This window comes from Vigna umbellata, chromosome 2, assembly GCF_029865625.1.
Source record: "Vigna umbellata cultivar VRB3 chromosome 2, Vumbellata_1.0, whole genome shotgun sequence".
NCBI lineage: Eukaryota > Viridiplantae > Streptophyta > Magnoliopsida > Fabales > Fabaceae > Vigna > Vigna umbellata.
In genome coordinates, this window is record NC_142166.1 from 19437916 (window position 1) to 19510004 (window position 72089).

At 35.2% G+C, this 72089-nt stretch overlaps 3 protein-coding genes across 12 annotated transcripts; 2 read left to right on the plus strand and 1 right to left on the minus strand.

Moving 5' to 3' along the window:
* The first annotated feature begins 14151 nt into the window (after positions 1 to 14151).
* LOC124820708 (UDP-xylose transporter 3-like) lies at positions 14152 to 21782 on the plus strand. 2 transcript variants are annotated; one of them, XM_047292460.2, is made up of 8 exons: positions 14152 to 14461; positions 14604 to 14744; positions 15729 to 15913; positions 15989 to 16056; positions 16355 to 16487; positions 16995 to 17156; positions 20867 to 21139; positions 21234 to 21782. In XM_047292460.2, the coding sequence occupies exons 2-8, from the start codon at positions 14624 to 14626 to the stop codon at positions 21345 to 21347; spliced, it is 1056 nt and encodes a 351-aa protein (XP_047148416.1). In that variant the 5' UTR covers positions 14152 to 14461; positions 14604 to 14623; the 3' UTR covers positions 21348 to 21782. The 2 variants fall into 2 exon arrangements, with proteins under 2 accessions (XP_047148416.1, XP_047148417.1); XM_047292461.2 differs by having other exon boundaries at positions 14152 to 14431.
* A 1034-nt stretch (positions 21783 to 22816) lies between these two features.
* MSD1 (manganese superoxide dismutase 1) lies at positions 22817 to 27310 on the plus strand. Its single transcript, XM_047292462.2, has 6 exons — positions 22817 to 23231; positions 23890 to 23936; positions 24021 to 24146; positions 24258 to 24314; positions 25429 to 25506; positions 27024 to 27310. Exons 1-6 carry the CDS (start codon positions 22913 to 22915, stop codon positions 27114 to 27116), a joined length of 720 nt encoding a protein of 239 aa, XP_047148418.1. The 5' UTR covers positions 22817 to 22912; the 3' UTR covers positions 27117 to 27310.
* A 6510-nt stretch (positions 27311 to 33820) lies between these two features.
* LOC124820705 (pentatricopeptide (PPR) repeat-containing protein) lies at positions 33821 to 45224 on the minus strand. 9 transcript variants are annotated; one of them, XM_088106373.1, is made up of 8 exons: positions 44157 to 45224; positions 43939 to 44044; positions 39754 to 39807; positions 38197 to 38274; positions 37738 to 37798; positions 34763 to 37667; positions 34647 to 34667; positions 33821 to 34536 (listed from the first exon to the last, which is right to left on the minus strand). In XM_088106373.1, the coding sequence occupies exon 6, from the start codon at positions 37168 to 37170 to the stop codon at positions 34831 to 34833; it is 2340 nt and encodes a 779-aa protein (XP_087962499.1). In that variant the 5' UTR covers positions 37171 to 37667; positions 37738 to 37798; positions 38197 to 38274; positions 39754 to 39807; positions 43939 to 44044; positions 44157 to 45224; the 3' UTR covers positions 33821 to 34536; positions 34647 to 34667; positions 34763 to 34830. The 9 variants fall into 9 exon arrangements, with proteins under 9 accessions (XP_087962499.1, XP_087962495.1, XP_087962498.1 ...); XM_088106369.1 differs by having other exon boundaries at positions 33821 to 34667; positions 44157 to 44282; positions 44963 to 45223; XM_088106372.1 differs by having other exon boundaries at positions 33821 to 33864; positions 34361 to 34667; positions 44157 to 45223.
* Positions 45225 to 72089: the final 26865 nt, after the last annotated feature.

A 72089-nucleotide genomic window follows, 5' to 3' on the forward strand; every position in this document is an offset into this window, starting at 1 on the left:
CACAACCTCTTCTTTCTCTTTAACGTTCTAGTCTTCTCATGGTTTTTGTTTCATCTCTTCTTCTTCTTTAATGTTCGAATTCTTTCTCCTCTCTTTCTTTCATTGTGGTGTGAGAGTGTGGTGCGTGAGAGGTTGCAGGTGGTGGTGGAAGGAATTGTTCCAGCAGAACCCTAAATTAAAACTTAAACTAACGTGTAAACCTTAAACGGATATGAACATCTGTCAGCGGATGTCAACATCCATTTAAGGCCAAATAGGTGTCAACATCCATTCATGGCCTGTTATCTTCTTCCTCCTCCTCTGCACACACAGAGAAAACACAAACCAGCATGTGAATAGGTGATGATTTACAAAAGTCAAATATAAGATGCAGGATAAAACTTAAATAATAAAAAATATAAAATCAGAACATAATTTACATGTGTTGGGGGATTATTATAATCATAGTTAATCATCACCATCATCCTTCTTCTTATTTTTTCAAAAATTGCTTGAGATAAGTGGATTTTCGCAGCCTGAAGTTAATTTCAAAATTATCAGCGAGGTAAAGCCCACTTAAAGCAATGTAAGGCCAATTGTGCTTTATAAAAGTGTTTGCCCGCTCTCTCAAGTTAATTACAAAATGATCTCTCAAGTTAATTTACAACATGACCAATGAAGTAATAAAGCCAAATCAACCCAATCAAAAATCCAGCAACCAATAATTCATTACTGGAGGGATAGCCACTACTTTCCTGTTTCATTCCAGCTTCAAGTAATCCAACAAGCTTAGCAATTCTACACTCAGGGGTTCATCACAAACAGAGTCACCCTTTTCCTGTTTCTTTTCAGCTTGAGACATTGCAATGAAATATCACTTTTGTAGGAATCCCAAATTTTCTCAAGAAAAGTATTAATAATATTGCTGAAATCTTCACAGGCTGTCTCCAGCTCTACCTGATTCAACTTGGGGACCCCTGTTATAAATGCTTTTTGCAGCTGCACCTTTCAGTGGTGAAAACAATTATAAATATATCATGTAAATGAAGCAAAGAACAAACTAACCTCTCGTAGACCCAAGACGCAAAAACAAAGCACCACTGACCACCACACACATTGCCGCACCGCCGAATGACCACCGCAAACACCCCGCATCGTCGCCACGAAACCCAAACGGAGATGGAGACAAGAAACAAACGAACAAATATGGAAGAGAAATAACGGATTTGAGAGTTGGAGGGGGGTGGGAACGACGAATCTTGGAGGAGATGGGAACGGATCTCAGAGTGAGAGTTGGAGGGGGCTTTGGAAAGAGAGAAAAGAAAAAGAGAGACTTGTAGGGGGGTGGGGATACGCAGTGAAAATGACAGTGAAAATAGGTGAGTGAATATGAATAGAAATTTAGGGTTCCAGAAGAGTAAATAAATAAGGTTAAAAAGTAAAAAACTAATTTTGTAATTAAATTTTTTTATAGAGAATTAGGGAGGTGAAGGGAGCAAAGGTGGTGGTGGAGGGAGCAACGCCCAACTTTGTATTGTCATGACTTGGGTCCAAGTCCATACTTTATTCAAGGATCCATCACTCATAACATGGTGAGAAAACTTCAAGAAAGACTTGAAAATGTATCAAAAGACAAGAAGTGAAGGCTTTATTCATTTGGAAGCATATGGACTCGCCTAATGTGTATTTGGGCTCGCCCAATGTGTGACCTAGAACGCCTAACGCTAGCGGTTGGTTTCGCTCCTTTCATGTGTAGGAGGGTTCTCCCTACACCACCTCAAATTTCTTCTTATGCCCCCACATTTTTTAAAAATTTCAAAACTATTTTTTATATTTCAAAATCCTACACCTCCACTTCTTTTCTTTAACGGATTTTGAAATCCGTTGAAGAAAAAACCTTTCAACAAATTTTGAAATCCTCGAAAGATTTTTCAAGCCTTTATCGAATTTCGAAATTTGTTGAAGTTTTTGAAAAGTTCTTCAACAAATTTCGAAATTTGTTGAAGAATTTTTTTTAACGGATTTTGAAATTTATTGAAGGATTTTTTTTCTTCAACGAATTTTGAAATTCGTTGAAGAACTTTTTGAAAACTTTAATGAATTTCGAAAATCCATTGAAGAAGGATAGTTTTGGAATGTGGGGTTACAAGAAGAAAGGTGGAGAGGTGCAGGGAGTAACCTTCCACGTGTAGCTTGTTTTTCACTTGTGTAAATGTATTAAAAACATGATAGATACGTGGCAGTTGATCCACATTATGTGCCTAATCATCATGCTTGTAGTTAGCATCATGGGAAGGCTTGAATCAGCCTATAAAGTCACTTCTCCCACCTCTTTGTAAACACTTTTGAGCTTTTTGTAATGACATGCTGTAGAGATTACTCTAGTACTCATTCTTCTTAAGGTTATTGGTTAAAAAGAGTTCTTAATCTCCTCTAGCCTCCTTTCCTAGTTAGGATTCTAACTAGGCTTCAAATTGCACCACCATATACACCAAACTATTTCAATAATACTTCTTTTTCATCTCTTAAACATATACTTTCCATTGCTTCATTTTGTTGCCTCTTTGCTCCTTTTGTTCAGTTCTACATCTGTAACTCGAGTTGGCTCAAATCCATCTATGGAGTGGACTTATCATGGTGATATTTGGTTAAGACAACTAATTTTATCAAACAAGTAGGTATAGGTGGTAGAGAGTCAATGTGTATAATTAATTTAGTACTTTATTTTTAGTCTTCTTTTTCCACCAAATACCTAACCTGTTGAAACCTGTGAGAGGAAGTGAGGATTTAGTAACTTGGTGAGTGAAAAAGAGAAAGAAAGGCCAGCAATGAAAGAGAAGAAAAACAAAAATGATTGAGCAATCTGGATGTGATGGAAAAGAAGAAAGTGTAGGTCTGGAAAAGAGCTAAAATGCAAAAGAATTGAAAGATAAAACCTGAGTGTGTGAAAACCAGAGAAAAAGAAAAGAAATTGAATTGGCCAAAGTTAAACAAAGAGTACACTGAGTTATGAGTTCTTTACTTCTCTTCACAGTTTCTCTACTTTCATTTAGCCTCGTATTTTCTGACCTTTCATGCCATTTACATTACAAGCCATTAAAGACCTTTTGATCTAGATGAAACCAAGAGCTAAGCAGTGTCACTTAGAGTCTTTTCAAAGTTAAGAATTGAAGTTAGCATGTCATGATTGAGTGAAACAGGTTTATCGCCAAACACTTCAGTGCATTTGAGTGTAAACACTTGTTCCTGTGAGGTTGAAATTGACTCCTACTTGTCCATATGTTTGCGTTGTTGATTTTGATTGGATTAAGCTGTTATAATACTTGCTGGGATTGCTGAAGCTTGAGTTTGAAGTTAGGAAATCTTTTGTGCAATTCTAATTTGATGAAATAGCTAGGAATAGGTTTGATTTTGTAGGTTTGAATAAGCTGAAATAGAATTTAGAAGTTCCTTGTGTTGTCTTTAGTTTTCTTTTTAGTTGTCCATGCCCAAGAGGGTAGTTGTCTAAGTGTGGGGGTGTGATAACTCTCCAATTTTGCATTCTTTTCTGTGTTTAGAAACTTTTGTTAGTGCATTTTAGTTTTTAATTGTCTAGAATTAGGATAGTTTTAGGTTTTTCACTAAATTCTTAGGTTTTGTGAAACTTTAGTTAAAAATAGGTTTTTAGGAATATTTTTTTAGTTATTGTTAATCATTAAAGAATTTATATTTTTTTAGAAAATCTTTAATAAAAAAATCTTTCTTTTTAATTGTTAGATTTTATTTTCTTTTCTTTAATTTGGTGTTGATTTTTTCTTTGGCGCAGATATGAAATAAATTGGGCTTCTCTGCTGACTGGATTGGCACGGGGCTGTTGAAAGTTGGGCTGCGTTGGAGCTGGGCCGTTGCAATTGGAGTTAAATGTTGATTTGACGCTGAAGTCGCTACTACAGATTAAAGTTTTGGGCCACTAGCTGAATATTAGGCTCTAGTGGGATGTTGTCGTTTTGAGGTTTGAAACCATTGAGGTTTGGTGCATTATTGCTGCTTTGGGAGTAAAGCTCGAAGACATGTTTCATTTGGAGCAAAGCACACTCGAGCAAGTCGTTTGGTAAAGGGAGAACGCACCCAAAAAGCTAGGGCTTCGAGCAAAGTGAGAAGAAGAGCTCCATAGCTTACGCGGTCCTCTGCCCGGAGAAGAAGAGCTGACCGGCGGGAAAATGAAGATGATCAGAGGGCTTAAAACGCAGAAGAAAGGAGGCCCGTCCGATTGGGAAGAACAAGCGTTAAGAGCAAGTTCTTCTTTCCTTTTCTTTTTTTCATTTTTCTTTGTTTTAGACCCTATATAAAGGGGCTCTTATCTTGTAAATACACACACTTTCACGGAGACATTTGTTACGCTTTACGTTTTTAGTTTTAGAGTAGATAGAGAGGACGCGAGAGTCTAGGGTTTGCGCTTTCGGTAGATTCGAGTTTCTTGCGTTCTCTCTGGCGTTTTGTTCGGTACATTTTCATGTAACTTTGTTTCTTGTTAATAAAATTTCTTCTGTGATGTTTCCATGTGTTGAGCGTTTGATGATTTTGTCATTTTGATTTTTCCATTATTTTTGTGTTCTTGATTGATGATGTGAGAGTCTTTCTCGTTGTGTTTCGTAAAGAAAATTGATTTGGACTTTGTGACTCCACACAGTTGAAATTCCTTAGGGAATTAAATGACTCCATAGTGAGCATGACTTATCGAGATGTCTTGTCGAGTTGGAGATAAGTCCAATGAAAGAAAAATATTGTAATTCGTATTTGGTTTCTGTCAGTTCATTTCAATTAGGATTTTATATGTTTTAGAGTAAATTGCATGTTTCAATTACATTTAGATTAGGTTTTGCATCTGGTGATGATTGGGAATATGAATTAGGAATTGAGTTTGCTGTGATTTGGTATAGTGAGTAGACATTTACACACTTTAACTTCTGATTTGGAACTTAAATACCACATAGTGGGTATGACTGCACAGGATGTCTTCCTGAGTTCTAAATGACTACTTTTCTACACTGACTTTGGCACTTTTGGTTCTTATTCATGGTTTTAATCAACCAATATGTTTCTACTAATTAGTTTAGGTGTTTGTTCATTTGATTTCAGTTTTAATTGATAGTAATAGCATGATTGTTTTTATTAATTCTGTTTAGAGTATAAGATTTGATGTTTACTTTAGATTTTAGGTCTTATAGTTTGATGCTTAGTTTAGGTATATCTCTTGATTGTTAATATGTTCCTTTAGACTTAGGTTTTGCTTCTATTTTGTAATTTTGATTTAAAGATCTTTTCCCTACTTTGATTAATTTGCTTAGCACTTGAGTTCTGTTTAGATTTTATCATGTATGTTTCCATCTCAGTTTTAGGTAGTTATAGTAATTAGATTTTATTTATGTTTTGATTAGTTTAGATTGTTATTATCTTTTCTTTTATTGCATTTCAATTTCTTTATTCTTTTAAACATATTTTAGTTTAGACTAGTTTTAATTCTTTTATTTTAGTTTCATTCATTTTAAATGTCCCCACCCAGTTTAATAGGAAATAGGTAGTAAATAAATACAAGCCCTTAACCAAACATTTCTGAACTTAACTGTACCGAGTCTGAGGATTGATACCTAGGTTGTCCATTTACTACATTAGTGGAGAAATCTAGTTTGTTCTGATTTTAGGCGACAAAAATCAGTATAACACTTGCAAAAAGCCTTTCTTGAATTACTTGATGAATTTGAAAAGTTAGATGTTGCTCATAAGAAATTAAAAAAGGAGTTTAAAGAGTTGCAATTAAAATTTGAAAAATCTTTAGAAGAGGAAGAAGGTTTAAAAAATAAAATTTTAGTTCTACAAAAGAAAATTGTTTTAGATGTTGAATGTGAGTCATATAAGAGTTACATGCTTGATATTGATATTCTTGAAAATTTTCTTGAAGTGGCAACCATAAATAATAATTTTGAAATGCCTATACCTGTTAAAAAGTGTTACCAATGAGGAGCATTGATGTCTTAAAGTTACTATTGAAGTTTTGATGATGATAATGCTGAAGAATTGAAGACTCTTGTTGGATCAATGTTAAAAGCATTTTGTAGAAACAATTGTATAGGATTAATTGTTCATCTATAAAAGTACTTAGAAAATTTCCTATGTAGTGTTTCATTGCGCAGATAATCGATTATCACATAGAATAATCAATTATTACAAGCCAATTTAGAAAATAGTTGCTCACACAAATAAACGATTATCACACAAGATAATCGATTATCACTACTTGGTTTAATATTGTCCAGCGCGCGCAAATAATCGATTGTCACTCAGAATAGTCGATTACCATTTTTTTAAAAACCCTACAACGACCGCAAATAATCGATTATCACACACATAATTAATTATCACTGGCATTTGTGAGTAGGTTTTTCAGTTTTTGACCCCTGACTATATATACACCTTCTTAAACCTCTAAGAGGCTAACTAAGCCATTTGAGGATGAAGAAAAGTTCTAAGGAAGTTCTCAAATCTTAGAGTGCTTATATAGAGTCTTGTGAATAGGAGAAGCTTGCGTTTAGTGGGTCTAAAGTCGAAGCAGTTCTCTTCAAGTTGATTGAGCAGGTTCTTCCATCGTGTGTTGACAGAAGGTGCTCTCTCTCTTTATTATAATTTGTATAATTTGAATGTAATCTGAAACGAATTTTTAGTGAAAAAGGTTAATCACTCTTTATAGTGATTAACGACCGAACGTTGAATCTTTTGATTCGAACCAGGATAAAATCATTTGTCTTGATTTTCTTTAACTCTATAACTTTAGCATTTAAATTGTTCGATAAAAGTTCTTAAAGAAAATCGTAATCTATAAAAGAACCAATTCACCCATCCCCTCTTGGTTTTTGACTATTACACATTCTTTAAATCCTTTCCACAGTGCGATACCAATCTAAAAAAAAAGGTTTATAAAAAAAAGTGTGCATAAAAAGAACAATCAATTTAAAATATCTCGTAGAGTATGGGTTGAAAAAGGAACAACTTATTATAAGAACCGAAATGTAGTCACATGTTTTTATTGCATGAAAGAGGGGCACACTTCTAACAAATTTAGAATCAAACATTTTGATGTTCCTAATAGAAACTATGCTTGGATTCCTGTTATAAAGTAATTTGTCTATAACCTTACACGATCCAAATAAGATTTTGGGGACCAAAACTTTGTTGTTTTGTTTTTGCAGATTAAATTTTCAAAAGGAAAAGAAGGTTCTATGATATATCAGTAAATTTTAAGAGATTTAAAATGATTTATGAATCTTAGATATATCTTAAGTGCCCAAAAATAATGAAAATAATGTTTTTCAAAAATTAGCGCACAATAATCGATTACTAAGGATGATCATTGATTATCAAGGCCTCAAAATATTAATTTTGACAATTTGACTCGGATATTATCAATTATCAAGAGTGATAATCAATTATCTTAAGTTATAACGTAAAAAAGAAAAAAAAATCAATTTTAAGAAACTATTTTAGATTTTAAGGGGAATATTACATTTAAGGGGAGTAATTTTTAATGAATTAAAAGGGACCTAAATTCTTTTTGAATTAACTAATTTAGGGGAAGAATAAAGATTAAATGAATTTTTTTATTATGATAAAAAAAGGGGAGAAATTGTTTTGACATCTTATGTGATAATCTTGTGATAACTGATACCTATTTGAGGGAGATATATATGATTTTATTGATATCTTGTTATTTATCTCTATTCTGGATTAATTACTCTTTTCTCCTTAGTTGTCAAATTAAAAACATGACCTTCAAGAACATAACACATCACCAGCCTTCAACAAATTTTTGATCATCATAAAAAAAGGGGAGATTGTTACCAATGAGAAGCATTGATGCTTTGAAGAGATTTTGATATTGATGTACTTGAAGCCTTGAAGAGTTATTTACATACATTCTTAAAGCATTTTTATAGAAAACCTTGTATTAGGCTTTTGCTTTCACTTGTACATCATAAGAAGACTTGTAAATTGCTTTTTAATATAGCTATGTTGCGGCAATAATAAATTACCATGAAAGATAATCGATTATCATGTGTAAAACGAGAAAACACTTCAAATCGGCAATAATCGATTATCTCTCAAGATAATAGAATATTACAGAAAGTTATAATTGTCCAGGATTCGGCAATAATAGATTATCACTAAGGATAATCGATTATCACGTTTTCCAAAATCCATAACGACCTAAAATAATCGATTATCACTTTTGATAATCGATTATCACTTTTGATAATCGATTATCACTAGCAGTTAGGAAATGTCTTTTCAGTTTCTGACCCAGCTCGAACCTTGGGCTATAAATAGTGTTCTCCACAATTCTTAGAGGGTAACTTTTTATTTGAGAGTATTAGGGTTGGGTGCCTAAGGAAAGTGCTCTTTCTTGGTGTGTCTAAGTGGGGGAGTATACCTACAAAGTAGAGTCAAGTTGTTCATCCTTTTGTGCGTCAAACGGAGGTGCCTTTCATCTCTTATATGTTAAGAGAGGTGGATTCTAATCTCAATCCTTACTTCTCTATTGAAAATTGTTACTTATTTTTAGTGAAAGGTTATAACTCTTTTATAGTGATTAACAATTGAACGTAAAATCTTTTGATTCGAACCAATATAAAATCCTTTGTTACTTTTCCTTATCTATACATCTCTTGACTTTAAACTGTTCGACAAAATTCCTAAAAGAAAGCTATAATTTTAATATAACCAATTCACCCTGCCCCTCTTGGTTTGTGTCCGTTATCACGCTCTTTAAAATATATAGTTGTGTGATACTAATTTCTACAAAATATACGAGCTAAACATCTACATGGTAATGTGACTTGCTTAGATGGAATTATTTTAATATATTAGGATTCCTAAGATAATTTTGCCATGAAGGAATTATGGATAAAAAATATGGTTTCCGAGCTTGAGGTAATAAAAAATATTTTGGAATATGTGTTTGATAAGGTAATAGGAAAATAAAGAGTATGTAGTGGGGTGAGAATTTAGCTTATGTTCAAGAGATTTACGATGTGTATGAAATTTATATAAAGTTTATGTGTGATAATGTTTTTAAAAATTCTTCTTGGACCTTAATGAACAATCAAATTGTGGTCTAGACGAAGATATTTATAAGAAGGTAATGTGAAAGTCGTGTGTGATAAGGATACAATTTAAATGAATTTTAAGATAAAATTGGTAGGTTTTTTGTTTTGATTTTGTTTAAATTATGTTTAATTTATTCCTACTTAGTTTATTTTATAGTTTTTGATATCTATATAAATTTAAAGTGGAAAAAAATGAAGAAAATAAAAAAGAGAAACCCATTTTGTAAAGAAACCTCAAGCACTGGATCCGAGACTGAGTCACACCGACTCCTTTTCATAGAAAGTATCTCAAGAGCCATAAAGGCTCAGGTAAAAACCATTTTGGAGGGATGAATTAATATTTCATTTAAATGACAAATCATGACGTTCTTTTATTTCTTTTTTCCTTTTCTTTCTTTTTTGTTCTTCTCTATTTCTTTTACTTCATTTTTTTTCTTTTCTTTCTCTTCTTTTTAATGATAAAGAATCTTCTAGTAATACGAATTTGAGAATAATTTTTTTTTGAAGAAGGAGGGTATGATAAAAGAGTACGTCGTGAACATATAAGAGAAGAACTTTAGGAATAATGTTTGTAATTCAAAACATCTATGATAAACTCAAATATAAAAACATGTTTTCTTGAATTTTATAATATTCAATGAAATAAGAGAATTTAAAGAACATAAAAAATTATGAACACAATTGAAGAATAATTTTATTTTAATTTTATAGAATATTAAATTCACTCAGGGAGCCAATTTGTGTTTGTTGGACAATCTAAGTCTTCTAAAAAAGTCTTTATCTATAATTTTTATTTTCAGTTACTTTTATGTGATTTGAATTTTAGACTTTATGTAACTATATATAAAAAGGTGATATAAAAAGGTGATGTAAAAAGGTGATGTAAACACTTTTAAGTCATATTATATGCATTTATATTTTTTAAGAGTGAACTTTCTTAGTTTTTAAATTAAAATTTTGATTCTTATCAAATATGAACGTTGCCATCCTATCTTATTTCCTCTTATTTATTTTTATTATGTTTCTTGAAAATAAAAAAAAACTATCAAACTCTTTTCTAAACAAGACTGTATTTATTACATTTTAAAAAAGATATAATTAAGCTAATCAAAATTTATAAACCTAATTAAGATTTTCAAACAATAACGAAAATAACATCAAAATCTGAAAATTACATATACAGGATATTTTGTTATGAAATTATTTCATAATACATGTTTTTATTTGCAAACGTTTTCGAATCACTATTGAAAACAACGGAACCAGTTAAAATATTTAATTATTATACTACTTTTTCTTTAAAAAGTCTTTCATTTATTTTAAGCTTTAAGAATTTATTTTTCTTAAACTATTCTTTATTTATAATAGAAAAGGTCAAAAGTTTTGTATTCTTATATCTAGTTAAAAGAGTTCGATTTTACGTCGTAAATACCGATAAATTACATTCTCATAAAAATTCTTTCAATGGATAAAAGAATAAACATACTTACACACAGAACCTTGAAAACAAATATTAATTTCATTATTGACAATAATCTTTGCATAAATAATTAATTTGACCATTATTAATTAATTTGGATCATCATTAATTACATTTTTTATTATTAATTAACCAATAAAATAATAATAGTTATAATAATGTTTAAAAATTAACAACGTAGTTTGTTTGACTGTTTTTTTATACATGATTTGTGTAAGAGCCTGAAAAAGTTTAAGGCCATTGGGCCCTATGTGGGGCAGCCAGGTCCATAGCCTAAGGCCAGCTTAACCTTAGGAAGGACCTCTCAGAAATTTTTTTCAACTTTCCTGAGCTCTTTCCTTTTCTCTCTCTAAAACCCTTGTCCTAAATGTTTTCTCTGCCTTCTCTCTAAATTTCCAGCTCTCTAAACCGTTCAATCTTGGGTTGGAAGGTGCTCAGACGTTTACCACACCGAAGGCTTCCTTTTGACCCGATCGTATTTTCGTTTGGACCGGTAAGTCGTTTTTCCCTTCTCTTTCACTATCTTCGAACCTAGAGCATGCAATAGTACTGGTTGTATGTTACTAGGGGGTTTCGTTTTCCTGTTTCTGCCAAATCAAGCTCTAAGAGCTGTTGCTGTCACCACTTTGGTGGTTTGCAGGGTTTGGATTGAGTTCGCGTGTGTGAGATACCAAAAAGGGGCGTCCTTGTGAGCTTGGAAATACAACTCTGAGGTAAGGGGAGCTAGTTATGTTTTGTTTGAACTATATGATGTGTATGCTTGATGATTTATGATTATTTACTGTTGAGTTATATTTTTGTGGTGAGCATGTTGATTTGTATTTGCTGGATGAGTGGAAGTTGTGTAACCATGGTGTGCTGAACATTGTTTGACTTGGATGAGGTTGTTGGCTATAATGAATTTCTGTTCTAGAGTAAGAACTCTGTAAAACAGTCAATATGAGTAGTGGGTGAGTGTACATGTACTGTTTCAGGTTAGTGTGAAGGGAAGTGATGCATTGTAATTGGGCAGTTGGAGTCTAGAACATATAGTACAGTTTGGATGAATTGTTGAGAGTACTTTGTTGGTAGGATAGAGGGACCTTAAAAACCTGAGTTGGCGTCGAATGTGAGTTTGATGCGTTCAGACATTGGGTTCTTCTCTGATGACCAATTGGGCAAGTTGGGCTAGTCTAGATGAGTAAATTAGAACTGGTTAGGGTCAGAAAACTGAGTAAAGTCATTAGCAACAGGGTAGAATTGAAATTGGGTTCTTAATTTAATAACATTAGAGTTTTAATGAAAAGTTTGGTAGTGATCACTTTAGAATCATGTTAATGTCACTTTAGGAGTGCCTAGACAAGTTTAACTAGGTATGAAATATGAGTTAGGGGCATTAGAAGTTGGAAGGAAAGTCTAGAAGTGGTAAGGAATGGTTGAGTAGATAATTCTGCAGAAATTTCGTTCTACTGATTATGTTGTCTCGCATAGCGAGACCCTGTAGAGGGTGCTCACTGTCTGGGAAATTCGCTGTGCGAGTTGGTGCGCTGTGCGAATTACCAGAGGGTGATGCTCTCTGTTTATGGACTCACCATGGCGAATCCTGTCGCTATGCGACTAGTGGTGGTCTGGGATCACTTCCCATTTATTTCGAAGGGCGAGTGGGGCGCATAGCGAGAGCTTTGGGGAGGTTGATCTCTATCTGAGTTCTCGCATAACAACCTGGGTGCGCTATATGAGAGGTTCGAAGTCTGATGTATGCTACGACTTAATTCGTTATGCGAATTAAGGTGTGCGTTGTGCGAGATCCTCCTGTCTCGCCTTGCGAATAAGATGCGTTGTGCGACTCCTGTTGGGTCAAGTCTCTTCTTTTGATATCTTTGATTGGATCATTTGCTTGGAATGCATAGTATGATGTGATGTATGTGGGAAGTATGTGAATGTATGAGATATGTTGGATTCACTGTGATAATATGATGGTATCTGGTTATTCATGTCTTGGGTTAAGTTTCAAAGTGACAGTATGGTTCATGGACGTAATTCCATGATCCTCAAGGAGAGGATACATGGTGGTGCCCTGGTGGTGTGTAGAATGATTGCATGGTAGCTCAGTTTTGGGGTTTTTCCTGAAACTACAATGATCAATCATTCTCAAGTAGAGAGGATTGAATCATGTGGTGAGTAGTAGCAGGAGGTGCTAGTCTTGGAGGCTTCCAGTATGCTCCAGGGCGCGGAACGGACTAACCTCGTGAGTGTGGTAGGGTGGAACCCATTGACAACGGCTTTGCAAAGCAGTAGAGGCCACCACGAGTGCATAACCCGCCATAGCTCGGTAATCATTCTAGTCCAGACGAGTCGGTTTATAAAGTAACAAGTCTTGTGATGTCATCTTATCATGTTTGAGTGACTTTTGCATGTCGTGTGAGGTTGTATAACATGTTTTTTATATCTAGCTCACCCTTGCTTGTTTGTGTTGCTTGTGTATGTTGCTTTTGCGATGATCATCCACTTGGGTGGGAGCAGATGGCGAGGAGGAGTTGGAAACAACTCTTGACGGGGACGGTAGTGCCGCAGCTTAGAATTGCTAGCTTTTATTCCATGAACTCATTATGTTGAAGAACTTTAGTGCATTTAAAGTTTTAAATTCTCTGAAAATTTCCAGGGAGAAACTCTTATACTCTAGTTTTCAATTCCACACTATTCTAAGGATGACTGTAATCCTAATTACTCTTGACTGCTTTCCTATATTATGCATGATGACGTCTTTATTATATGTATGCCTATTCTATATATTTTGGGACGTCACATTTAGCATGTGACACCCGGGCACTGACGAGGGTGGGGAGTGATCGCCGGTGCAAGAGGCACGAAGTGCAAGGGGCACTGACAAGGAGCGGCTCCTGACAGGCTTCCAGTGAAAGGGGCACATGGACGAATCGAACATACACCGGAATGAGAGGGATCTAGAGACTATATAGGTATGAGACTATACAGTTGAAGGATAACTTAAAGGGATTAATTTGGCTACTTATATCACCAAATGCATGTGCTTTTGGGTAGCCTAACTCATAAGAACTCCATAATTAAGCATGCTTAACCTAAAGTAATTTAGGGATCAGAATCTACTAAAAATGAACTGTAGTTATTTTAATAAAAACATTCTAAATACTCTTATTATTATGTAATTATAATATCATAAAAATAATGGAAAACATTTTTTTAGATATCATTTTATAACTTCAATAAACAATATTTTGAACTTTAATAATTATTGTAATAATTAATATTTTAATTATATTTTACTTTACTTTTTATTATTAAATGTAGATATTGTGTTTTCAGTAATAATAATATAAAATAATTATTATTATATTATTATTATTATGGTTATAATTGAAGCCATTAAATTTTGTTAAAAAAAAAAAAAGTTCTTGGACAAAGGTATGTCCCTACTACCTAACATTTCTCTTGGAAGTAAAGTCTGGTTTTGACTATGGATCTGAACCCACTAATTGTTTGCCCATTACCAAACCCCATTTCCGTTAACTCTAATTAATCCATTATTTCATTGTGTTTTGTTTTACTACCAAATCACTTTTGCTGCCTCACTCATCACTCTCCACAAAAACAATACCAAAACATTCCATATCATAACTCTGCATCTCATTCTTCTTCCTCACAACCATAATCCTTCTCCTTAGTTTGCTACTTTTTTCCGGTTCAACTTTCTTTCCTGCTTCGCTCATCTCTCTCTTTCTACCCTAAACCACTAAATCGATCTAAATTTCTCCAAATCGTAAACCCCTTTTGCTCAATTCACTTAATTCTCCCCCCCTGCTGCGCTGTCGGCTCGTGGGTGAGTAAAGTTGTCGTTTTTGTCTTCTGGGTATGGCTGGTTCTGTTGTTTCAATGTCTTCTTCTTCTTATTGCCGTTGATGTAATTTGTGTGTTGTCTAAGTCCCGTTCTTATTGATGTTTTGAAATTGGGGATGCTTCTTTTTTGTTTCGGACTGGATTTGGTTTTTCAGGCTTTGGAGCAAAGACGAAGATGGGTGAGGGAGAGCGTTTCCAGCTGGGGACTGTGGGCGCGTTGACTCTTTCAGTGGTCTCATCTGTGTCCATTGTGATTTGCAATAAGGCGCTGATGAGTTCATTGCATTTTATTTTCGGTATATTATCTTCCCTCTTGATTGTTGCAAGCTTGTACCCTTGTTTTGTTTTCTATTTTTTCCACTTTTTTTGTGTTTTGTGTCTTTCATTTCTTCCTTTTCTAACCTACTTGTTCCATCAGTATTTGTGTGATTTCATGTGTGCTATTACAATTGAAGATTCATAATTTTAACCCATCCCTTCCCCTCCTCTTGCCTTTTTTGTTGGAACTTGGAACTTGATCCATTGTACTTGCTGCCACTCCTTGTGATGTAGTCTGCCAGCGATCTAGACTGTGTACTCACCTAGGGTGTGTCTGGTTGGCTGTTTAAGCAGAAATTTTGTAATGACAATTACGCCATACTTGCTTCTTTCAACATGAGAATGTGGAAAGGGAAATGTTTTTCGTTATCACTTTTGGTTGACAATCATTTTCAACCAACTCAACTGCCCATGCCCTTAGAGAAACTAGAAGTGTTAGTTGGAGATTGGATTTGTCGAATTCTACAATTTGTCATGTTGCCTTTATGTCTAGAATTTAGTTTCCTAGATACTATATCCGGGAATTGATATGATCTTTTGGATTGTTGATATCCCTTCTTTTTCTAAATTAAATATTGCCACTTTGGACGTATCTATTGTTGTCTGTATTCACTAGGCGTTACCACGTTAAGTATTTTGTTTTCTTTACTTCTTTTTCTGCAATCTATACAGCTGCTTAGTAATGTGAATAATATATGAGTTTCCTGGTAAAAATTATAACAATTGATTTGGTTTTCTGGAAGTGCCTAAACATTAGATATTGCTTATCATTATTGTGCTTTTTAATGTACCTGTTTTCTTTCCCATTGACAAAGAAGGTGAACTTATCTCCTCTGAAATTTGGTGTATGATGATGGTTTAGCTTATTTCCATATAAGTGCAAATTTGAGCTTTCATGTTTACACTTCGATGTATTTTCTGAGGTTTACACATTTTTTAAATTTGTCCTTTTTGATATGCAGCTACAACTTTGACCAGCTGGCATCTGCTTGTAACATTTTGTTCCCTTCATGTGGCTCTCAAAATGAGATTCTTTGAGCATAAACCTTTTGAGCAGAAAGCTGTAATGGGATTTGGGATTTTAAATGGGATCTCAATTGGACTTTTAAATTTGAGCCTGGGGTTTAATTCTGTTGGCTTCTATCAGGTAGGTTTGTTATGGTTCTGTTTTTCTCACTTGATTATTGTTGACTCTGAACATCTCTGTGATATTCTTTTTCAGATGACTAAGCTGGCCATCATTCCTTGTACTGTACTGTTGGAGACCCTTTTTCTTGGGAAGAGATTCAGGTTCCATTTAGCTTCTTGTCAGTACTATGATTTTTTATGTTTGATTGTTGATATGTATGCTAAAAAATGTTAGTTATGTAATGGTCAATGAAAGAATTGATTCATTTACTGACCTTCCTTTGTGTCTTATTTGTTGTCTCTCTCTCTCACGCGCACACACACACATACACACTTACTCAATGTTCTGACCTCAAGTATGTTTGTATCTAATTGTTATGCACATTTAACCATTTGAGCTTACCTGCCTTTAGTATTTTCAATAAATAAATTCATTGTTCTCTTTTCATTGTTATTGCAGTAGGAGAATTCAATTTGCCCTTACTATCCTCCTTCTGGGTGTCGGGATTGCTACTGTCACAGATTTGCAGCTCAATGCTCTTGGCTCCTTCTTATCATTTCTTGCAGTGATTACAACTTGTGTTGCTCAGATTGTATCCTTTAAATAATTTCATTTGCATTAACGCTAATTATATTTGCAATATTGTCTGATCAATTGTGATATATTGAATAGAAGAATACACTGGGGACTTATTTTTGAACCTTTTCAACTTTGGCATATATTTTTATATACTCTATTTTGACATATTCTGTATTTTCCTTTGTCACTTATAGCGATTATCCTCTGCCCCGAGGTACATGAGGTGGTTGAAGAACTAAATCATACCCCTAACTTGATTTTTTTTTTGGGTTTTCTTGTTTAAATTGTGCAAGGCATCACATGAAGAGCCTCATTTTTGGCCTAGGAGCCCCTGTTTCCCTTGACTTTGGACAAGTTCATTTTCTTTATCTAGAGGCTGTCATTTATGTTATTTGAAGATAGTTAGGAGTAAAATATAAGTTTTTACTGCGCTTGAAAGCTTTACATAGATGATTGTTTGATTTATTTTCCTGGGATATCATTGTTTTATCTGGTGTCTTCCTTAATTAGTTGCTTTTAGATGACAAATACTATCCAAAAGAAGTTCAAGGTTTCTTCCACCCAGCTTCTCTATCAATCATGTCCATATCAAGCAGCAACCCTGTTAATATGCGGTCCATACCTGGATAAACTTTTAACCAACCAAAATGTATTTGGTTTCAAGTATACAACACAAGTGACGGTAAGAGTTAAATTATTAAACAAGTCTTCCCAAGTTCCTACTCATGGTTATAGTTGCAAATAAGACTTATTTTATTATTCTCAAATCATAAAAAATACATTCTCATACCCTCTATTTGTAATAATCTAGTTCTTCTAAAAAGGGAAATAGGAAAACTAGGAAAAATAAAATAAAATAAAAGATCATGTATCTATTTCCTCTAATTAGGAAGATTCTAAAGATATTATCTCAAATTACAACACTCCTCCTCAAGTTGGTAAATGAATATCAGTCATTGCCAACTTGCCTACAAGATCTTGAAATCTACCTGGAGGAAACCCTTTTGTAAAAATATCTGCTATTTGAAGTTCTGTAGGAGCATGAGTTGTAATCACAAAGCCTCTGTCAAGATTATCTTTGATGAAATGTCTGTCAATTCCAATGTGTTTGGTTCTGTCATGCTGTACTGGATTATGGGCTATGCTCATAGCAGACTTATTGTCACAGTGTAGTTGCTCCGGGTTCTCCACTTTGACTTTAAGATCATCCAAAATGATTTTCATCCAAAGTCCTTCACACATTCCTTGATCAAGGGCTCGAAATTCAGCTTCTGCACTAGAACGAGATACTCTATCTTGCTTCGCCATGTTACCATACTATCTCCAAGAAATACACAATACCCATAAGTAGATTTTCTGTAAGTAATAGAACCTGCATAGTCAGCATCAGTATATATCTTCATAGTCAATGTGTCTTTTCTTTTGAATAATAGCCCCTTTCCTGGACTTGACTTCAAGTATTGGAGAATTTTGTCAACTGCTTGCATGTGTCTCTCTCTTGGATCATGCATAAATTGACTCACTACACTAACTGCATAAGCAATGTCTGGTCTTGTGTGTGATAGATAAATCAATTTCCCCACCAATCTCTGATATTGGGCCTTCTCTACAGGAGCACTTTCTTCACTTTCAATTCTGTGATTCTGTTCTATTGGAACTGTTGAGGTTCTACATCCTAGCTTTCCTGTTTCTTTGAGGAGATCAAGTACATATTTCCTCTGAGAGATGAAAATTTCGTTCTTGGAGTAGGCAACCTCTATTCCAAGAAAATATTTGAGTTTTCCTAGGTCTTTCATTTCAAATAGAGCTGCCAATTTTTCTTTTAATGCCAATTTTTCTGTTTCATCATCTCCTGCAATAATCATATCATCTACATAGACAAGCAATAAAGTGAGTTTACCTGTAGAAGAGTGCTTTATGAATAGAGTATGATCTCCTTGGCTTTGTCTATATCCCAAGGAAACCATTGCTTTTGTAAATCTTCCAAACCATGCTCTAGGGGATTGCTTAAGACCATACAATGCTTTCTTCAAGAGGCATACCTTGTTTCTTTCATTTTTCACTTCAAAACCTGGGGGAATCTCCATGTACACTTCCTCATCTAGATTTCCATGAAGAAAGGCATTCTTCACATCCAGCTAGTGTAAGTCCCATCCAAAATGGGCAACCAAAGCGAGAATAACTCGAACTGTATTCATCTTTTCCACTAGGGCAAATGTCTCCTCATAATCAATCCCATATGTTTGGGTATATCCTTTTGCCACCAATCTAACTTTATATCTTTCTATTGTACCAAGAAAGTAAGATAGAGTATCCCGTTCTAGTGCAGAAGCTGAATTTCGAGCCCTTGCTCAAGGAATGTGTGAAGGACTCTGGATGAAAATCATTTGTACCCTTTTTTATTAGAAGGATACCCAATAAAGACACATTTAAGAGCTCTGGGATCTAATTTACCACGGTTAGGAAGATGAGAGTGAACAAAAACAATACATCCAAAGACTCGACTAGGTAGACTCATTAGTAGGGAACAGAAGGAAGAAAAGACAATAGAGACTCTATAGGACTAATGCCATTTAAGATACTAGTGGGTAACCTGTTGATGAGATATGTGACAGTTAACACAGCTTCTCCCTAATAATTTTTTGGAACAGACATTTGAAAGAGAAGAGCTCTAGTTACTTCAAGAAGATGACGATTCTTTCTTTCTGCAAACCCATTTTGTTGAGGGGTGTTAACACAAGTTAGTTCCTGAACAATACCATTATGAGACAAAAAATTGAGAAATTCATGATTCACATATTCAGTACCATTATCAGACCTGATTCTTTTGATGTTTTTCCAAATTGATTTTGGACAAGATAGAAAAAATTAACAAAAATTTGAAAAACTTCGGACTTATTTTTCATAAGGTATGTCCACGAGACACGGGTATAATCGTCAATAAAGGTAACGAACCATTTGGCTCCGGAAATAGAATCTATGACAGGACCCCAAACATCAGAGTGAATTAAATCAAATGGAGAAATACTCTTTTTGTGACTAATAGGATAAGATGCACGATAATGTTTTGACAATTGACAAATATCACAATTAAAAGACTCAACAGACTCTTTGGTAAACAAGTGGGGAAACAAGAACTTGATAAGACTAAATGAAGGATCCCCAAGCCTTTGATGATGTAACCATATTTGAGATTTTGCCCACGTCTCAGATGTAGCTTGTTGACTCATGATTTTTGTGTTGCTTTGGTCATTAAACACTAAAAAATACAACCCGCTCTGCTCCTTAGCAGTTAAAATTGTCTTCCCTGTGGCAATAAGTTGGAAAAAATGTTACTGAACAATTTAAATCTTTTATGAGTTTTTTGCACAGAGATAACACTATTAGCTAATTGAGGAACATGTAAAACATCCTTTAATACAATAGATGAGTCCAAAATTATATTCCCAGAGCCGCATATAGGTATACCTTGACCATTCGCAACTATAATAAGTTATTCTTTATTTCTTTTACCATATGAGTCGAAGGACACACTGAAAGGTGTCATATGATCAGTTGCACCCGAATCAAGGATCCAAGTACCTTGAGACACATGATCAACAGTATTGAGGCAAATTTTACCTTTTATGGACAGAGTACATGATCCAAAGGGCTTATTCATTGATTCATCCATTGCTTTCAAAGGAATAATTTTTACTTCAGACATCCATTAGAACGCAACCAGGAGTCTCCAAGACGATGACGACGTATGAGTCACACCGAGAAAAAAGGAGCAGAACTTAAAACTCAGATCTACTCAAATATAGGCCAAACGAATCGTCACCAACCCTAAAAACAGACTCAGGAGGCTCCGACGACTCTTCTGTGGTGGCGACGGCCAGTGGGTTACACCGAGAAAAAAAGAGCAAAACTTAAAACGCAGATCTACTCAAATACAGCCAAAACGAGTCGTTACCGTCCCTAGGAATAGACTCAGGGGGCTCCGGCAACCCTGTCTGTGGCATCGGCGGCGAGTGGGTCTCGCCGGAGATGGGAGCGTGAGCTACATGCGCCGACGACAATGGCGGCGCGTGGCGGCTCCTCTCATGGAGCGACTTCCGACGTTGTGATCGCCGGTGTTGGGCGCACCTTTCTGCCCTTTCTGCCAATATTTATTTTTATTTTTATGAACAATATAACTATAAATTTTATTTATTTAAAGTTATATAACTTTGTAAACTTATTTGAATTAAGATATTATTTATATAATTTTTTTTCATCTGAAGTAAACTCTTACGAGTTTACGAGTTGAGTTTACTCGACTCTCACAAGTTTATGTAAACTCTCGAATCTGATAACCTTGTTCTACTCCTCTTTTTAACGTGTTATCAACTGCTTCTTTCTGCCTTGCAGGTTTTCATTATCCTTTCCTGCCTTATCTCCATCTCTGTCAATTTTAGTACATTCCTTGTTATTGGAAAGACATCTCCTGTGACCTATCAGGTTCTTGGACACCTGAAGACATGCCTTGTTTTGGCATTTGGTTATATACTACTCCAAGACCCATTTAGCTGGAGAAACATTCTGGGAATTATGATAGCCATGGTGGGGATGGTTTTATATTCTTACTATTGCACACTTGAGAACCAGCAAAAAACCGTTGAATCTTCATCACAAGCATCCCAGGTTTGTTCGGAGAACTTTGCATGTCTTGGTTTTTGCACTGTAACAATAATTTCTAGAAGTACATTCTGTCACTATTTCTTCTTAACTTTTCCAGACAAGGGAAGGTGAATCGGATCCTCTGATCAATGTGGAAAATGGAAGTGCGGTTGTGAGTGATACAATTGGACAGAGACAGTTGTCTCCTGTATGGAGCAAGAGCAAAGACTAGTATGTTTAATGGGCTTTCGTTATAGCATTGTCAAGAACAGTTATAGTCCTTATAGAGGGTTAACACCCGTGATCCATTTGGAATTAGGAACTGGAATTGCTGCCAAATACATGTCCCTGTCATTTTTCTCAGTAGCTATAGTCTAATATTTTCAGAACCGTTTGCCGACCAACAATATTAGGGAGGGGAACAAGTACATGGTCATGTCGGAATTCTATTGGCCAACAGATATGCCGTATAGTATCATACAGTTTCTGGTGATGTTTTCACATCATGTTACATTATAATTTCATATAGATATCCAAACTTTTTTCTTTGCCTGAATAACGTATAAACAGCTACCGGTTATTATTATTTTTTTATTCAGAGTTTTTCCCGTGTGTTTTTTATATGTACTGATGGTATTGCTATACCAAAAAGTAGTCATTTCTTCCAGTCTTTATTGTATTATTTCTTTTTTGAAGCTGAACTTATTTGAAGCATGACGACCGCATTATACTCCTGCCCTTTATCTTTTTTTTGTATATTGTAATATAAATTGAAACTTATGCTCTTTTAAGGATAGTGCCAAGAAAAATATTTCTGATTTCCCAGTTGATTTTGCTTCCCATGTTGACTACTTCAATTAAAGCGTGCGGCAGATACGGTTACGAGTGAATGAAATGAGGAAGCATGTAAAATAATTAGGATCTAGGAGTAGGAACATACTTTGCTAAGGATATATTTGGGTAAATACGTGTTTATCTTGTTAATGTAAGGAAATACTTTTCACTTTTGTAAAATACTGTACTGACATTCAACCTTGATGAAGGTTCATCAAATCTATTATGTGAAAACCGACTCAATGTCAAATATCTTATAAGCTGGAAATTTCGGTATCCATTTTACTGATGCAACAATGTTATGTATAGAAACTAACGAATTATCAATTCGCGTATTTATTGCAAGAAAATAAGTAGAACTTCCGCCTTGAAAGACAATCAATGACAGTAGTATGGTACCTAGAGCTGAGGGTGGATGTGGGGATAAAACATTATTCTAACTTTTGAATGCATTGTCAACAACGCTTGAACTAAGAGCATTTACATTATTTATTTTGAAATGAGAATATTGAGTGATTGATTATACTAGTTACATGCTTAACGCGTGACTTGTTTCCCGAATAAAATAATAGTAGTAAATAAATAGACGCAGCGTCGGCAGGTGGTGCTGTGGTGTAACAAGCCCATTGAAACTGGTGTGCAGTTATGCACGCGTGTACACCCTTTAATATTCAATCACTATATTTAGAAATACTACTAAATACAAATAAGTTAGTCAATTCAAAACATCAGTTTTAATTAGTAAGTAAACAATTATTTATAGGGTGACAAAAATATACACCATTCAATTATAAATCCTTTTACGCGATAAATTAATCATATAATCTGTATTAAATACGGGAACATATGTATTACTAGCATTTTATTTTGTGACAAAATATTTGATTTATAATTCCATCCACTCTTCTGTCACCGAATCTCCTTCATTTAGGTGTGTCGCAGAAGGTCTCCATATCTTTCCCGATGGCTGCGCGAGCCCTATTGACCAGAAAAACCCTAGCATCGGTGCTCCGCAATGACGCGAGGCCTCTCGGAGTAGGCGCAGCGGTGGCTACTCATTCCCGCGGTTTGCATGTGTACACGCTACCTGATCTGGACTACGACTATGGCGCACTGGAGCCAGCCATCAGCGGTGAAATCATGCAGCTCCACCACCAGAAGCACCATCAGACTTACATCACCAACTACAACAAGGCTCTTGAGCAGCTCCAAGATGCCGTTGCCAAGGCCGATTCCTCTGCCGTCGTTAAGCTCCAGGCCGCCATCAAGTTCAACGGCGGAGGTCTGCTTCCCCTTTCTCTTTCTTTTTCGTTTCTTCTTTTAGTTTTGGTTTATCGAATGCTGAATTACGGCGACTGCGTGATTTGTTCATTGAATTAATATCGAGTCGTGAATAGTTGACAGTGGATTATTTAGTTTGTTGTGTTGTGGATGATAAGTAAGTGGCCTTTGTTGATGTAATAGGTCAGGTGTAAAATACAGGCAGGGGAGTGGGGATTTGCTTAATACGCCGCTGTGATTTTGGTAGTACTTAGTGAAAGTAACGTATTGTATTGTATCCTAGGCATTGAGGCACAGATGCTTAAAATGACGACCAATCCGTTTGTTTCGTACTCGAACGAACACAATTTTTATTTTACCCAAATGCAGTAGTTGTGTAACATGGATCTTTGAGTGCTTGTGTGTGTTTCCCAAAATTTTATTGTTGTCATTCTGCTTGGAATCCGAAGGGGGTGGTTGGTGTGTAGCATCTATACTAAGATGGATTGGTTGATGAGAATGAATAGTGGTTGCATATTTTTTCATATTTTACTCTTTGTGTGAGAAATTATGCCTGGTTTAAGAATGAACCAAACAGACTTTTGAGTGATGGAGCCAGGCTATATCTTCCATGGTTTTTAAAGTTTTCTAAATGTACAACTAAGGATCATTTCTTGCAGGTCATATCAACCATTCTATTTTCTGGAAAAATCTAGCTCCTGTTCGTGTAAGTTTGTATCTTTATCCTATTTTTTGGATGTATTTGGTCTTTGGTAGTCTTTTACCTAATAAAACTTCTCCCCTTTTGTAGGAAGGAGGTGGTGAACCACCGAAGGGTCCACTGGGATGGGCTATTGACACGCATTTTGGCTCTTTTGAAGCATTGATACAAAAAGTTAATGCAGAAGGTGCAGCACTGCAGGGGTCTGGTTGGGTGGTGAGTTGATCAGATTCTGAAATTCCCAGAATATTTTCGTTCCTTGCATTAATGTCTTGGTCGTTGTTTGAAATGTTGCTTCCTTTTGCGTATTCTGTACTGCCTTGCCAGTGGCTTGGTCTGGACAAAGAGTTGAAGAGGCTTGTAGTTGAAACCACTGCCAACCAGGTAAACTGACCCTTCCATCGTCATTTCCCCTCATCATTTTCTACATGATCCTAATAGGCTTCATAGATCAGCAGTAACATTAAAAAAGAAAATAAATGAAAGTAGTCCTTTGGTCTGGCCTCCAATTCTCCCTTTTTGTATTTCTTTTGTATCACTTGTAAGTTGTCACACCTTTCAAGATCTTTTACTTGATAGTCAACAGTCAAAGAATACTTCACCAAACAATACTTGTAGTAAGGCTTTGTAAATTCCTATTTCTCTAAGTAAAGAATATCTTGCCTGGTGGACAAAAATAAAATGTATTATATGCATATCAAACTATATTTACCTGTGTAAACCAACTGTGTTTATTTGTCCTTCCATTCGTTTTTAATCTCTTTTTCATGTTCATTTTCTCTTGTCATTTATTGCTGAGACAGAGCAACCTCTCAAGTTCTCATATTTTTTAGCTTTAAGTCTGACCACGGGAGGACCTGCAGTCACCTGCCGCCATATCTTATCAGTTTTCCCCCCAATTCATCTCTTTAAACTGTTGATTCTCTTTGACTGCCGTTTTATTCTTTTCTGATCTGGCTATCAAACTGCTTCTTTCAATTTATTAGTCTAGACCCAACCTCCAAAACACCAACAGATCTCAGGTGAACTTTTTCTCTCTAGCTCTATTTAATCTTGCTCTCTCTGAATCAATGGTTGACTTATAGTTGAAGGTTGCAGAAGTAATTTGGCCTGTTTTCATTTTTTCTAGATCTGTTAAGACAAGTTTCAGTCATGTCAGTTCAGTTCTAATGAAGTTTTAGCAATTAATGATTACAGCGACCTGCTACGATATTTTAAAATAGCCAGGACTTAATTCTAAATTAACAAAAAAGTGTTGGGACCCAATTAGTATTGAGTGACATTGTTGGAATGTGGAGGACTTCTTCAAATTTTAATGGTGTTCAGATGTATAAATATTGCTATAGTGAAAACTATAGATAAGAGAAGGAACTAGTTAGAGTTTTTTGTCTTTTCTCGATCCTCATACTCATTTTTTTAGCTTTAGTGAACCATGTTTATTCTCTCTGCATATATGTCTATTGATTTTCACATGTACTTATGAACATTTTGTATGCAGGACCCACTGGTTACCAAGGGACCAAATTTGGTTCCGTTGCTTGGCATTGATGTTTGGGAGCATGCGTACTACTTACAGGTAGAATTGACTTGGTGATCCACTACTGATTGCATGGTTGCTGTAATATTGTTATTTGAATCCTGTGCATATTTTCAGTTTGGTGGTTATGACTTGTGAGATGCAAAGAAATATTGAGGTGTCAAATTTAGGGTCTGTTTGGGTGGTCAAAATTTGATTCTTGGTTTCCAAATGGAATTTCAAAATAAGATATGTTCAGTTAAAAGAGAATTGAATTATTTTTATCTCAATTTTTAAGCACTTTTTTAGAGCTTATTTCATCCTAACAATTTTATCTTAATAAAATGCCAATTACAAAGAATTGGTTTCCTAACATAGTTAATATTCTGACTTATTTTCATCCTGAAATTCGACCTTCAAACGTTCTTCCAGAGCTTCTATATTTATTTGCATTTTGATAGATGATATTATTGATTGGTTTTAGTGAATCAAAATGTGAGTTTAGCGTGAACATAAACTAATAATAGAGACAAGTAGAAAATGATGCAATAGCTTTCTCCTAAATCTCAGAAGTTTATGATTAACTGCTGTTAAGATCTCTTATGATTAGGGATAATAGTCCTTATAAGAATTGGGTAATCCTCCCCCGTTCTTGGGCTAGGTTTTGCAATTGGAAGACTTTGTACAATTTTAGTCACTATGTTATACTTATGTAATTGTGATAGTCTTCTTTTATCAAGAAGTCGATCAACACTCTCCTCTTCTAAAACACACACGAAAAGACACAAAACAGTATGTATATTATTGTTGTATGAATGAACCAATGTACAAAGAATTACACCAGAAAAGCCCTCCCTCCACTGGAACAAATATCCCATCTATACCCAAATGTACAAAAGAACTAACTAACTCCCTGTACAATACATCCCCTATTTATAGTATTTCCTCCCCTTCACACTTCCTGACTAACGGTCAACAACCTTTCCCGCTTTCTAAACTCCTTACCCTGCACTCATTTCCTCTTCTTTCTTTCATATACCTTTAATACTCTATCAAATTGCTCATATTTAGTCCTCAGTTTGTTTATTTTCTTGAAGCAAAGTCTTAGTAGTTTTTCAGCCGTCCAAATAAAGCCCCTCTTCCTAAAATTCCGTCCAATAATTAACAGAAATGTAGAGGTATGAAAAAACTTTCAAATGTATAAATTAGCAAAGGAAGACATGTATAAAATGCAGCAAAGCCATTTTTTTGTTTTTTTATTATCAAAGTAAAACAAAAGCTTAGTGAAGCTTATAATTTCAAGAATTCAGGTAAAGTCACAACTTACAATGGAATATTCATTTTTCGTCCTTTATGTTAGTTAGGAATTGGAATCCACACACCCACCGTAGATTAGAATATTCACATACTCACAAGTTTAGAAATAAATTAATTTTTCGTCACGTACAATATGTTGAAACTTTTATCGTGCTATTATTTGGCAATCAGGAGGAAAAGGTTACACGCTTTCCCAGATTCCTAGATGCATATCCGTTGTTAAAAATAATTCTGATGTATGCTTGTTTTTCTTAATGCAGTACAAGAATGTTAGACCAGATTATCTGAAGAACATTTGGAAAGTTATTAATTGGAAATATGCTAATGATGTGTATGAGAAAGAGAGCTCTTAGTCTGAAAGTGCTGAATTATATGGTACCTGAGATGACAGATTTCCAGCAAGGTGAGAAAAGTGGAATAAAATGATGTAATGTAGAAGATAACACTAACTATTTATACAGTTGTGACAAAGAACCTCTAGCTTTTATGGCTGCATTGCTCATGTCTTATGGATTTTCTGATGCTCTGTTAAGGTGCTATTTGTGTCCGTCGATGTATATTTTTTGCTTCTTGGGTGTGATCCTTTTTGTCGAATAAGTAGTATAATTATGAAATCCAAGCCCCGTATTATTTGTTGGGTGAACAAGTGGGAGTTATTTAGTTGCGATTATTCATTAGAAAATTAAATTTAAAAGAAATCTTTAGAATTAGGATATAAAATGATTATTCTTAAAAATAAATTATTCTAAAGCATTAAGACAGGAGTGAAGTATCAAAGAGGTCCCTAAAATATATGGACGAGGACCGATAAAGCCTCGGAAAGAAAACTTCTTGCACGTTAGTCCTAAGCTTTTTATTCGATGAATTCTTCCGTTAATTGAAACTCCATATTTAAGACAGAAATTGCAACTTAAAACAGTGTTGCCGAAGCTCTGTTTATTGAGAGCTTGAATAACATCCTCGGATTTAGATTTTGAATACTTGTTCTTTTTCGCAAACAACTTGTTCTTGTAGCTTTTGAACATCGTTTGGTCGCTTCAACTGCCTCCTTCACCGTAATCTAAGCTTTAGCTTTCAATTTCAGTTAACTACCACTGTAATTGTCTTTCCAATAGGAGTGTTTTTCAGCTTCGCTTGGATATATTTTTCGTTTATCATCTTCAACTTTCTTTTGTGCTTTCTTTAATTCCAATAGTGTTTTGCAGTCCCCTTTTATTGGTTGTTGGATTTTGATTTATTCCATTGATATTAGAAAATTAAGTTTTTCTTTTCTTTTCTAACTTTTTACAGATGTGGATTGGATTTTCTAATGTAGGTATTTGAGAATGTAGGACTTTGGACAGGAATCGAGTAAGGTTTTAATCATGGTGGAAAAACAATTGAGGTTGAGAAAGGCATTGAGAAAGTTGCAGTTGTTGAGGGGGAGAATTGAAGAAAGAAATATTACAAACAATCTTATCTACAAGTGGGAAAATTTGTCAATTGGGCACATAAACGAGGATAAGGTCTTCTGATGATAGAACTATTAATGAAAAGACAAAACTTTAAAATCTAAGGTGAAAATTGTTTTTTTGAAAAATATTAACGGTAAGAAGAATAAGAAGAAGAAATTGTAAGCTGAAAATTTTAAAGAAGAAATCTACGGTGAAATCTAAGACATGAGATAAGAAGAAGAAATTTAAGGTGAATGCAGATGGATGGGTGGAACGATGGGGAGTAAAAAATGTTTGGGGTCCTAAAAGTCAGCGAAGCACTGCGAACTTCTAGACCTGGTTTCTCCAAAGGAGGTAGATGTTTTATTTAGTAGTTGATACATCCTCTATAAGATGTGAAAGATCTAACATGTTCAATTCAAAAAACTCAAAAATAACATGACCCATTATAGTTTCGATTATCAAGAAAAGAAACAAGAAACAATAGATGAAATGAAAAAACATGGAAAAATTAGCATTTGACTTAACTAAAAAACAATTCTAATGTTGATGATGACATCTTGACTAACAAATGAGTGAAAAATAAGGTAACATTAAAATTTTAGTCTTTTAAAATTTACTTGTTTAACAACATATTTTGTCTTTAAGCTTTTCAAATTTCCCTATTCAAGCACTACATTTTATTTAAAATGTTCAAGGAATGTATTGAGAATATTCTAGAACACTCCTTTAGTGAAAAACTGTAACTCCAATGTATTTTTAGACGAAAGTTACGTTATCACAAAATAAGTTTTGTATGGTTTAAGCTATTATCTTCGATCTCTACTTTGTTTTGATAATTCTTTTCATTCTCACGTTAGTAATTCTCCTTGTTTTGTTAATTTTATTACTTACACATTGCACATTAGGTGTAAGTTTGATGACTTGGTCCAAACAATGGACCTATCAAAAGGAAAATAATTCAATAAAAATCACATAAAGTTGCCAAATAAGGAGCATGGTTGTCAAAACCTATCAACAAGGAGCATGTAAGCTCAAAATCAACCTACCAAGGTTTATTCTGGTCACCCATTGACATGGTCAAGCCGCCTAATGTAGATGTTCCAAGAGCTCCTTACATCTAGCTTTGCATATCAGGCGCTCAACAACCCATTCACACGCCCAATGCTAGTGTCCAACAATCCTCGATCATATTTTTCTTATTTTTCTGCATATGTTAAATGAACACTTTCATGTGACATTTGATCCACATATCACGACTGATGATTAGCCATGTATGATAGGCATGAGCAAAGAACTAAGTTTCCTATAAAACTAATACCATGTACCATGTAAAAGCACTTGAGATAATTGAAATGTTATTTTGTTGAGATAACTCCAGAGCCTACTTTCTCTTCTTGAAAGTCACTAGTTAAAGAGACCTTGAGCCTCATCTAGCCTCCTTTCATGGCTAGGCAACCTCACCTAGTTTGAATCCACCATAGTCACCACTCTCACTTCCTATCACCTCGAATAACCTCATTTTCTTCTACTGCCATATCACCATGAGCTTCCTTTGCTGCTGCATGATGGAGTTTGCCTCGTTCAGTCTGGATTCTGGAGCCATAAGAGTTTAATCTACTAATAATGTTACTTTTAGTTTATTGTTCTAGTAATGTTATTTTTCAATCTTATGCAAGGTATTTGAATAACATATTTTTATATGGTTGCAATTAAGAGATCCACATCAGTTAAAAAACAAGTGCATTTAGAAATACTGTGGAGAAGGTTACCAGTATTTTCGTACCACCTCAACCACCATCTCCGCAATCTTCTTTGTTGAGATATGATTCTCATGTAAAACCTAAACTAGTAGATGAAAAACTAGTCTCGAAGGTAATATAATTTCAAATCCTACTCCTGGGACACGAAGTGATTCACCTTCAAATATTGTATCACAGTTTAAAATTGTTCTAATAAAACACAACGTAGACACCAAGAGCTGTTTGACAAAAACATTTGTTTCTACCAATATGCTTTCTGACCCATAGGTTCATTTACACTGTGAATTGCAAATCTCTTGCATTATGCAATAGTCACTCATTTTATTTATATTCTCTCGGCATAACAAACCAATTGCTCCTTTGGTTGATAAAGTTCCATTGGAGCAAGATGCTAATTCCACGAAAGAGTTTAGAGCTCAAATCCTAGCTCCAGTCCGAAAGATCAAACACTAGAAATTGAACCTCCTAAAGTTACTATTGAAAGCCAAGTCAATAGCAACTTAGAACAGGGAAGATTAGATATAGGTCAAGCGAAGATCGTGCCTATCAGTAGTGAGGAGAAAAGTTTGAAAGATAAAGCAAGTACAACCGCAAATGAAAAACAAACAAGTACTACTAAAACAAATGCAGTAGTGTTCGAAAACCAAGGAAGTGTTAAGAATGATACTAAGAATAACAACTTGACAAAGGAATAGCAACCTTCAAGCAAATGTAGTTAGTTTGGTCTTCAACCTTGACGTCTACCACGACATAGAAAGGCGCAATGAGATAAAGGCTCAAATAAGGACTACAGATTATGCCGATGTTGCCGACGATATCAGTGACGATCATTATTACAGGCAGTAGTGGCGGTCTGATGGTTACGACACCAAACGGTGTGGTAGGAGAGTCATGTCACTTTCAATCTAAGAAGACAAGAATTAGAGAGGAAAAAAGCTATAACGACACTACTATCTCTAACAACCTGGGATGCTTCCATTTGGCATGAATATAAATAAGGAAAAGTTTTCCACACATGAATGATGAAGAATTCAAGTTTTTTCCCTCTAATGTTTTTTTTTTTAATTTTAATTACATCCATAAATAAAATTATAATTAAAACATATGTACAAAGACATATGAAAAAATCAAATACATGATGAAAATCTCATTACACATATTGAAGACGTGGAACCAAGGTTATCAAATTCGAGAATTTATGTAAACTCGTGAAAATTTCGTAAACTCGATTCATAAACTCAACTCGTAAATTCGTCTCGTAAACTCGACTTGTAAACTCGACTCATAAACTCGTATTGTAAACTCGTTTTCTAAAAAAATAAATAAATAACATATTAATTCAAATAAAATAATTATACAAAATAATTTAAGTATTTTTATTTCTATTTTTTAATAAATAAATAGAGATTTTAGTTAAATTTAATTTATTCCTAGATATACATTAAATTATTCCTAATTTTAGTTTCCAACTATAACATTATAATAAATTAAAAATCTTAATTAATTAAAAACCTAACATATATATATACATATACATATATATATATATATATATACATATGCATACATATACATATACATGTATACATATATGCATACATATACATGTATATGTATGTATGTATATGTATGCATGTATATGTATACATGTATATGTATATATATGCATGTATACATATATGTATGTATGCATGTATATATGTATGCATGTATATATGTATACATATATATATACATACATGTATATATATATATATATATATATATATATATATATATATATATATATATATATATATATATATATATATGTATACATGTAAATATATATATATATATACATATATATGTATACATGTAAATATACATGTATATATATAAAAATAAGAGAAATAATATCATGACACATTTTTACATTCATTTTACATAAGATACAAGGGTAAAATGGTTATAAAAGTATAAAAATTTGTATTTTTTCAAGAAGAGAATAAAAAATAAAAGTAGTGTCAAATGAATGTTCAAAGAATCATTATTCTATATATAATATTATCTTTCTAAAAGTTGCACACCAACTTGATAATAAAATCCCTTCATTCAGCTGACATAAAAAAACTCATAAATTTCCTAAATCCTTAAAATCCCCTAAATCCCTTTTTGCTGACAAAAAAAACTTACAAATTTCCTAAATCCCTTCTTCCAAAAAACGGTGCGGAGCTGACCAACAAAAAAAAACTCACCTTTTTGGAATAGAGAAGAGGACTAGAGACAACCTCAAAGACACTAATGGCAAACGAACAACTATGCGATGAGAAAACGACGACACAACTATGCAACGAACAAATAATGATACGATAAACGAACAATGCGCCATTAGGGATGAGCAAATAGTGACGTCACAAGCGGTGGCACCACAAGCAATGAGGGACATAGTAAGGAGACCATCAACAAGACGCCAATCTATTCTTGACAAGTTTTGGGTTTAAAAAGTTTCTCCTCTAAACTCGCTAACTCAGTTGCAAACTCTCGAGTTTGGATAAGTTGACCAAGTTTGCTTTGGAATCTACCGAATTTACACCAAAAGCGAATTTCCTGAGTTAACTCGAATATTGTGTGTAAAAACGTAAATTCGTACAAGTTAATTAACAAATTTAATAAGAGTTAAATATGTTTTTAGTCCCTAAACTATTGGTCATTTCTGGTTTTCGTCCCTCTTTCAAAATAAGGTACAATTTGGTCCTCATTCTTTTCGAAACTTTAGTTTTAGTCCTCGAAACTTTGGTTTTAGTCCTCGAAAGCTACCAAATTTTTAACGGTGTTAGTTTTCGAGGACTAAAACCAAAGTTTCGAAAAGAATGGGGACCAAATTGTACCTTATTTTGAAAGAGTGACGAAAACCAGAAATGGCCAATAGTTTAGAGACTAAAAACATATTTAACCCATTTAATAAGCATGCATAGAACACTATTACTATATAAAAAAAACTAACATTTAAGTTCAAAAAATTTGAAAAGAAAAACATAAAAATGAAACAAAATAAAACCAAAATCACTTGATAACTTAAAAACAAAAGGCATATTTAACAAATTTTATAATATAACAATCTATTTTAATATTTCATTCCTTTCCTCAAATATCTAATCACATTTTTATTTAAAAAAGTGGACTTCAAACAATTTTTCAGAAAAAATAAAATTACATCTTTGCCACCCCATGTAATAAACAATGGTATGCGATACGTAAAAAGAATCGTGTCTGCATGAAATGCTAAACAAACATTTCAGTTTATTCAAATACTACAATTATATGAATGGAATTTAAATTTAAAGAACCAAGATAAAACTTTGTTTAAGTCTAAGCTAAAAGCACGATTAAATATAAAGATTTTAATGTATAAAGATATGCACATTAAAAATTAGGGTTGAAAATATTTTTATACCTAAAACATCAGTTAATTTAGTCGTAATTAGAGCAAAAGTAACCATTATTATTAAACTTAAACAGAAACGAATATGTCTAAGTTAGTATATTCAATCTAAGTTAGTATTCACACAAATACACATTCAATTAAAAATATATCTAAGAATGCGAATTAAGAAAAAAAAAAACAGATATCATTGTACCATATCCCTAATCGGCAAGTTTGTCTGTATAAGGCAACAATTTTCTAAACTGTATAAGGCAACAATTTTCTAAACCTGGGCTGTCTAAAGCTACAAGATGTTGCTTGTTCCTATGTTTTTCTTACTTTGTCCTTCAAGTAAAAACTGTTTTAATATTCGACACTGGATGATAATAATAGAAGAATATCACACAACAAATAAGGATTCATCAGTGTTACCGAGACAGATGAACCACACATGATTGCTCTGAAGCATAATATTGATCCATTCATAATATTGCAATATCTGCAACAAAGTGCACTACATTTACAACAGCAAAAAATGAGTGCGGTCCATGGCACCGCTACCACCTAGAGTAGAGAGAGCAAGAAATAATTATTCAAAGTACAATAGTGTTTGAACTCCTAAATATAATGTAGAATGCCTCATGTAGAATTAGTTGAATCAAGAACCGCTCGAATCTACATGTTTTCTTTTCTTTTTTTTTACATAGAACCTTTGGTTCATCATCTAACCCCTCAAAATAACTCCTTTTGATGTAAATAAAGAAAAAAGAGTTAAAAAGTCGCTTCGTGCTAAGCAGAAATCATGCCACTAAACGCCAAACTCAGCGATTAAAATTCGTTGCCGAGACTGAGACTTTAGTGCGGAGTTTGAGATATAGGCGCTAAGTGCTGGAGCTAAATGTCAGATGTACTTATGAATCCTCTTTATGAAAACAATTAAGATAGATCTAACAACATGCTGTACAGAAATAGATGAAAAGAAAAAGATAAATTACCTTGGAAATGATATTCAATGCACTTCTCAAAGAAATTTGATCTAGTCCAAACTCCACCAAATGTTGAAGAACAAATACGAACTTGCTGTGGCCGTTCCATCTTTATTGTTTCTTGTCTTTTCAGTAGCCATTCGTCTTTCCTTGTCCCTCCGCTAGAACCTTTGCTCACTTCGTTACTGGTTAGCATATGCTAAATGTAAACCGTGGTTGTAATTGTTTTCTAAACAAATGCATTTTCTCGCCTTTGAATTGAGAATATACACTTTTCTCATAAATAAAAACACACCTGATCTTCCGTGCTAATGAACTGATACAACACATAAATTTCACTCTTCAATTTTCGGTATTGTGCAACAAGTAAAGAACAATTAAGCAAACAAGAATAACGATAAAGAACATTACCTGGTTCAAGCAGCAAGGGGTGCAGGATGAACTTGTGGCAAGGGGTGCAACTCCAACTTTTCTTTCTCTCACCAGAAATCCCGACAATTGCAGACTCCATTCTCAAAATGATGAAATCGACTTGCATCTCTTACTGTTATCCTCCTCTCTGTTATAAGAGTCATAAATTTTACTGCATTATGGCAGTCAACACATATACGCAAATTTTTTGTAACTAGAATGGGGTTGCTAGGACTGGTATTAAGAATTCCAAACGCAATGGCTATTTTTTCACTATGATAAAGGAGAATCTGTTCCTTCTCCTCTTCTTCAACATCATGGAAAACAAAACCAGAATCTGCCTGATATCCCATTCTTTTCATCTGCACCAACAGTTCTTGTAACTTGTTATTTATGGATACTGACTGTGGATGAGATCTATCACCCCCAATAAATCCATGGATTACCCCGGAGATCTCAATCCAACTGCATCCTGGGCTTTTCTTGTAACCTTGATGCTTCTGTATGTTTCTAATATGTGCTGCATCGTCCCATCTGCCCACGGAACTATAGATGTTAGACATAAGAACAAAATTTCCAGTACCCTCAGGTCCCAGCATCTGTATCTTCTTTGACACCTGTTCACCTATTTCAACATTATTGCGGGTCCTACATGCAGAGAGCAATGCACTCCATATACGAACATCGGGTTCAATCGGCATCTTTTGAATAAAGGAGTACGCTTCATCCAGATTTCCTGCTCGGGCCAGGAGGTCAACCATGCATATATAATGTGCCATTCTTGGTGAGATGTTGAGTTCTTGGCTCATGCTATTAAACCAATATTTCCCTTCCGTCACAAGTCCTGAATGGCTACATGCAGATAAAACAGCAATAAGGGTCACATCATCTGGCTTCATGCCTGATGCTAGTAATTCGTGAAACAATGAAAATGCTTCTATGTATAGCCCATGAATGCCATAACCAATTATCATTGTATTCCACGAAACAATATCCCTCTTTTTCATTCTATCAAAAACTTGCCGACTGATATGAATCCTTCCACACTTTGCATACATGTCAATGATGGCATTACAAATGGAGGTATTTGCAGTGAAGCCTCTAACAACTGAGTATCCATGGCAACAGATCCCATGTTGTACAGCGGCCAAATGGGAACAAGCTGGAAGCAAACCTATCATGGTCGCGGAATCTGGGTCAGTCCCAGATAACTGCATCTGGCGAAAAATAAGTACAGCTTTTTCTGCATAGCCATTTTGCACACATCCTGAAATGATAGCACTATAAGAAACCGAGTCTTTTATAACCATCTCATCAAGAAATCCAAGTGCATCATCCATGATCCCACACTTGGCGTACATTGATATCAGTGAGTTTCCCACTGTTGTGTCTGAATTAATCCCTGATTTAATCATGTAACAGTGCAAGTTTTTCCCCTTATTCAGATCAGTGAGATTTGCACATGCTCGAAGTGTGCTTGCAAGAATGACAGGTGTAGGATTCAAGCCATGCATATACACCATGTCATCATAAAGGGCCAAAGCATCTCTCATGGAGTCACAAATGACATATCCCCCAATCATAGCACTCCAACATATCTCGTTCTTTTGGTTCAGGGCATTGAAGATCTTCTGGGCATAAGATAAGTGGTGGCACTTAGCATACATATCCAATAGCCCAGTTGCAACAACCACATCATGACTGAAGATCTTTCTTACAGAGTAAGCGTGAACAGTCTTCCCCTGGCATAAGGCATTAGCTTGTCCAATTGTGGGTAAAAGAGATACAATAGTGGAAGAATTAGGTGCTATTCCGGCTAGCTGCATTTGCACAACTAAGTGAATTGTTTGATTGTAAAAAGCATGAAATGAAAAGCCAGCAATGATTGCATTCCATGAGACAATATCCCTGTGGGACATACTGTCAAATACTGTGCGTGCTTCAAAATAATTGCCACATTTGGCATACATGTCAAGCAAGGCAGTGGAAATGTAGAGATCGGCCTGTAGGCCAAGTGTGAGGACATGGTCATGTATTTGTCTCCCAAGTTCAATTGCTTGGAGAGCTGAACAGGCTTTGAGAAGAAAAGGGAAGGTGAAGTTGTTGGGTGTAACACCTAGTTGCAACATGCGATGGTACATATGAATGGATTGATGAAAAGGGCCAGTCCAAGCATAAGCTCGGATCATCATGTTCAACAAAACAACATTTGGGTTTGGAATTTGGTCAAACAAGTGACGAGCAAGTTCGATTTGATTACGTGCCGCATAGAGACGAACAAGGTCATGAAGACCACGAGGGTGGTTGTTGATGTGTTGAGAATGGCGGTTATTTTGAGTGTGAGGCAATCGAAGTTGGTATTTGGGGTTTGCAATCAAAGCTTTTCTATGTTTCAAATATCTTCGCATCTTTATCTCTCTTGCATGCAGGTAAGGACTAAGGTTCTTTTTACATAACAAAGATTGTATCCTTATATTTCTTTGAATACTACTATGTCCACACCACTATAAGACTCATATACAAAGTTCACCCCTCCACTCTTTTAATAGTCACCAAAGCAACACATTCATGCATCCAAAGAAGTGGTTACAGATAGGGGTGGGCAAAGTATACTACACTGCACTAAACAGTTCGCCTGAACTAAACTGAACTAAAAAATAGTTCGGGCGAACTGAACTGTTTTTCGTTCACTCATAGTACAGTGCAGTTCTGTAAACTAATTTTTAGTTTACTTATAATGCAGTGCAGTAAACTAGTTCAACAATCCAGTTGACATTTAAGATGCGTTCTTCAAAACCCATTCTACTAAAGTAGCAACACCAAATCCTGTTGCACAACGCTGCTTTTCATTCCAAACTGGACCAACCATGCCAATATGCAGCCATTGAACCTTCTCATCAGCGAACTATAAAAAGCACAATTGAGGATCTTTTGTACTAACAAATATTGGTAAAATGATCATATATAATAATTACCTCTAATTGAGGATCCAAGACCAATTATACAGGCCCTAGTTAATGTTGCCAGGTCCACTATCTGAAGAACGGTTAACCAACCTGTTAGTTCTAAAACCAAACTACACTACTAACACGTGGTAAGGTTGTTTCAAACTACATAATCAAAATTCAAAAATACAATGACAACCGACTAGCCATTACTAAACACAATTCATAAAGTACTTTCTGTATAAATGTTTTTTCAGACTGTACAGGAACGCCACACGCAGGGATCTTAACAATGAAAAATAGTATTATTCAAATAGTTGAACTTTAGATCAAGAGGACAAATTAGAAAGGTTACAACATTTTCTAGAACTTGTATTAGAAATAAAATAGTTATCAGTCAAATCTAACACTTACGAAATATTAAACTATACACCAATACATTATGATTTATGTAACTGTAGATTCAGATTCAGATTCTTAGCACCATACCTTTTCAGCATCCTGGTTACAAGCATACACCAGAGCATCTGCAAGAGTAAGCCTACCCTCTGCATCTGTGTTATTGACCTATAAAAGAGGTTAATCAAACCAAAGTCATACTCTTGTGCAATTATATAGATCTCATTGGTCAAACTTGAAAGCATAGATTTGCATCATACATAGGGATATAAAGTAATTATATATTCTACTATAAGATATAGGGATATATACATTGGTCCATATAAGAAATTATATATTCTACTCTTAAGGGCAACACACTATCTCTTCAAACTTAGAACCGTTAAATTCTAAGACAACAAGATAAAACCGTTGAAATTTAGATAAATTTAACACTTTTAAGTTAACCTACATAATAATGCAACAAACAATGTAAAACTTGACATTATTGGCTATATAATGTAGATAAATATCTTGATTGCATAATTGGTGTATTCCTGTATCAAAATATCCAATCTGAAAGCAAAAAAAAAAAAAAAAAAAAACGCACAAAAATATAGATAATTTTTTTAAGGTGATTACATGGATATTTAACATCAAAGACAAAATGATAATCTATTAATACCAACCTTTGCTGAATGAAGTGAAGAAGAAAGTTTCTCAAGAAGCAGAGGAATGACAAATGGCTCAAAGAGAGGTGTAGAAGAGAATGCAGACCGCAGAAAAGTAAAATAATTACTTATCTTATAAAATATATTCACCAGTATCTATATGCAAAATATACAATACTGTGACAGATTCCAGTTGCATCTGAGTAATAACATAGATGCTCCTTCGTTTAAGGACAACAATAAGCTCAAATTGTATCCTTATGTGCATATCGTGGTGTGTGCATGCATGCAAGCAACTTCGTATTTTGTTTATTTTATTACATAACAGAAACAGAACACGAATACAAAGGATATTCCTAAACAAGACAATAAGAGATCAAGTTATTCTACCAAGCATGGCTCTCTAATATATGCCACCCCACAGTCTAATATAAAACACAAGCAAAAAATGCATTGTGTCTAATGCTAAAACCAGTTGACAAGTATAAGGTGTTATATGCCTTAAAATCTATAAGCTTTATGATTATTCATTAATAAATGTACTTTTTAGTATGGAGAATTTCATGGTTACTAATATTTGAAATTTCCCAGATTTCACAGAATTAAATATGTAACTCTATAGAGGGAAAACCTAGATATAGAAACTTCGCTTGAATATTTGCCTCCATAGAGTAAAATAAAATATACATTTAACTAGAAGTCGTGTAACTTTTGATGGTTATCTCCTTGCCTTGTGATGTTTTCTTAGCAAAACAACATCTAACTTCAGAAAGAAAGAGAAAAGAAAAAAATAAAATTCTTCTGCTAGTCCTGATATAAAGGCAAGACTGTTTAGAGAAAAATATTTTTTATTCAAAGAAAATGGGAGGGAAAATGAAGCATGTAGTAACAAATTTAAAAAATTTGGAGGTTCACATCAAAGACTAAAATGACTAATTGTAAGGAAACGCAACCAATAAAAGTAAACGAGTCAAATCTGAATGAAAGTTACACATACCATTAGAGACCTTGACAGGTCATCTCTTTGCACATGAGTATCTCCATTACTTGGCTGCGAAAGAAACAAAGATTACAGATAAATTACAAAGTGATAAAGCACGTGTTAATATGTTCCATGTTGATTAGAAATAAGACATAACAAACTCCTTGTAAGACTAGCAACCATTCCCCCCTTGAGCTAACCTTTCAAAAATGGATTGGTCCAAGTTCATTTCTAAAATTGTATAAGAGCCTTTCCAGTTTTAATGCTGAACCACCTATAGATACAATCTAAAACTTTATGCTTTCAGATCAATTTTGCGAACATTTCCAGGGCTATGAGGCCTGATGTTTTATACATAATTAGGCTACAAATTTTAACTTTTGTAACATCAAAATCCATAACTAAGGTAACTTACCGTAAAATGTCTATTGTGAGAATGAAATTATATTGAATCACTTGGTTTTTACATCCTTCTCCTTAATCCTATATTTATAGGATTAAGTGAATGGAACACACCTCACACACACTCAGATACAGCACATACACACTCCTTTCCAACTCACTCTTAGTTGGAACATACTTGAACACAACTCATACACAATAACCAATAATTCTAACACTCCCCCTCAAGCTGGAGCATACAGATTGTATGAACCAAGCTTGGAATAATTGAACTTGGTTTTGAACTGGATGATTTGTCTTCAAGAGTGAGGCAAACAGAGATGAGTTATCACATGTCAATGAACTAACAGCAGCTTGTGAAACTTCAACTTCAAAAGTGGATGAAGGAGAGCAACGGTGGACAATGACAAACTGCAAGGACTGAATCCCAATCAATGATGGATGAGTGACGGGATCAACAGTAGTAGCCGAAAGCTAAGAGCTACAAAACTGCAGGGACTACACTAAATCCTCATCAATGATGGATGGGTGACAGGATCAACAGTAGTAGCTGAAATCTACAAAACTGCAGGGACTACACCCATATTTATGTGACTTGCAGTGTCTTGGAAACGTACTTCCCCTTAGTGTGAACGGCGGAAATGTGAAATATCACAGTTGCTGGACCACTAAAACAACAAAATATTAAGCTACAATGCTGAAACAAAGGCATCAAAGATCCAAAGACATGTTCGAGGTCCAAAATTCTTTGCTGGACAACTCCCAAATGGTGATACTTAGCAGTGTATCACAAGAAGATCGGGCTAAACTCTAGCCCAAGAAGAACTGACGCAGTTGCGTACCGGACAGCGACAAACGGTGTCTGACAACGGCAAACGGTGTCTGACAACGGCAAACAGTGCCGGACAACGGCAAACGGTGTCTGACAGTGGCAAACGGTGCCGGACAGTGGAAAATAATGCCTGACAGCGGAAAACAGTGCCTGGACAGCGGAAAACGGTGCCTGGACCATCAACGGCAGAGACGAAGACAGATGAAGATGGCAGCAATGGCTGCTCTGGAGGGTCTGAACAGAGAGAGGGAGGTCCGGCGAGACGACCGGCAGCGGCGCGGTTTGATGCCGATGCCGAGAAGGCGACGCGTGATGAACACGAGTCTGAGATCTACCGGAGAGAGGAGGTGCGTGACGGCGCATGCGGACAAGACAGAGACGGCGACCACCAAGGTTAGGTCGCGCTTGAAGAGACGGTCCAGATCCATTGGTTACCGGTCGGAACAGTGACGGTGGCCGGCGACAAGGCGGCGCATGGAGGCACGTGAAGATGAGTCTGGTCTTGACTCCGGCGGGGTTGGCCGTCGCTCGAGGACACGCTTCAGATCCGTTGGTCACCGGTCGAAACTGTGATGGCGGCCGGCGACAATGGAAGAGATATGATGCTCGTGGCGGCGCGTGACTGAGAAGTGGCTCTCGAAACCGGCATGGTTGGCCGTCGCTCAAAGAGACGGTCCAGATCCGCAGGTTACCGGCTAAAACTGCGGCGGTGGCCGGCGGCGGTGGCCGGCGGCGGCAGATAGCGGCGATGGTCGACGGCAGAGGCGACTGGCTGCACTGGTGTTGACTGTGGCACATATTTAAGAAGAAGAGAAACGGCTGCCCACTGAAATTTTAGGGGTTGCCGGCGGCCATGGCGGCCGGCCGCCGGCAGACAGCAGAGACCCCGGAAGAAGATCAGAGAACCTGCTCTGATACCATGTGAGAATGAAATTATATTGAATCACTTGGTTTTTACACCCTTCTCCTTAATCCTATATTTATAGGATTAAGTGAATGGAACACACCTCACACACACTCAGATACAGCACATACACACTCCTTTCCAACTCACTCTTAGTTGGAACACACTTGAACACAACTCATACACAATAACCAATAATTCTAACATCTATAATCCCCAAAACCTCCTTCCATGATTGATGGCTAATTCAACAACTTGCAAGACTAATATGTCTCTACAATAGCACAAAGACACCTGATTGTTTAAGTTGTTGTTGGAAGAACCTTGAGAATTTGTGGCTCTTGAATAATTGATGTCATAGAAACAATGTCTAATCTTGGAATAACCTTAACTAAACATTAGAATAACACAGTTAAAGCCACTTGGGTTTTGAGACAAAGCTTAATAAACTTTTATTTGCCCAATACAAAACCGTAAGAAGTGTCTTCTCAGAGAAGATGCATGATAAACAACTGTGGTAGAGAGAAAAAATAGATGAAAACGAGAGGTTTCCATGAACGAAGCAAAATCCTACACGCAATAGAACAAAACCGCAATACAAATTTCAACCATCAAACCCCATCTCTTTTACACCAAAAGGCATCTTAAAACAGTGTTATCCATAGCTAAATTAAATATATATTAGAAGACTTTTTGGGAGATTTGGTAGCCTTAGATGGAGATTTGGGCTCCTTATAAATTTTATCAGACTTCTTGGAAAGCAAAACAGGATTAATACTGGGATGGCGAGTGATATCCTTTTGCTTCTCTTTCTAGGTAAAGGGGAACTGTTCTCAGAACCTTCGATGATGGTGGTAGAGCCTTCGACAGCTCGGCAACGGCAGAGAGCGGAAAAAACTTCGATAGCGGTGAGCCTTCAACGATAGCGAGCCTTTGACGGCGACGAACCTTCGACGATGGTGGTAGAGCCTTCGATAGTTCGGCGATGGCAGAGTGCGGAAAAACCTTTGATAGCGGTGAGCCTTCAACGACGACGACGGCAGCGAGCCTTCGACAACAACGAACTACGACGACAAGCCTTCGACGGTGGCGGACCACGACGACGAGCCTTCAACGGCAGCAAGCTTTCAACTTCAGAAAGGAATGTAATGGGATGTAAGAGGCGGGGAGAAAATTGTGATAATGAATGACCTAAACCAGTGTTAACTATACAATAAGTTCAAACTGTTAAACAGTATAATTGGTTTTTAGTAAATATAGTTCCAGTTTTTTAAGTACAAAACAGTATAAATAAACCATAATTTATACTGAACTTATTGTACTATTTCGTCTGTACCCCAGCCCTAGTTACAGATTACACTTCTCTAGTTACCTCTGTTCATTTTTTTGGACAGTACAAAACATGTATTGATTCCCCCTACAGACGAAACATTGTACTCATAGCATCCAAAATTTATAACAGCAATGAACCAAGTAGTAGAAATGCAACTCAGACACAACCCATATGTTCTTTTCACAAATAGAGTTGTAAACGAATCAAGCAACCCTACACCTTACAAAAGGTTGTACAATTGACAAAAATATTAATCAATAAAAACAAACCTAATTAGGCAGGACAAAACCAAAATTGAAAGAATCAAAGTCTACCCCTCCACTCCTTTAACAGACACCAAAGCATCAGATTCATGTATCCGAAGAAGTGGTTACCTCCACTCATGATTTTGTACAATAAACAAAGAACACGATATATGTCTTCCTAACCTACTAATTACCAAGGTTCTACTTCACACAAATAAAATAATGGAGGTCTTTAAGTTTCTGTTTTTTCGAAAGATCATCAGAGGCAAAATATCATCACAGGCTAACATGATCAGTTACTCAACACAATCAAAAAAATTGAAAAGCGTCCAAACACAGAACAGCAAACCCTAAACCCCACAATTTCTCCCAACATCATCCCTAAAACCCCAAATTTCAGTGTCCACTAAAAAATAATCAAACTTTCTTAAATGAGAACACCACACACAACAATCGGAACCAATAATTGAAGGGACCACGTTACCTGCAGCACTCCAAAACGCACCTCACACAGAAAAATAGAAACCGCAATAATCACCAGGATGGAACCGGTACTAAGAGGTTGACACGAGGATGCCAAAATCACAATCCTACAACAACAACAACTATGATACCTGTTAAACCACAAACCAGTAGGACCAAAGACAAACCCAAAAAGGGAAATCAATCAACGAAACAACGCAAAACAGTGGACAATCATACCTCGTACTGCTTCAACGCGAGTGAAAACCAACCACAATAATGCCCCCTTACTGCCCTAATTTTAAAGACGGCGAAATCACCAGGAAAGAGCGAATACGGAATTCAACCACTTCCAAATAAAAACTTCTGAAATCACGACAGGGAAGCACAGTTGTTCAATCACTTCACAAGTTAAACCCTAAACCAACCAAATGAAATCACGAGAGGGAAAACAAAAATAACACAGCCCTGCAGAATTGGCTATTTCAAATTTTGGATTACCAAAGGGCCCATTTACCCCTCAACTCACAAATCAAAGTGAAACAGCACAGAAATAAAATATTATTATTTTTTTCACGTCAGTGGTGTCAAGATATATTTTTGTATTTCTTTTTGCATTCCCATACTCTTTCTTTCACTCTTCAAATATTTATACGTTGTATCTCACTTTTATAAAAACCTCAATTTCATAATTCTGACAATGGTGGTTGATATCAACCAGTGGCCAACCTCATATCTGGCTTTATCTACTAGCATTCAAAATTCTGTATTTTTATATAATATAAATCCTCCATCTATAACATAGTAAGAATTCTGATAAAAAAGCCTCGCATGTTCTAGCCAAGGCAAGTCACAACTTAAGTCTGAAAATCAAGATTTGCATTATATTGCATTCCATGAGACAATATCCCTGTGGGACATATTGTCAAATACAGTGCATGCTTCAAAAAAACATGGTGCTGTTTCTTAATAAAACATGGTGCTGTTTCTTAATAAAACATGGTGCTGTCCTCAAACCCTAACCCCATTTTTTTCTCCTTTCGAACCTATCTTCAACATCACCATGGAAGATCGACGCGGAGCACGATCCCCCGATCCGGCGAACTTCCGAACCAACCTCCGATTCAGCTCAAATGGGGTGTGAAAACTCGCAGGATCGTGTGAGTTTGCGAGTAAGATCGCGATTTTTGACAACTCGCAGGATCTTTTATTTGGATGCTATCTCGATGTAAATATTGCAAAAGATGGCGCCTTTTTCATTACAGTTTTGGTAGTTTTTATACGCCTTTAGCCCAAATGATTACTAAAAATCACCCTTGAAATCAACGTACATGCTAAAGATTAAGTTTTTCAATCATTCGAGAAAAAAAAAAGGTCTTAAATTACTTACCACTTGTTTTTACATACTGCTGCTTCACCAAGAAAATAATGTGAAATTATTAAGCGAAAAGTCAAACCTAAAATAAAAACAGTATAAATATAGGCTTCATTTCATCTGACCAAAATATGATTCAGTTATACGCTAAAAAACAAGTTTTAAAAATGTGCAATGATATTATTTATTAGAGTGTTTTGATGAAATAAATAGTGGTGATTATGAAATTATTTATTTATCTTTATTTAATATTTTTAAAACCAAGTTTTATTTATTTTTTATTTATTTTGCAGAAGTTTTTTTTTTTAAGTTTCATCACCTAGGTTAGAACACAATTATTTTTCAGAATTAAATTAGTTTATTTTTAATTATTTATTTTATTTATTTGATAATTTTTATTTAATATTTTAATTTTCAAGTTTTACATAATATTTTAATATTATCTTTTTTCTTTAAATATAAATATTTAAAATAATCTTTTATTGTAATCCTTATATATATAATTTTATTACTTTGAAAAGTTAAAAATATAATATAATATATATATATATATATTGAATTTATTAAAATTTAAAAATAAAATAATTAAAAAAATATATAATAAACATATTTTAGTTTAAAAAGAAATGTTTTCTCTCAAATAGTCATCTAAAAATATTAAATAAATTATTACTTTTATATAATAATTTGATATAATATAAACAATTTTGTATATTAATATTCAATTAAAATACATATAATTTTATAAAAAATTTAAAATTTAAAAAACTAAATTTATAATAATTTAGTTCAAAATAATGACTAGTGAATATGATTAAATTGGATTATTAATTAAATTAATATATTATTAATTAAATTGGATTATTAATATATTATTTTAATATAAAAAATTGAAGAGAAAATATGGTTATGTGATTTTAAGGATATTCACTTTAGGGATTTCAACACATTCTCTCTGCACGTAAATGAGGAACACACATCAACACATTCTTTCTGTACCACGTGGCCTTAATTTAACGCCGTTTGAGACCAGTTAACGGTTAGGGTAAAATGTGTTCATTTTTACAAAAAATATGACCCAATTGAGACAGATGAAAAAATGAGGACTGAACTCATATTTTTATACAAGAATGAGGACCAAGGGAGGGTTTAAACCTAAATTATTTATGTAATCTTTCAAGCATTTAACCTTCATAAAAACAATAAAGGTTGTCTAAACAAAACACCAATTGATTGATTGTGAGAGGTTTTACTTAACATATAATAAAAAGAGAGTAAGAAAACTTCTCATCAAGTCTTTGGATTAAATTAAACTGAGAAAACTTTGAAGTTTATTAACAACATAACTCAATAAATTATATAACCCCACAAAGCCATTGCTCGGATATTATAGCAACTTTAAGATCAATAATTGAAAACACATTACAAACGTTAATTCGCAAAGTAACGTTTAATGCATATGAATTATAAGATGTTTAGACGCTAGAATGTTTTGAATAGCAAAACAATAAACCACATATTTTTATACTGGTTCACTCAACCGTAACTATGTCTAGTTCTTTCTTAAGAATTTGAGTTGCACTAATCTTTTCATATCACGAGTTTTGCCTCTCCAAAATCTTATTGAGTATTTTCATCCTTGGTTTACAACAAGTATTCTAACTAGACCGAGTTTAACCACTCCTATTTTACAACAAATATTCTTACCACTTATGGTTTCACCCTAGACAATACATCTAGACAAATGTTTTAATTATCTTTAGAATTTACAACAAAAATAGTGTTAAGATCAAAAATACAGGTGATAACTCTCAAGAGGATATGAACAATACGAAGTATTATGTGTTTGCTAAGATTTTTCTCTTAAAAGATATTGAGCTTCAAACGATATATGAGCACTGCAAGCTTTTCTTTCTATTCTCTTTTCACGTTGCTATTATTCTTATATTATCTTTCTTGTGTTATCATCATCAACAACTTCTCTTCAAGTTTTCTTCTATATATAGTTTCTCTTGAAAGATGATCGTTAGACAAAAAAGTTGACTTCAGGAGAGCATGTATCCTTTAGATAGGAAGTCAGACTTTAGTCTACTTTGTAGAGTTTATAGCTTTTTCTCATAGCCTTTAGTGAAACTGAGTTTGTACGATGTGACTATGAGTAGAGGGCTTCAAGGAAACATTCCCAGAATGTTCTTCTTTTGTCACAATGTCTTTTTTTTGGATGTATTGATTCTGATCATATTTTTCTACTTTATTGATATGCATAAATATCAAGAAACAAACTATACAAATTTCAAAGTACTTTTTCGTACATGCATTAAATGTTTTGAACGTTGATAAACATTAGATAGTGTAGCATGTTCAAGACATTTTATCATTTGTCATTTCATTCATAAATGCGTCGTTTGGTTAGACATACAACATGTATAAACATCATATGGTATAAACATAAGATGTTTTTTCAAAGGCTATATAGTGTTTAGTGGTAATTTATTCGACGATGTTTTCTTTAGAAAGCTTTGTTTGATATAACACTTGTATTGATAAAAAAAAAAAAACTCTTTTAGCCTTAGTTTTATACAAGAGATAAACTTCTATTTTCATAAGACGTTAGTTTGTTCTACTCATATAGTCTATTAGATAATTTCAAAGAGAGATACTTTCTATCATACGTTGTTTATGGTTTTCTTAATTCATTTAGACAACTTGGTCTAGAAACATTTTATTATCTTGGCTTTGATAACGGTTGAATATATCGTTATCTGTGATGCAATTTTGATACTAAATCAACCCTTTTTGACTTAGAAGCTTGCTTGAACTCATGATTTCAGCTTATTTGTGTGAATAAGAGAGTTTAGGTTATACTTGAGGATTTTATAACTAAATTCCCTTGATTTTGTAGGAAAGTGGAATAAATTTGAAGAGGATTAAAATGTCAAGGAGTTGGAACTCATAAAGGACAGAAAAGAGCACCATAAGAGAAGACTGTAGAAGCTCACAAGACGCTAGGGGCCCTCAGCGCAGGAATCTCGCATTCATGCCTGAGCGCCCTTTTAGGGACGTTGAGCGCCAGTCTTTAAGTAACGTTTCACGCCTGGGCGCCCTTCCTAGGGCGCTGAGCGCCACTCCTCTCGCACGCTCGCCTGGGCGCCCTAAGTTGGGGCGTTGAGCAGTGTTAACGTTGGTCCATGATCTAATTCAACTGTATATAAGGACTTGGATGTCCTAGAGGGAGTATCTTTTGACAAAATTGACACAAATTCAGATTTTTCCAACTCTCTAGAGGTAGAAGTGGATGCGAAAGCTCTCATCTTCGATTTTTAGGGTTTATCTTTCATTCTCATTCCATTGTTCATCTAGTTTCTCCATGACAAGGGGGAACTAAATTCAATTTGTTGTTGGGGGATGATGTAACCTTATGGTGCTCTTTCTATCCTTTATGAGTTTCAACTTCTTGACATTTAACTCCTCTTCCAATTCATCCCAATTTCCTACAAAATCAAGGGATTTTAGTGATAAAATTCAAGCATAACCTCAACTCTCTTATTCACCAAAATAAGCTAAAAACAAGAGAACAAGCAAGTTTCTAAGTCAAAAAGGGTTCATTTATCACCAAAATTTAATCCCAAATAACGGTGAAATCAACCGTTATCACTACTCACCTTGCTTCATTTCATCCATCAAGTTTGTGGTTTTTGGTGTGCTAATGCTAGTGTCCGCACAAGCCTTAAGTTTTCACAATCTTTTTGTGCATCTTTCACAAGCTTTGCTATCCACTCAAGTAAGCATCTTGCATTTTCAATTTTTGCCCTTAAAAGTTTTGATTTTTGATGAAGATTAATGAATATGCATGTTAGATTGTTGATGCTCTTGATTAGATTGATTTGGGATGGATTATTGATGAATAGAGTAATGTGGAGAGCATTTTTGTGAGGTATTTGGCCAGCTAGGGCTTTGAAGTGTTTACTGGTATGGCGTTGAGGGCCCTCTAGGGGGCGCTCAGCACAGGCGCGGCTGGTGGATGTTGTTGTGTTTTGTGTTCTGGTGGTTTTAGTTGTGTGCAGGTGACGCTAAGGGCCACCTGATTGGCCCTCAGTGCTGGAGAAAAGGTTTTGATGCTTGATTGGTGCTTTAAATTCAAGATACCTGTGTTTGATGTGTTATGTTGAAAGTGTGAATTATGTTATGAGCAATAGAAAAGCATGTATGTGATCACTAGTGAGTATGTGTTGAGTGAATTATTATTGTAGATGACTCATTAGTGGTATGTATAGTGTATTTTTGTGGTGCAGATATGGCATCCTCCTCTGGTAAGCATATTAAGACCACTGTAGAAAGAGGAAAGAAGAGGAAAGAACAAGTGTATTCTAACAAGTTCCTCTCGCACATGCATGAGAGGCACTTCTAGATAATGCAAAACAGAAGGCTGCTATGGAGGAGGATGGTGATGATGAAGAGGAGGATGAGGATGAAGATGAAAAGGAAGACGAAGATGATGATGATGAGGAGGAGGAGTCCGATGACAACAAAGGCTGATGACTCAAAGGATAACATCTACTGATGGATGTTATTAGAACAAGATTTTCGTTTTCTTTGTTTTTTTATGGTTGAAGTATATGTTGTTTTAACTTGTGATGTACTTGGCTAACTGGATTGATAGTCTGCTGCAATGGTTTGGTGTTTGGTGATGAAGTGTTTTGTGATGAGTAATATTGCCTTATGTTTGCTCTATTGTTTTGAGATGTGATTGGTTTAGCTTTCAAGCATAGATGATGGTTGCTCATAGTTGAGATGCATGATTTCAATTGTGATTAATATGCTGGGCAGGATGTTTATCAAAATATGAAACTTGAATTAACCTGTGAGAGGTTGGGCTCCAGAGTCTTTGATTGATTAAATGCTATTACTTTGGAAGCATGATTGATTTTGCTTGAGTTTTTATGATTGAATCACTTGCTTGCTTGTTACACATGATCAAGGCCGTGTTTCTTTTCCCATATAAGCCAATGCCAATATGTGAACCCAACAAAGAATAATGTTTTCTCTAACCTTTGAACCTTGAGCTTAAATTTGAGTTTTAAAACCCTTTGTTGAAAGCCTTACCTTGAGTTGAGTAGAGCATGTTTAAGTGGTAATGGTGAATGGTTCAAGTTTGGGGTTGTGAGAAACCGAAAAGAACTTTGTGAAATTCATTAAAGAGCATTGAGCAAAAGCAAAAGCAAAAGAAAAAGAAAAGAGAAGAGAAAGAAAGAAAAGAAAGGGTTAAGCTCAATGTAAGTAAAGTTGAGAATGAGTTCAAGATTGGTTTCTCACATAAAAGCAAAAAGAGAGATTAATGATGTATCATGAAGTAAATTGCTCACTCTCTTAACTCAAGGAATTTTGTTGTCTAGAAAAACCAATTTTCTTCTTCGCTCGGCCATGTTAAAAGCCTAGAAAAAGTCCTTGTGATGATAACTTGCTTGGGAGTGTGTTTGATGTGTTTAAATGAAAGGCAAAGTTGATTCATGTGACATTGTGATGGTAGAGTGCAAGAGTGTCACCTCACTATACACCTTTGAGTTAAGTGAAACACTATTTTGGGTGAGGAATTGTTCCATGCACTTTATGATAACATTCTTGCTTGGTTGTTGATTGTTAATGAGGTTGGCATCTGTTATGTATGTTTTGATTATGTGAGCACCATAGTTGAGCTTGATTGGCTAAAGCATTGTTATATCTTGAATGATCTTTCTATGAGGAGCAGACATGAGTGACTTACTTGTTTTGGAGAAAAATGTTTTTTGGTATGCTAGACCATTGTAGTTTTGCTATTTTGTTAGGCCAGGTATTGTTTTGCTTGACGACAAGCAAAGTTTCAAGTTTGGGGTTGTGATAACGGTTGAATATATTGTTATGTGTGATGCAATTTTGATACTAAATCAACCCCTTTTGACTTAGAAGCTTGCTTGAACTCATGATTTCAGCTTATTTGTGTGAATAAGAGAGTTTAGGTTACACTTGAGGATTTTATCACTAAATTCCCTTGATTTTGTAGGAAAGTGGAATAAATTTGAAGAGGATTAAAATGTCAAGGAGTTGGAACTCAGAAAGGACAGAAAGAGCACCAGAAGAGAAGGCTGCAGAAGCTTGCAGGACGCTTGGGCGCCCTTTTCTGCCCCCAATGCAGGAGTCTCGGAAGCTCGCCTAGGCGCCCTTCCTAGGGCGCTGAGCACCAATTCTCTCACAATTTAGCTGTATATGAGAACTTGGACGTCCTAGAGGGAGTATCTTTGGACAACAGAGACGCAAAAACACATTTTTCCACTCTCTGGAGGGAGAATTGGATGCGAAAGCTCTCCTTTTCAGTTTCTAGGGTTTTTCTATCACTTTCATTCCATTGTACACTTAGTTTCTCCATGATTATGGAGAACTAAACTCATTTGTTGTTGGGGAAGATGTAACCTCTAAACTCTCATGTATTTGAATTTGTTCTAAATTATTATATGCTTCTTTCATTAATTGTTGGGATTCATGGCATGATTTTATGGTCTTCTTTGTTATTGGGAAATACCTAGAAACCACGATCTCGAGAATTTCTCCCAAAAGCAATATTGCCCATGGATGGGGATAAGAGGTTTGATTGTCTTAAGCTGTTATTCGTAATGCAGAATTAATTATTAGGGATGCAAGGGATTGTGGTCTAATAATTAAGGATAGACTTTCTTCGCTGAGGGATCAAATTTTAAGTAATTTAGATAGTGACGTTAACAATTGAATGAAGAAGATTAATTCTTATATGCATGAGAGTAAGGATGGTGAAATATAAACCCCAACAACATACTCATCTCATATTATCAAAATCATCCATTCACTTTTGTATTTTGCACCAATTGATCAAATTGCATTCATATTTACATTTTATGCATTTTGCATTCTAAACCAATGAAATTGTTCTTGAGTCTTAATTAGTTAAGGTATTACATGACTGTTTAGTGCCGTAAGTGTTATGGGATATAATACTTGATCTTACCATTTTATATTACTTGATACGATTTGGTACACTTGCCAATGTGTTAATAGGCTTCGGACATTATCTCCATTAGACGCTACTATTTTAATAAGTTTTTCATATACAACAATACGTTTAATGCTTTTTATTAAACCTCAAAATCTGAATTACTTAGACAGTATATTCTCTAGACAATCATATCTTAATAATAATGAATTATCACTTAAAATTTTAAAAAAATGTTTTCTCAATGTGATAATCGATTATTAGAAGGTGATAATCGATTATCGCAGAGACTTTTTTAAGAAAAAAATTCTCTATGTGATAATCGATTATCATAAAGATTTTTCTAAAATTTCTGAAAGCATTTGGATAATTGATTTCCACTATAGATAATCGATTATCACATGACGTTTTTGAAACTTTTTAAGACTTTCTTGAGTGATTTTGTGTATGACTGCTTTGTTACTCTTTAAACTAATTTCTACCTATAATTTGTTCATAAACAAACTTATTACAAAAGCTTAACATACTAAACTGCAAAGCTTCCAACATCTTTTGCATGTTTGAGTTCTTGGACATGCTTTTATCATCATCAAAATATTATTATCCTCCTTATATACTCTTTTGCCAACAGATTCTACACACATAACGTTCAATTATTCTTCATTCATCAATTATTTATCATATTGATCCATTAAATCATTACCATTGGTCCTTCCATACTCAGTAAGTATCAGATCAATAGAATCATCAATAGTTATGACTAGTTCAATACAAGTCATAACAGTTGAAAATACCGTTATCTGTGATATAATTTTGATATTAAACGCACCCTTTTTTACTTAGAAACTTGCTTGATTTTGCTCTAGTTTTGTGAATAAGTGAGTAGAGGTTATACTTTATGATTTTATCACTAAATTCCCTTTATTTTGTAGCTAATAATGTGCCTGGAAGAATCTCCAACAACATATAGAGCTATATAGAGCTGAATCAACCATAAAAGTAAGCAAAACAGCAAAAAAAAGTGAGTTTTGGAATGCTATCGCTAGGGCTGAGCGCCCCTGAGCGGGGCTGAACGCCAGCTTTGCTGTCGTGCACTGCTTGGGCGCCCTCTAAGGGGCGCTGAGCGCCAGTTTTCTTGCAGTTTTGCCCAAGCGCCCCACTTGGGGTGCTGAGAGCCAGCGACGATGGCCCATGGCCCAATTCAACCCTATTTAAGGATTTGCTCGACCTAGATCTTTAAATCTTTAAATCTTTTTCGCAAAGTAGATGCCTTTAAAATCTTTTCTTAAACCGCAAGGAAAAACACTTTGTAGTGGAGCGTAATATAATCGAATGAGTAAAATACAAAGTCGACTGAATGTAACAGAGTAGGGATAAAAAGATCAAACGCTGAGTTTTTATACTAGTTCAGCCAATTCTACATCCAGTGTCCTTCCACCACAGGAAGCAAATGCACTGTAATGATCAAGGTTTTTACAACAAGGCTTTTATAGCGACATCAACGTCAAAAATATAAAACACCTCTCTAATCCTCTAATCAAAATATAGGCATATACAAACAAAGAACAACAGCAGATGTCCCCTCTCCTGCAGTCTTTAACACTTTGAACAATTCTCAAAGTCCAGAAAGCCGCACATTCTCTTCCTGTAATCACAACAAGGAAACTTCAATCTTCACAAGATTGATAGAAACTAATTAAGAAATAGACACCTCAAGTGCAGATTGATCAGATAATAAGAGCACACAAATTCTTGATCGTCAAGCAATCACCAAAGATGAACACCACAGTCTTCTTGATGAATTCTTGGAGCTTTCACACTTTCTACAAGAAATCAATAATCTGAAAGAAATCAATCAAATCGTTAGAATCACATGAGTTCTTGCAGAAATCAAATTCGTGTCAATTTATAGCAATTCGCAGCTCTGACGCATTTTAATCGACTTTGCTACTAATTCAGTCGAATATAACAAAACAGTTATAACAGTTAACAGCAATTAATGCAGTTAATTGAATGGACAATTAATGTAGTTGAATCATAATACATGTTTGGTCAACATATTTAAAAATATAGTCGTTGTAACATTTAATTCAAGCTTTAACAGAATTTCAAAACTGTAATAGACTTAGTCAAATACAGGTTGCATGTAATCGACTATACAACACAGTTAAACAATGTTTTGAAAAAATTTCTCTTCAAAAATTCTCACAACACACTTTGAAAAAGTTTGTGCAAAGTCACGAGTTTTAATCGACTTACTTCATAAAGAAGTCGACTTAAAACTGTTGTTTTGCCACATATTATAAGTTCAACAAAAGTGCATGTGGTTTTCCTTTTCTCAAATATATGTCGTGCATTCAATAATAAGATCTCATGTAAAACACAGTGAATTACAGAGATGACATAATCAACACAAACATGTTCTCAAATAATCATAAACATGAAAGTTATGAACATGTAACATATAAACAACACATAACAACACATTTTATTAATAATGTTGTCGTCATCAAAAACCAGAAGCTTTGAGATTGTAGGTTTAGCTAAACCAGGGGTCTCCCTATCAACAAAATGCATATCAGAGCTCAAAATGAATACTAGAACATTCTCCCCCAGCATTCTCCCCCTTTGTGCATTAGCAAAAAAGGTATGCCTTATGATAATGATATGGTGACAAACAGTTATTCAGAGATGCTTCAGTAAATCATATTTATCAAACAATGATGCTCCCCCTATCACAGATAATCACATGATAAAGATATAATCTCCCCCTAAAGTGTAGGCATGTGAAATTATCTAAGATCCTATGCAATGCTCCCCCTGCCATTATGCATGTTTTATAATCAAAACCCAAATGCACAATGCAGTTTTCACATAACTTTTCAGAGCATGTATAAGCATGTGACGACATTGTATCAAATCAGAAATTGTGTAAACACATCAATGAAGTATAGATACAATATCAATCAACAATCTTAATAATATCTCAAGTAGTTTCAATCAATTATAAGAACAGAGATATATTGAAAATGAAACAATCAACAGTATATGATCAATAATCAGAATAATTGAATTCCAAATCATGGAATTTATAACCCCTGTTAAACATTAATTGATTGATCCACTATTGTAATCGACTTCATTGCTTTTCATTTGAATTGTATCTCCAGTAGTTCCTCCAAAAGCAATGTTCCTGCAAAACCTTTCAAGATCTTTCTAGATCAAGCATTTTAGAATCATTGTAATGAAAGAATTATTACAGGTATACTCTATGTGTGTAAATGTATGAATACAATAGTAAACAGTAATCAGATATAAATCACTACTTTATACTACTGTCATTTAAGATTCCTAGTTCATTTCGAATAGTATAAAATCTTTCTTTGTTCAACAGTTTTGTAAAAATATCAGCCCATTGATGTAAGGTATCTATATATTCGACCTTAATTTCACCCTTGAGGATGTGGTATCGTATGAAGTGATGCCTTATTTCAATATGCTTAGTTTTTGAATGAAGACCAGGATTTTTAGTTAAATTTATTGCACTTGTGTTATCACATTTTAAGGGAATGTGATCTAGTGATATATCGTAATCTTCTAGTTGGCTCTTGATCAAAAGAGACTAAGCACAACAGCTACCAGCATCTATGTATTCTCTTCTTTGGTAGATAATGCCACACAAGCTTGTTTCTTTGAATGCCAAGAGACTAAAGAAGATCCAAGTAGATGACAAGTGCCACTAGTGGTCTTTCTATCTAGCTTACAGCCTCCAAAGTCAGAATCACTATAACCTTCAAGAAAAATATTTTCACCGTTTGGATACCACAGTCCAAGACTTGTGGTTCCTTTAAGATATTTCAAAATTCTTTTTACAGTAGTTAGGTGTGATTCTTTTGGTGAAGACTGAACTCTAGCACAAAGACATACATTGTGCATGATGTCAGGTCTACTGGCAGTTAGATATAACAAAGATTTGATCATACCTCTGTACATCTTTCGATCAACATCCTTACCAGCTTCATCAAGATCTAGGTAGCAACTTGTAGCCTTGGGAGTTGCAGCTTCCTTGAAATCCAACATTTTGAATTTCTTCAACAGATCAGTACAATACTTGGATTGGTGAATTAAAATGCCATTTTTAGCTTGCTTGACTTGAAGACCAAGAGAGTAAGTAAGCTCTCCCATCATGGACATCTTAAACTCATCATGCATAATCTTGGAAAATTCTTTGCACAAAGTAGGATTAGTTGATCCGAAGATAATGTCATCAACATAAATTTGAACATACAATTTTTCTTTATTTGAATTTTGAATGAAGAGGGTTGAATCAACTTTACCCCTGGAGAATCCTTTCTTTACCAGAAACTCACTTAGGCACTCATACCATGACCTTGGCGCTTGCTTCAATCCATACAAAGCCTTTTTGAGCTTGAAGACATAGTCTGGAATGTTCAAAATCCTCAAATCCTGGTGGTTGTTCCACATAAATTTCCTCTTTAATATATCCATTTAGGAATGCACTTTTGACATCCATTTGATATAGCTTGAATTTCATCACTGATGCAATAGCAAGAAGAATTCTTATTGCTTCTAGTCTAGCCGCAGGTGCATATGTTTCATCATAATCGATTCCTTCCTCTTGGTAGTAGCCTTTTGCAACTAATCTTGCTTTATTTCTTATGATTTCACCTGAATCATCCATCTTATTTCTAAAGACCCATTTTGTGCTTATGACCTGTAGGTTATCTGTTCTTGGTATTAGTTCCCATACATTATTGCTCTTAAACTGGTTTAGTTCCTCTTGCATGACCATCATCCAACTTTCATCTGCAAGAGCATCTTCAACCCTTTTTGGCTCAATCTTAGACACGTATGCAACATTCATGCAAAACTGACTCAGTTGCCTTCTTGTAGACACATCTCTCGTAATATCACCAATTATGTTGCCTGTAGAGACATTTTTAGGAACTTTCCATTCCTTAACCGATTCTGTTCTGGGCGAATCAATTACGTATTCAGAGTTCTCTTCTTCTGGAATTTCCTCATTTTCTTCCTCTTCTCCAGTAGAGTTGTCAGCTTCTATAGATTTTATATTTTGTTCAGGATTAATAGCGATTTCAACATATTCATCAAACGCAACGTGAACCGACTCTTCAACACACATTGTTCTCTTGTTGTATACTCGATAAGCTTTGCTTGTAAGTGAATATCCTATAAAAATTGCTTCATCAGCCTTGGAGTCAAACTTACCAAGGTTTTCCTTTCCATTGTTTAGTATAAAACATTTGCATTCGAAGATCCTTAGATGTGAGATATTTGACTTTCTTCCTTTGAATAACTCATATGGAGTTACTTTCAACACTCATCTTATTACAGTTATGTTCAACACATAACATGATGTACTTACTGCATCTGCCCGAAAGTACTTTGGCATGTTCCTTTCATTCAGCATTGTTCTTGCTAACTCTTTTAATGCCCAATTCTTTCTTTCGACCACATGATAACGGTTGACAAACCGTTATTTTTATACTTAATTTTGATATTAAAAACAACCTTTATGACTTAGAAACTATCTTGGAATCATTTTTTGCTTAAGGTTTGGAAATAAGAGAGTTGGATGGGTTTTTTGCTTGGTTTTCCTTGTTTTGGCAGGAATTAAGATGAATTAGATGAAATAAGTTGAAGTAATAAGGAGCTGGACTCAGGAAAGGAAGTAAAAGTACACAAAAGAAGAGCTGCAGTCACCGTTGACCGTAACTTTTACCGTTGAGCGGCATTCTGAAGCAACGCAGTCACCGCTGAGGGTTAAAACTGCCATTGAGAGTCATTATGAAGAACCGCACTTACCGTTGAGCGCAATTATGTCGCTGAGCACCATTTAATTGGGCTTGGGCCTATTTTCTGTAATTTTTAATAAACTATATTAGGTTTTAGTCGACCTAGGGTTCATATCTTTGGATAGAAAGAGGCGAAATCACACTTTCTTCACCCCCTTGGAGGCAGATTTTGGATGCGGAAGCTCCTTTCTTCAAATTCTAGGATTCTATCTTTCATTCTTTTCATTATTTTCATCTAGTTTCACCATGTTTATGATAAACTAAACCTCCATTGTTGTTGGAGAACCGATGTAATCCTTTGAAACTCTCAAGTATTGAATTGGTTTTATATTTTATATGCTTTGCTTCATTAATTGTTAGGGTTTTTCTTCTACGCTCTATGCATGCTTTGTTTAACTCATTCAATTGCATGATCATTGATGTTATCTATATGGACACATATAGGTAAATCTAGAACTGGGGAAACTCTCCCGGAAGCAATATTACCTAAACATAGGAATAGGAGGATCGGTTGCCTATAAGCTTTTATGCGATTATAATGCATAAATAATTGCTAGGGAGACAAGACATTGTAAACTAGTGATTATGAGTAGGCTTTCTTCACCGAGACATCGGGTTTAAGGTAAATTAGAAAGTGACATTAACATTAATGAAGAAAGATGAATTCATGAATACATGAGAGTGGATAGGATAAGTCGAAAAGCCCAACAACATGATCATTCCATATCTTACATCCATCTGTTTTGCTTCTTTCAATCCAATTGATCAAAACTTGCATTCATGTTTATTTTCCGCAACTCAAACACAATGATTTTGTTCACAAGTCTAATTTAATCAAGAAATCACATCACTGTCTAGGCCGTTGAGTCCTTTGGGGAACGATACTTGGTCTTACCATTTTATTATTACTTGACAAGATTCGGTACACTTGCCGAAGTGTTAACAAGTTTTTGGCGCCGTTGTTGGGACTCATGATTTAACTATTCTATTTGTCTGATTATTGATTAGCTTTGACTTGATTGTTATCTTTTTATCCTTTTATTTTATCTTTTTATCTTTTTTTGTCTTTTTGTCTTTTTATCTTTTGATCTTTTGATCTTTTTGTTTTATCTTTTTATCTTTTTATCTTTTTAGTTTATCTTTTCTATCTTTTTGTGCTAACAATTGTTTCTAGGGTCTTGTTTTCTTGCGTATGCAGGATACAATTCGGACTAGGAGCAAGAAAACAATGGAACCTCTTCTTGAAGGATTGGACGAAAGTAGAAGGAAAAGGAGGATCCGAACATGTAGAGAATTATTTCTTTCTCGAGAGACACTTCTTCAACCCTCACCAGAAAGATCTAACCAGAGTATTGAAGAGATGGCTTGAGAAAATAATGGTAGACGTACTCTGACGGATTACACCAATGTTGTTAGCCCTCATCACTTTAATAGCATTGCTAGGCCGAGGGTCAATGCTGCAAACATGGAGGTGAAACCGACGTTGATACAATTGGTGAAGAGCAACCAATTTAATGGACTATCACATGAAAGTCCATATGAGCATCTAATCACATTCAACGAGATTTGCAACATTGTGACGATCAATGGTGTGCCGGATGACGCTATAAAGCTTAGTTTGTTTCCTTTCTCATTGGGAGGCAATGTTAAGTTATGGTTGAATTCTTTTCCAGAGGATAGCTTTACTGAATGGAAAGTCGTGGTTTCAAAGTTTCTAATCAAGTACTTCCCACAATCCAAAATCAACAAAGGGAAACAAGAAATTTCTTCTTTTAGACAAGGCATGGAGGAGACGCTAGGTCAAGCATGGGACTGATACAAGAGCTTGTTGAGAAAGACGCCCACTCATGACTTTGACGAAGCAACGATAGTCATTCTTTTCCTTGGAGGTCTTGCTTCACAAACCAAATTGATGCTAGATGCCTCAGCTGGAGGTAATATTAAATGCAAGACTTCAGAGGAAGCTTTTGAATTGATAGATAACATGGCTACCAATGATAACGAGATGCATAGTGAAAGAGGAGCTTCACCTCAACAGAAAGGAGTCTTACAATTGCAATCTCAAGATGCCTTGCTTGCATAAAATAAAATCATAACTCAACAGTTGGAGAATTTGACAAAGACACTCGCTCAGTTGCAAAAGGAGTTGAAGAACGTTTCACAGGTTCAATAACAACTCTGTGAATTGCGTGGTGGTGACCATATCAATGGTCAATGTGCTTTTCCAGTGGAGGCCCTAGAAGATGTCAATTTTATGGCCAATCAACTTCAAAATCAATTTCAATACCGCCAAGGGATCTTCAACCAAGGGTGGAAACCTCGCCAAAGCATGGGTCAAGGTCAGAATGGACAAGTTGGACAAGCAGGGCAAGTTAATAGACCACAACAACAACCATCATTATGGCAACAAGTATCTGCGCTAAATGAGATATCAACAAAGCTTGAAGAAACCCTATGGTGTAGTGGAAGATGTTGTGGTTTGTATAAAGTAACTTAAATTCCTGGTGGATTTTGTGGTGATAGAGATGGAGGAAGATGAGAAGATCCCAGTTATTCTTGGAAGGCCATTTATGAAAACGGCAAAAGTAATCATCAATGTGGATGATGGGTTGATAGTGCTTCAAGACCAAGAGGAAAAGGTGATTTTTAATGTCTTCAAAGCTGAGCAGCAAATTCAAGAGAAGGAGATTAATCATAAAGCTGCATGTAAGGATGCACCTATGATTAGCCCTAAAGCTGCAAAGCCTGTCACCTAAGGTAAAAATTGTTTCTTGTCACAGGTTAGGGAAGAAGAAAAAGATGGCAAAGGAAGGATGGTTCATGGTGACTTGAAGGATACACAATTCAAACTTGGTACACCGGTAAGATTTAAGAACAAGTTGTGGGTTGTGAAAGATTTTAAAGGGAATGGAGTGGTAGAGATCGAAGCTCCATATTCAAGGAGAGTCAAGAAGGTGGATCGAAAGCAAATGATGAGTTGGTGTGATGAAAGCAAGAAGAACACAAACACTAAAGATGGAACTTGATCTTTATTGGGTCAAGCTAATGACGTTAAAAGAACGCTTGCTGGGAGACACCCCAATGATTTGAGAACATTAATTTCTTCGAATTTATTTATTTTGGTGATGTAATTTGAAACTTTGGAACATTGTTATATTTGGGTTTAGCATTTATTGATGGATGCTAGGTTGGTGAGTATTTACTGAAGGATACTCAAAAGGTACACCTACTGAAGGGTGATGGTAAGATCTGCACCTACTGATGGGTGCTGGAGAATTTTGGGTCAGGCTCATGACGTTAAACAAGCGCTACCTGGGAGGCAACCCAGTTGATTGATTTTATCTTTGTTTGTTTGTTTTGGTTCTGCTCTAGTTGCCTTATAGGGATTGACTTGAATGTTTGAGTGGTGTGAGAGACTAAGTGCATTGGTTAAGTGAGAGTGAGTGGAAAATATATGAGATTAGAAAAATTGAGAGTTGAAGTTGAGAGGCATTGGTAAAGGACGCTTAGGGCAAGCTAGGAAGAAGGATAATGGGTGTCGCGCATGCCGCTCAACGGTAATTACCGTTGAGTGCAAACGCTGCAGAGTTGGTTTTTTGGGTTTTAAAAATTGGGCTCAGCGGAATTTGGCCCATTAGGTCTTTTTCATACCCTAGGGCGCATCTTGGTCGCCACTTTCAGATTCCACTCCTCCCAAACACTCTCAAGCACTCTCCAAAGAATTCTCTCCACTTTTCCCTCCTTCACCCTTCACAAAACTTCTCTTTCAACCATTTTTGCATCAAGTTTCCATCCAAGTTTGGGGTTTCGTGAGAGCATTGCTGTTAGGGGCTGATTTCTTCATATTCCTATAGCATTCTTCACTCATTTAGCATCTCCACCGAAAGCAAGTACATGCATTTTACATTCTAGGGTTTTTGAAAGCATGAATTGGTATGAACATGGTTGTCTAAGCATGATTCTTGAGGGGTTTTGATTTTTATGTATGATTAGATGAATTTATTACTGTTTGGACAGATTAAATTGTTTGAATTGGGACTGGAACTAGGAAGAATGCATGAGGGTGGAGATTAGAAGCAAATTTTGGTCATTTTGGCAAATCTGCAGAATCACCGCTTAGCGGAAATTACCCCTGAGCGCGATTTTTGCAGAATGGTTTTTTGAGTTTGTTTTGCTGCTATTTCTCTGCACAGGTGGCCTTGAGGGGTTCTTTTTGCCCTCAGCGGTGATAAGGAGTGTTTTAGGGAGTTGTATGTGGTTTACTAATGCTTAACAATGTGTCTTGTGATTTTGTGAATTGTGTTTGATGCAGGGATGACCTCCTCATCGAGCAAAAGAATCAAGACTATAGGATCCAGGAGGAAGGAGAAGGAACCAGAGCGCCTCTATTCTAACAAGTTCCTTTCCCGTAAACATGAGCGCCACTTCAATAGTGTCCAAGATAGAAGGCTATTGATGGAAAGGAAGGCTGGGTGGATACCTAATTTTGCTCCACAGTTTGGAGAGCAACTGGAGAACAGAAATTGGGAGAGATTAGCCACTTATCCTGCACCAGCTAACATAGAAGTGGTGAAAGAGTTCTATACCAATGCAAGGCGGTTGGGTGATCATCCCACTGAGGATTATATAAGCTAAGTTAGAGAACACACCATTCGGTATGACCTTGATTCCATTAACAAGTTTTTAAATATTGAATGGGCTGGTGAATAGTGTTAGTTTGCTCTGAACATGGAAGAAGGAGCAGATTTTGATGATGTGGTGAATGTGCTTTGTGTGCCTAGAGGACACTTTCAGAGAAATAGGAATGGTGCATTTGTGAATATTAGGAGAGCTGATCTGACTCCCTTAGCAAAGTACTGGATTACTTTTTCTCATGCCAACATCCTGCCTTGTTCGCATGTTTCTGATATTATTGTCAGTAGGGCTCTTCTTCTGTACTGTGTCCTCAGAGGGATGAACATTAACATTGGACAGGTCATAGCCAATGAGATACAGGTGTGTGCCAATACTATGAACAACAAGGCACCTTTGGGGTATCATTCCCTGATTACACACCTCTGTAACCTAGCTGGAGTGAATATTTCTACACCGCCAGTTGAGAGGCTTAAGAAGGCAATTGATGAGGCCTACTATAGACAATATTGTGGCGGAGATGAGGTTGCTCAGCTAGTACCATCACGCGAGTCTTCTAGAAGGAGAGGACCATCACGAGCACATGCACCGCCTCATGATGCAGAGCCTTTTCAGATGAGAGTCATGTATATGTCTCTGATGGAGGACAGGTTACAGTTTATCCATAGAGGGCAGGTGGCTACAACAGATATGATCATTGCGATGTATGATACACCCCTAGGACATTGGTGGACCATGGATGAGTTCAACAATGTGGTGGCATGGCCAGAGGAGCAAACTCAGGCTAGTGGAGCTAGAGCAGCTGAAGCTCCAACTATGGGTGATGATGAGGATGATAATGATGACTTTGAAGATGTTGAAGAAGGAGAGGAGGAAGATTTGGATGATAGCATGGGTTGATGAGGAGCATAGATAACATCTACTGATGAATGTTATCACCTCTAGAGCAGGATTTTTCTATCTTTTATTTTGTACTGTTGAACTTATTTGCTTCTGTTCTTAGAATAGGTTGCGATGTACTCAGTGTGAAACTTTATCTGCTATGATCGTTTGCTTGTGATTTATGCATGATGAGTATTGCTTGATGATGCTTGGATATTGATCGATGTTGAGATTGTGCACTATATGTTGATATACAAGTGGTTGTTCACAAGCTATGTGAATAAATGCATGATGTTGTGATTGTGATTATGATGCTAAGCAGGATGTATATCTAGAATAGATGGAATGTTGAATGAGCTTATGTGTGAGGTTTTGAACTCTAGAGTTTTTGTGATTGAGTGCTACTGCCTTGAAAGCATGAATGACTTTGGCCAGGTTTCTATGATTGAATCACTTGCTTGTATGTGTCATATGATCAATGCCATTTATTGGTAACCCTTTTTAGCCAAATGCATGATTTTAGCCCAATAAAAGAGAATACAATGTGTTCTATCCTTTGAACCTTTAGCCTTGAATATGATGTGAAAACTCTTTTTGAAAATTTTTACCTTGAGTTGAGTTGAGAATATCTTGTGGTATAGATAAAGGTTCAAGTTTGGGGTTGTTGGGAAGCCTAAAAAGGAAAAATAAAAAGCATTGAGCCAAGTGTTAAACACGTGAAAAGAAAAAGAAAAAGAAAAGCTCAATGCAAAAGAAAGTTGGGAAGAAGTAAGAATGGTTGTGTTTAAATGATGATTCTCTTAACTCAAGGATTTTGTGATCCAGAAAAACCAATTTTCTTCTTAGCTCAGCCACATTATAAGCCATAGAAAAGTCCTTGTGATGATGCTTGTTTGTGAGTGTCTTTACTTGTGGTTAAATGAAAGGCAAAGTTGATTCATGTGACATTGTGATAGTGGAGTGAATGAGTGACCTCTATATACACTTGTGTGGTTGAGTGAAACACTTTATCTAGTGAGGAATAATTCCATGAGCACATGATTACATCTATGCTTATTTAATTGATCATTCATGAGAATAACATTTGTTGGATACTTTGTGATTATGTGAACACCACAATGAGCTTGATTGAATCAAAGCATGTGTGCATCTTGACTGAATTCTTTTTGATAAGCTGATTTGAGTACTTACTTGTCTTGAAAGAAATAGTTTTCCATTGTATTGATTGGTGGAAGACTGAGTTACATCTTGTTTGCTTGAGGACAAGCAAAGTTCTAAGTTTGGAGTTGTGATAACGGTTGAAAAACCGTTATTTTTATACTTAATTTTGATATTAAAAACAACCTTTATGACTTAGAAACTAGCTTGAAATCATGTTTTTGCTTAAGTTTTGGAAATAAGAGAGTTTGATGGGTTTTATGCTTGATTTTCCTTGTTTTGGCAGGAATTAAGATGAATTAGATGAAAGAAGTTGAAGTAGTAAGGAGTTGGACTCAGGAAAGGAAGTAAAAGTGCACAAAAGAAGAGCATCATTCTGAAGCACCGCAGTCACCGCTAAGGGTTAAAACTGCAGCTGAGCGTCATTCTGAAGAACCGCACTTACCGCTGAGCGCCATTTAATATGGCTTGGGCCTATTTTCAATAATTTTTAATAAACTATATAAGGTTTTCGTCAACCTAAGGTTCATATCGTTGGACAGAAAGAGGTGAAATCACATTTTCTTAACCCCTTGAAGGCGGATTTTGGATGCATAAGCTCCTTTCTTCAAATTCTAGGGTTCTATCTATCATTCTTTTCATTATTTTCATCTAGTTTCACCATGTCTATGGTGAACTAAACCTCCATTATTGTTGGGGAATCGATGTAATCCATTGAAACTCTCATGTATTGAATTGGTTCTATATTTTATATGCTTTGCTTCATTAACTGTTAGGGTTTTTCTTCTACGCTCTATGCATGCTTTGTTTAACTCATTCAATTGCATGATCATTGATGTTATCTATATGGACACATATAGGTAAATATAGAACCGGGGAAACTCTCCCGGAAGCAATATTACCTAGACATAGAAATAGGAGGATCGATTGCCTTTAAGCTTTTGTACGATTATAATGCATGAATAATTGCTAGGGAGACAAGACATTGTAAACTAATGATTAGGAGTAGGCTTTCTTCACCGAGACATCGGGTTTAAGGTAAATTAGAAAGTGACATTAACATTAATGAAGAAAGATGAATTCATGAATACATGAGAGTGGATAGGATAAGTCGGAAACCCCAACAAAATCATCATTCCATATCTTACAACAATTTGTTTTGCTTCTTTCAATCCAATTGATCAAAACTTGCATTCATGTTTATTTTTCGCATTACAAACACAATGATTTTGTTTACAAGTATAATTTAATCAAGAAAGCACATAACTGTCTAGGTCGTGAGTCCTTTGGGAAACGATACTTGGTCTTACCATTTTATTATTACTTGATACGATTCGGTAAACTTGCCGAAGTGTTAACACCACACCATTTTGTTGAGGTGTTCTAGGTGCTGAGAAATTGTGAGATATTCCCATTTCCGCACAATATTCATCAAATGCTTCATTATGAAATTCTTTGTCGTGGTCACTTCTAATCGATTTTATTCTGAGTTCCTTCTCATTTTGAATAATAGCGGCAAACTTCTTAAACACTTTGAGTGTGTCACTCTTAGCAGGGATGAAGAAGGTCAAGTGAAGCGAGAATAGTCATCCACGATTACTAATCCATAAGAATTTCCACCTAGACTTTTCACCCTTGAGGGACCGAATAAGTCAATGTGTAGAAGTTGGAGAGGTTTGGAAGTTGACATCTCCCTTTTGTTCTTGAAGGACTTCCTAGTTTGTTTTCCCTTTTGGCATGCATCACATAATCTCTCAGAAGTGTAGCGAATGTTGGGAAGACCAATGACAAGATCCTTTGATACTAGCTTGTTTTATTGACCCATGTTGATGTGAGCTAGTCTCTTGTGCCATAGCCAGGCATCATCTTCCTTAGTCATCATACAAATGACAGACTTGAATGACGTTTCTTTGAAGTCGATTATGTAGATATTATTATGCCTCTTTCCCACAAGTAACAACTCATCAGTTGAACCGTTGCTGATTAAACAATATTTAGGTTCAAATGTAATCTTCAACCCTCTATCATATAGTTAACTGATGCTGAGTAGATTGTGCTTTAACCATTTAACAAGAAGTACATTTTTAATTTCATAAGAAGGAGTTTTGATTTTACCTATATCGATGATCTTTGCTTTGTTGTTGTTGTCGTATGTGACGTAACCAGAAGTCTTGTAAGATATACCAATGAAATTTGTTGGATGTCCTGTCATATATCTTGAGCATCCACTATTCAGGTACCACATGGAGCTTTTCGTTCCTTGTCTCAAGTATTGTTCTGTTGTCTCAGATTTTGCCATCATGATGAAATCCCTTTCATGTACATTTTCTTTGTTTTCACCTTGAATCCTGTCATCTTTCTTCATATTGAGAAATCTCGTAAATCTTTTAGCCTACAATTTAATCTTTGTGATCTGGAGCTGAACTTGTTGACACAAGTAACTTCTTTGTTTCGTGAAATCCCTGTTTCAAAATATTCATAGAAGTCGTTAGTAACAGAGTTTAATTTTGCATTGCAAGTAGCTGATATCAATTCAAATACAGATTCACTCATCCTTCTTGTTTGAGAAACAGAAGCCATTTTCCAAGAATAGTCGATTTAATAGAAAACATAATCGACTAGTTTTTCAAATATCTTATGAAAACCAACTTTGATACCAATTGTTGAAAATATAATGGCTTAGTTTCAATACCAATAGGGGGGGTGAATTGGTGAAACACAAAAATAATGTTTTCTTTAAATCTTTTTCGCAATGTAGATGCCTTTAAAATCTTTTCTTAAAACGCAAGGAAAAAGACTTTGTAGTGCAGCGAAATATAATTGAATGAGTAAAATATAAAGTCGACTGAATGTAACAGAGTAGGGATAGAAAGATCAAACACTGAGTTTTTATACTGGTTCGGCCAAGCCTATATCTAGTGTCCTTCCACCACAGGAAGCAAATGCACTATAATGATCAAGGTTTTTACAACAAGGCTTTTATAGCGACATACATGTCAAAAATATAAAACACCTCTCTAACCCTCTAATCAAAATATAGGTATATACAAACAAAGAACAGCATCAAGATGTCCCCTCTCCTGCAGTCCTTAACACTTTGAACAATCCTCAAAGTCCAGAACGTCGCACATTCTCTTCCAGTAATCACAACAGGGCAAATCCAATCTTCAGAAGATTGATAGAAACTGATCACGAAATAGACACCTCAAGTGCAGATTGATCAGACAATAAGAGCACAATGTTGATTGGTACCAGACAGAGTGTAACGCAGTGGAATAAAGCTTAGAGTAGCAGAAAGCGTGTTCGATCACCTTTTTAAAATAAATTGGTCTGCTTTAGAAAATCAATTTTCTTTCAGAAAATTTATCAAACAGTTGATATGCGTAAAAAATAAAAAATGTAGGGAATAGAAAATCACACGAGTAATTCTTATACTGGCTCGATTCAACAGAATCTACATCCAGTCGTTAATCACTATAAAAAGTGATTAACAGTTCCACTAAAAAGATGTTTCACAGATTACAACAAATAGTGAATAAAACAGATAAATAAACCTTCCTTCGACGAACGAACCGGAAGAAGAACACTCTGCCAACTCGAAGAGAACCGCTCCGACTATCGACAAACTAAACGCGAAGAGCAAGCAAGGGAAGAGAGCTTGCTCCGACTATCGACACACGAAACGCGAGCCCCTCCTGTTCATGAGACCAAGCAAGGGAACTTGAACTATAGCTTCTGAGAACTTCCTCTGACAAACAGTATTCTGCAAGAGCTTTTGTTCAACAACTATCTCTTTTTGAACTTCACAGAAACCCAATATATAGCCAGCTGTTCTGAATATCTAAGGTTAAGTCCCAACTGCCACGAATAATCGATTATTGTAAGTGATAATCGATTATTCAAGTCCGTTACAGGTTTTTCAAAAAATGTGATAATCGATTATATGAGGTGATAATCGATTATTCCTGGATGACTTTGTGATAATCGATTATTGCCATTCCATAATCGATTATTGCAGTTAAAAATGCAAGTTTTACAAAGTTTACAAGACTTTCCTACTATATTTAATTTCTACAAATTGCTTTTAAATAATTCTAATATCTTCTTCAACTAAAACTTCTTACAGCATCATCAAAACAATTTTCTTCAAGATTTACCAATACTCCTTATTGGTAATAATATTGTCATCATAAAAAACCAGAGACTCTGAGATTGTAGGTTTAGCAAAACCAAGGCTCTGCCTATCAACAATCTCAACATTTATGATAAGGGGTTAAAGGTTATTTTTGAATCAAATCATTGTCTAATTTGTCATGCATCATCACATAAACTGTTATGGTAGGAAAGAGATACAACAACATATACATGATTGATTTCAAAATTGCTTCTTTTAATTATGTTGTATGTTTATTGTCAAAAGAGGATGAACCTTGGCTATGGCACAAGAGGCTTGCACATATATACATGTGTCATCTAAATATGTTCGTTTCTAAATGTCTAGTACTAGGATTGCCTGATATAAAGGACCTGATAGACTATGTGATGCTTGCCAAAAAGGAAAACAAGTGAAAAACTCCTTTAAGTCCAAACAAGTCATATCCACCACTACCACTAGAATTGATACACATGGATTTATTTGGTCCATCTAGAATAAAAAGTCTAGGAGGAAATTACTATGGACTTGTACTTATAGATGACTACTCTAGATTCATTTGGACCTTCTTCATTGCGTCCAAGAATGATACTCTAAAAGTCTTTAAGAATTTTGCCTCCATAATTCAAAATGAAAAAGAGCTTAAAATAAAAGCTATTAGGAGAGATGATGGGAAGGAATTTCAAAATGAGAGTTTTGAGAACTTCTGTGAAAGTTAGGGGATTTCACACAATTTCTCTACAATTAGATTACCACAGCATAATGGTGTTGTTGAAAGAAAAACTAGGGCTTTAGAAGAGCCACCACAACTATAAATAAACTAACAAAAATCATCTTTGCCACGGGAGAAAAAACATTTATGGATAGATAAAACGCAATGGTGATAGAAGGGAGGTCAAAAGAAACAGTAGCGGAAGAAGCCATTAATGAAGAAGAGGGAGAAACCTTAAATCCAAGATTCTCCATTCAAGACACTTGAAACAGGAAAAAGAGTGACCTCGACGCTATGAATAACTTCCTAAGAGGAGATAGGATGTGCAACCACACACGATGAACTTGAAAGAGGAAAAAGAGCAACATCAATGCAACTTGAGAGGAGACAAGACGTGCCAGCATGAATGACGAAAAATATAGCAGATCGACAACTTTAAAACGTGTTGAAAGAGCGTAGGAGAAATAAAGGCGTCGTTGACGACATGATGGTCGTTTGGTTGAGACGATCCAAATCGTGTGATTGTCGTTCGAAATTGAAACTCCAGTAGTGGCAGCGGTAGACGAAGGCGGTAGACAAAGATATCGTCGGCAGTGGTAGTGGCGGGTGTAGTGGTAGAGGAAACAAAAAAATTTTCTTAAAAGAACTAGACTCTAATACCATGTTATGAAGTGAATTTTAAGCCTAACTAAACCCCCAAAAATTTTCCTTGTAAGGTGAGGTTTGTACTCACTTATACACTATAAATTGACCTTATCTCTAGTCGCTGTGGGACTTCCAACACTCCCCCACGCTATAGTATATACATCTCGAGCATGAGATTAGACATTAATGGGTGGTTTGATAGTGGCCCAATAGTAGGTGGAACAATATGTCCAACAACATAAATTTTGCTAGAATAGACTCTAACCTGACTCTGATATCACATTGAATATAATGAAAAATATGTATGAGATTAATCTCCCCTGTATAAGGGGACTAAATTGATCCAAAGTTTCTAAAAGGGACTAGTTCCAATTTTCATGGAAAGTTAAGGGATCAAAAACATATTTAACCTTAAAAATAAAAAAAGATTTTCCTGTAAATTTTAAAAATAATGAACAATTTCCTTCTAAAATTTAAAATTGGGACTGAATTGAACAAAAATAACGAAATTTGAGACTAAATTGAACAAAATTAACGAAAATTGAGATTGAATTAAATACAAGACATTTGACATGTGGTACTGATACTAACTTAACATGTGTTACTGATACTAACTTAACACGTTTACGTGGCACAATGTTGACAGTGCGTGAGGATAAATTTTTTTAAATTAAGAAAAATTAAACAAATTAAAAAAAATCATGAACTAACATGTGGTACACAATGTTCATCTTCTGTTAGCAATTTAGATGGTGTCATGGAAAAGACCAAAATGAACATAATTTACGAAAATAGGGACCACATTGAACATCCGAAAAAAATGAGTCTCACATTAAACAAAGTCAGCGAAAATAGGGGCCAAAAGAGTATTTAAACATAAAAATGTGTTGGAATTTAGGTTTGAGCAGGGGTGATGCACTTGTATAGAGGAGGCAATGTACTAATGTTGAGGCCGAGTGTGAGGTTGATTTTAGGGTTGATGCTGAAAGGGGTAATGAGGCTGAGGTAAGGGTGAATATGATGCTAGGGTTGAGGGTGATTTTGAGGATGATGGTGAGAGGGGGAATGAGGCTGATATTCAGGTTCATAATGAGAATGAGCTTAGACTGTCAAGGTCAATGAGGTTAAGGTTGATATTTGGATTGGGTTAAAATTTGAGGTTGAAGCTAAAGTTTGATAATAGAAATGTAAATAAGTTTGTGAGTGAGAATGAAAGTTGTAAGACCCGGGAAAATATGGGTCTTAGAAATAAAGTTTTGTTAAGAGTTGAATATGTTTTCTTTTAAGAGTTGATATATCTAATAAGATGTTGTGTGTGTATATCTTTGTTAAAACATAATTATATTATTTCTTTAATGTTATCGTAATAAAGTGTAAAACATGTTTTAATGTGTTTGTTGGATTGTGATATGTGTGTATTTGACAATACCAAAGTGATGGGTTGGCTTGTTGATAGAAGAGTGGTCTAGTATTGAATGGTTGTGGGTACAATTTTAGGGACACATAGAATTAAGGGAAACCTTTGTTTTATTTGTATTTTTTTTCCTATGGGAAAATTGGTCTTTTACCCCTTATTAATTAGTGTAGAAATTAAATGAAGAGGGTATATGAAGTAAAATTAGGAAAATTAAATTAAATAAAATATAGAGATAAAGGTTGAATGTGGAATAGAGGAAAAAGAGAGATTTAGATAGATTTGGTTTTAAAAATATATTATTATAAGTTAGGGAATATTAGAGATAAGGTTTAGGGTGATTATAAATACTAAGATATAGGAAAAAT

What these genes read in the sequence shown, in the direction of transcription:
- LOC124820708 (XM_047292460.2), top strand. Translation starts at nt 14,624, where the DNA reads ATGGGTGAGGGAGAGCGTTTCCAGCTGGGGACTGTGGGCGCGTTGACT. An exon ending in CAACTTGTGTTGCTCAGATT is followed by an intron (nt 16,488 to 16,994) that starts GTATCCTTTAAA and finishes AGTTGCTTTTAG; the next exon opens with ATGACAAATACTATCCAAAA. An exon ending in CTTCATCACAAGCATCCCAG is followed by an intron (nt 21,140 to 21,233) that starts GTTTGTTCGGAG and finishes TAACTTTTCCAG; the next exon opens with ACAAGGGAAGGTGAATCGGA.
- LOC124820705 (XM_088106373.1), bottom strand. Translation starts at nt 37,170, where the DNA reads ATGCGAAGATATTTGAAACATAGAAAAGCTTTGATTGCAAACCCCAAA.
- MSD1 (XM_047292462.2), top strand. Translation starts at nt 22,913, where the DNA reads ATGGCTGCGCGAGCCCTATTGACCAGAAAAACCCTAGCATCGGTGCTC. An exon ending in CATCAAGTTCAACGGCGGAG is followed by an intron (nt 23,232 to 23,889) that starts GTCTGCTTCCCC and finishes CATTTCTTGCAG; the next exon opens with GTCATATCAACCATTCTATT. An exon ending in TTGAAACCACTGCCAACCAG is followed by an intron (nt 24,315 to 25,428) that starts GTAAACTGACCC and finishes TTTTGTATGCAG; the next exon opens with GACCCACTGGTTACCAAGGG.